This window comes from Talpa europaea, assembly GCF_964194135.1.
Source record: "Talpa europaea genome assembly, chromosome: 7".
In the NCBI taxonomy this organism is placed as follows: Eukaryota; Metazoa; Chordata; class Mammalia; order Eulipotyphla; family Talpidae; genus Talpa; species Talpa europaea.
This window is the reverse complement of record NC_140074.1, coordinates 38,432,496-38,504,584: the sequence shown is the minus strand read 5'-3', so window position 1 is coordinate 38,504,584 and position 72,089 is coordinate 38,432,496. Positions and strand designations below refer to the sequence as shown.

The 72,089-nt window shown below is 35.5% G+C and overlaps 1 protein-coding gene across 4 annotated transcripts; it reads left to right on the top strand.

Moving 5' to 3' along the window:
* Positions 1-17,229: 17,229 nt before the first annotated feature.
* PTAR1 (protein prenyltransferase alpha subunit repeat containing 1) lies at positions 17,230-53,831 on the top strand (the record flags this gene model as incomplete). Of its 4 annotated transcripts, XM_084238760.1 has the most annotated exons (8): positions 17,245-17,330; positions 26,198-26,367; positions 32,696-32,762; positions 38,654-38,758; positions 40,388-40,601; positions 50,527-50,831; positions 53,489-53,523; positions 53,605-53,831. In XM_084238760.1, the coding sequence occupies 8 exons, from the start codon at positions 17,245-17,247 to the stop codon at positions 53,829-53,831; spliced, it is 1,209 nt and encodes a 402-aa protein (XP_084094886.1). The 4 variants fall into 4 exon arrangements, with proteins under 4 accessions (XP_084094888.1, XP_084094886.1, XP_084094889.1 ...); XM_084238762.1 differs by having other exon boundaries at positions 17,230-17,330; positions 53,489-53,831; XM_084238763.1 differs by lacking the exons at positions 50,527-50,831; positions 53,605-53,831 and having other exon boundaries at positions 53,489-53,527.
* Between the last annotated feature and the right edge of the window lie 18,258 nt (positions 53,832-72,089).

The following is a 72,089-nucleotide window of genomic DNA, read 5'->3' as shown; positions in this document are numbered from 1 at the left end:
GGCTTACCGATTTGAAAGGTTTCTTTGATACTGCAAAACAAAATTTCTTTCCATTATAGTTAGAATATGGGATTTTTTTTTCCCTTATTGGGAAAAATTACAGGATTTGAATCTTTCTTCCTTCGAGTTCTCAAGTTACTCTAAAATCTAGAGAGAGAAAAGGGTACCTGGATTTCTAAAACATTTCAATTTATGCTTTTATTCCACAGTGGAAGGTTAAATACTTGGTTGTAATTTCTTATTTTCTACTTAAATTTATAGAGACTCATGGCATAAACAAACCTAGAATCTGAATTCACTAGAAGGAGAATAAAAGCTATTTAGTCAGAACCTTCACCAAAGCAAAACTGCACTCCTTTAAAATACTGCTGAGGATACTTATCCTATCTGCACATGAACTCAGAGGAGGGAGCTCACAGTTAACAAAAGTGGCCCATTCTAATTTCAAACAAATGTACATAATTGTATGTTCCGTCTTATACTGAGCTAAAGTAAAACTTCGTATTAGATCTACTTCATGGGTCTCGTTTGGGAAGAACAAATCTTGTTTTACTTTTTTCACTCTCATTAGATCTTTTTCAGATACCTAAATAAATTACCATGTCTTCTCTTTTTCTAGGTAAACCAAAATTTAAAAAGCATACTCCTATGTCATCTTTATTGTGACTGAATCCTCTCGAAGCAATCTGAAGTAATGTATCCCCAACTTAGACTAGGATTTCCCCAGATTAAGTTGAACAAACAAGAGCTCACAAGAAACTATTGGCAAACACATAAGGAAATAAACTAGGATGAGTAAAAACAACAAAGAACAGATTTAGGTTTCCACCTCCTTCCAGGGCTCAGATGTTTGAATTATTAGGATGCAGGACATGAAATAAATCTGATGGAATTTCTAAAGAAACAAATCTTGGAATCACAAAACTGATCTGATCAAGGAATAATAAACTATCAAGTATGACCAGAAAAATTTTTATATAAACATGGATGCTTTAATCAGTAGTTTCCCCTCTTGTCATGAAAATTTTCTGAAAGCCACAGAAATGTGAAAAACAAAATTACAAATGTTCATAAAATTAAGAGAAAGAGGCTCTAAAATATTTGCAAAGGTAGCTCAGTCTTCAGGATGCATGTTTAGTAAATGGAGAGAAAACTAAGAGCTATGTGGTAGGCAGGATTCTAAAATCCATGCCTCTCCCCTCAAGATTTCCTGACCTAAAAAAACAAACAAACAAAAAGATTTCCTGAGCTAATCCAGGGGAGTATAAATATGCTGAATGCAAACTTAATCTGTGATTATGTGTCATCACATAGCCAATGGGATTCTGTAGATGCACTTCAGAGGCCTAATCAGTTGTCTTATTCCTTAATCAGTTGTTTTATTCCTTAACAATAAAGATATAGTTAAGCTTTGCTTTTCAAAAGGGAATTTAAATCATTTTTTTGGTTGTCATAACAGTTTTTGTTTAATCCAATTACACTATGTTTTTTCTTTTTGATTTTTTTAGCACTTCTTTTATTTCTATGTACTCAATGAACTATGATTTTTTGGGGGCTATGCTTTATTTGCTTTTATATTTTCCACTGATTTCAAAAGTATACATTCTAGTTTTAAGTTTACTAGTGGTTCCAAGGAAGCTTTTCCAACATATTTACTAATCTAATCTTCCTTATTTTTTATTATCAAAAATAAAATGCCATCTTTTTAATTTTATATATTTTTACATAATTTTTCATTTTTGTACAATGTATGCTTTTTCATCTTGGTTATAGTCCCCATACAATTCCCACCCCCCTTATTTTTATCCTAATCCCTCCTCCCCTCCCCCACGTAGTGTGTCTCTGGTTTATAGTTGTTTGTTATATGTTGTTTATAGTTGTTTGTAAAATGCCACCTTTTGACATTATATAAGATGACAGCACTAAGAACAAAGTATGTCATCAATAAGTGCTTAATTGATCTGACTGAGTTGAAATTAGTTTCTTCTTCAATCTTATTTGAAATTATTTGGACATGGGATTCATTATCATCTTAGAATTCTGGGGCCACAGCAGTTTAAAATAGCCTAGTCTCTGGTAATGCAAGCAGATATGTTTCTAAATTAATGGTAAGAAAGCACTACTAATGTTTGTTTATTAATTAATTATTATTTGAGGTAATATTAGGATACCCCCATCAGGTATGGCCACTATAGTGCACTTTAATGAGAGTCATTGAAGTATTACATTTTAAAATACACATATAAAATTCAGTTGAGTAGTTGATAATCAATCTTTGTTCAGACAAAACCTAAGGGAGGATGACTGGTTCATTTACTTTTCAGTGTCTTTTGCTCTCTTCTAATCTAAATTCCCATGCCCAGAGTGCAGCAGTACAGTCACAAGTCCCAGAGTCTTTGGGCGCCTACATTTGGTATTCCATCCAAGGGCAGTTTGATGGCTTCTGGATATATCATTCTCAAGTCTTTCAGCAAGTTTCCCAACTTACCACTGCAATTCACAAATAACTTTATTGGGATGACATAGTCTTAAATCACCTAAATCTAAGATAGAGTAATGGAAAGCAATTTCAAAGACTGCTTTACACACAGTGGTTGCATTAAGGTTTAGGAAAAAACATCATGGACATGAAAGTGTTCTGAGATAAAAAGCAGTCATCACTTCTCTTTGCCTTCCATTTCATGTCCAAATGACTTTTCCAAATGCAGAATAAGCTTTGTGGCTAAGCTAAGGGTTTATTACCATGACTCCCAGGGGTTCCTGGGAAAGCACCCAGGGCACTGGCTCTGCAGTGCTAAATGTAAGCATATACAAGGATCAGGATTTAGTAGTGTAGAGAGACCAAGAGTGATAAATAGGGATATTCATGCTTAGGTTTACTGTATTGTACTATAATGTCTCCTGTAATCACTCTGTGCACCGCAGTAAGAGCCTAAACATTCAAGTAACAATGACCAGACTGCATATAGAACTCTAACATACGTACACCATCCTGCCTGGGAAATCAACAAGCCCAGAGAGTCATTGTGCTATAAGACATACTTAGAGGATGTCAGATTGTCATCTTTAGTGATAGTAAGGGAACAAAATAGGAACCAAACTCCTACAACAATAGACTCCAAGTGGCGAGGAGCTGATTAGTAACTGAGTGTCCTACTTTTTGTTCCCAGTCTGCCTACAGCTTCCAGTGGCAACAGCTTCCAATAGAGATACACCTGAGGCTTTCTCTTTTTTCCACTTCTTTGCCTGCATTTGAGTCTTCTACCAAGAAGCAAGTGATGATGGCTGACTCCCTTGCAATAGCAATCTCTGAATAAATAGCCTTTGTTCCATTAAGATCTGGCACAAGACAAGGATGTCCACTCTCACCACTGCTTTTCAATATAATACTGGAAGTCCTAGCCAGAGCAATAAGACAAGAGAAAGACATACAAGGAATCCAAATAGGGAAGGAAGAAGTCAAACTATTACTATTCGCAGATGATATGATAATATACATAGAGAACCCCAAAAACGCCACAGAAAAACTAATTCAACTAATCAATCAGTTTAAAGTAGCAGGATACAAAATCAACACACAAAAATCAGCAGCCTTCCTATACACAAACAATAAATCTGAAGGAGAAGAAATCAAGAAAACCATCTCTTTTATTATTGAAACAAAAAAAAAAAATCAAACACTTGGGAATAAACTTAACAAAAGAGGTATACGACCTATACAAAGAAAACTATAAAACACTGTTCAAAGAAATAGAAGAAGACACAAAGAAATGGAAAGACATCCCCTGCTCATGGATTAACATTATCAAAATGGCCATCCTACCAAAAGCAATTTACAGATTCAATGCTATTCCAATAAAAATTTCAATGACAGTCTTCAAAGAAATAGAACAAATATTGATGAAATTCATATGGAGCCACCAAAAATCCTAAATAGCCAAAGCTCTCCTAAAAAAAAAAAAAAAGAAGGGGGGCCTCCCCGGTGGCGCAGCGGTAGAGCGCTGGGTTGTGAGGCTGCCCGCGGCCTCTGCGACTCCGGTTCAATCCCCGGCTGCTTCCCGGCCACCGGAGGAGGGTCCCACATGGCGCGCAGACCTCTCCTGCCGCCCGCTGCTCCCCTCAGCAGTGTACTTCAGTCCTTCTGCCTGTTCTGCTCCCTGCTCTGGCTCTGGTGAATTCTCTCACCCTCCCGCGCTTCTGACTGTACCCAGTGCATGTATAAACAAAACAAACAAACAAAAACAAAATAAATAAATTTAAAAAAAAAAAAGAAGGGAATGTTCAATAAATGGTGCTGGGAAAACTGGGTCGCTACATGCAAAAGAATGAAGCTTCACTACTACCTCACACCATGCACAAAAACCAACTCAAATGGATTAAAGAACTAGACATAAGACCCAAAACCATAAAATATATAGAAGGAAATACAGGTGAAACACTACATGACATACACCTCAGTAACATCTTTAAAACTCATCACCCAAAGCAGTGATGAGCAAATGCAAAGATAAACAGCTGGGACTACATCTAATTAAAGAGCTTCTGTACAGCAAAAGAGACAGTAACCAAAACAAACAGACACCCCACCAACTGGGAGAAAATTTTCACACACAACACTAATGATAAAGGACTGATCACAAAAATCTACAAAGAATTGAAGAATCTCAAAAAAACAAAATAAATAATCCAGTCAAAAAATGGGCAGAAGAGCTAAAAAGGAATTTCTCCAAAGAGGAAATGCGAATGGCCAATAGGCATATGAAAAATGTTCAGCATCACTTGCAATCAGGGTAATGCAAATCAAAACTACAATGAGATCCCATCTTATACCAGTGAGAATGGCACATATTAAAAAAAAAAAAAACTAGCAACAACAAATGTTGGTGAGGATGTGGAGAAAAAAGAACTCTCCTGCACTGCTGGTGGGAATGCAAAGTGGTCCAACCACTGTGGAAAGCTGTGTGGAGATTCCTCAACCTGCTATAGATGGAGCTTCCATATGACCCAGCAATTCCACTTCTAGGTATTTACCCAAAGAACACAGAAACATTAATTCAAAAGGGCACCTGCACCCCTATGTTTACAGCAGCACTATATTTACAATAGCTAAGCTATGGAAACAACCCAAATGCCCAAAAATAGATGACTGGATCAAGAAGATGTGGCACATATACACAATGGAATACTACTCAGCAATCAAAAAAGATTAACTCATGCAATTTGCAGCAACATGGGATGGAGCTGGAAGGGATCATGCTCAGCAAAATAAGCCAGAAAGAAAAAGAAAAATACCGGATGGTCTCACTCATAGCAGGAATTTAGAAAACCTAAATAAGGGACCAGGAGAAAGACTAATAATAATAAAGTAAAAATCAAAATCAACAAGCAACTATAAGCCAGAGACACATTCTAGTGGAGGGGGAAGGAGGGATTATGGTCAAAACAAGGGGGGTGGGAATTGAATGGGGACTATAACCAAGATGAAAAAGCATACATTGTACAAAAATGAAAAATGATGTAAAAATATATAAAACAAAATATATAAAAAATAAAATAAATAAATAAATAGCCTTTGCTTGTCCTAATTCAAGATTTTGTTTACTATAAAGCTGAATTTAAGTAGATGCTCCTGATATCTAAGGTATGGTCCCAGTACATATCCAGACTAGTCTAATTAGAGAACTGACCAGTCTTGTGTATTCAGGTTGAAAAGAAAAGAAAAACATTATTAAGCCTACAGAAATACTGATATGACTTTTATTCAGATGTTACCAGTTGTAACTATGTACCCTGAAGTGAGGATTTCAGAAGCCAGAACCTCCATCTATCATAAATAATGTTGCTGACCTCTGTAATGTGTATTATGACTGTACCTATTTTCTTTCATATCTTTTAGATAATTAAGCCCAGCTTAATCTACCTAAGAAGCATGTGTCTAGTGCTTCCATCAGTGTAAGCTTACAAATGACACTTGTCATTAACATGATGGTACACGTCTCACTTTTTAGACTTAATAAGAAGAGGTTACATACTTTTGATTATTAATATATAGAGATTTTTGTCTTCTGTCCAAGGCCAGAATTTATAAATAAATTATTGCTTATAGTAGTATTTCTTAACCTGGAACAAGGTACCATTAAGAGGAGAAAGAGCATTCCAGGCAAGGACAGGTGTATAAGAAAGGAGAGGAGACAGCAATGCATAAAGCAATGCTGTACATGTCACAGGAACCTCCAAAATATTTCCTATATCTAACTTCAAAGGCAGACGTTCAGCTTCTATGAGTAAGGGGATTTAATGGAAGGAAATCAATCATTTTTTCCTGAGGTGAGTCTTTTTTAGATCTTTTTTTTTTCCTGGATTCTCTTGCTCTGCGAGGACAATCAACATCCATGGACACTCCACAGAGTCCCCAAGACACTCCAGCCTGGATGTTTTTGCTTCATTCCCTCTACACAAGGATCACAATCACATCTGACTCTAAATAGACCTCAGTGCAGGCCACTCATTTTCTATCATTTCACATCTAAATATGCCAACTAATGTTCTCAGAACATTAGGTAAAACAATACTTTGATCAATATTAATGTCTACTTCTCTCTTAACATAGCTAGTATTAATGTTATCATCTATAATAGAGCTCCCAATTCTGTCAATTTGCAATACACCATTCAAGTAGTAGCACTGTTCTTTTCTTTCTTAAGTTTTTTTTAAATCTTAAATATGCATATTGTATAAAATAGAAAGAAGGAAAAAGGAAGACAGGAAGGGAGGATGGAAGGAAAGAAGGAAGGAGGGAGGGAGGGAAGGAAGGGAAGAAGGAAGGAAGGAAGGAAGGTAAGCCACAATTAATAGCAAAATCACTGTTAATAATTTGGTATGAAATTTTCCAATTTTTTGTTTTGTCATATGTAATCATTTATCATTTTGTAACTTTCTTTACTCAACAATTTGTTAACAATTTTCCATATCATTAAACAATCCACAATGCAAAATTTCACGACAGGAAAATAGCCCAAGGTATGGGTAGTCCATGCAATGTCTCCTATTATTAAATATTGTTTTCTATTTTTCATTATTATATGCTTACATCAACATCCTATAACTAAATCTTTTCTTTTTTTTTTTAAGATTTTTTTTTTTAATAGAGGCATGTTTTTCTTTATTTATTTGTTTGCTTGTTTTGTTTTTTGTTTATACATGCACTGGGTACAGTCAGAAGTCGGGAGGGTGAGAGAATTCACCAGAGCCAGCGAGGGGCAGAGCAGGCAGAAGGACCGAAGTACACTGCTGAGGGGAGCAGCGGGCGGCAGGAGAGGTCTGCGCACCATGTGGGACCCTCCTCCGGTGGCCGGGGAGCAGCCGGGGATTGAACCGGCACCACAGAGGCTGCGGGCAGCTTCGCAACCCAGCGCTCTACCGCTGCGCCACCGGGGAGGCCCTCTTTTCATGCACATATGATGAGTTCCAAATGAAAATGTGGCCATTAAATTACATTTAAACACATGATACATATCATAATCAACTTGATTTGTTTTGTTTTCTTACTTGGGTGACGTGTTAGGAACATCTCCCACTCTGAGGTCAAGTATATCCTTCATTTTTTCCAACGGTTTTTGAGCTTTTCAATTTTTATGGTAAATGTCAGATTTTATTTGTATGTATAATTCTTTATTTAGCTAATGAACGCCTGCAATACCAACAAGAAAATTATCTGGGGCAAACATAGTTGACATGATAAATAAGGTCTTTCATGCAAAGCATTGTTCTATTAATGGTGTTCTTCGCTTTCATATTTATTTGCTCTTCCCAGATGACATCATCATCACTCACAGCTACTGTATCCACAACAATTACCATCAAATCCAGATTTCCAGGTCAAAAGGTAAAGGAATTTCCCCAGGCCATGAAAAGTAAGAGAAAGTGAGTCAAGAGGAAAGATTGAGACCCAGAGGCAAAAGGATTTAATGGAAGTGGTGAATGTTGTAACTGCTATGCTGACTTTGGCATGCAGAAGCAAGGGTTGGCTCTATTTTATTAGTCTTTTGTTTTGCTCTGGTCAAGCCAAAGTGATTGCAGCTATAATTTCCCACAGTGAGAAACATGAATACTATTCAGAACCAGAAAATAAAGAGCCATGAGGAGGCCTGAAAAAGGCAATCATTATTCATGGCTTCTTCTCAAAATATATACTGGCAAGAAATCAGCAATCAGAGCTCTATAACAATTAAAGAATATACACATACTTAACTGTCATAATTACGATTCATATACTGAAAGGGGAGAAGGTGTTGAAAGGTCATTCCCTGCTGAGTATGTCTTAAATATCTACTTTTTACATAAAGAGATTGGTACATGCTGTTATTATTTTTTTCTTTTTCTTTTTTTTTTTTGTGGGACCCTCACTGGTGGCCGGGGAACCAACCGGGCACTGCAGAGGCTGCGAGCAGCCTTGCAGCCCAGCGCTCAACCGCTGCGCCACCAGGGGAGGCCTTGTTATTATTTTTTTCTAAAGAAACACAAATCTACTTTTGAATATTTAGTTATGAGATTTTCTTTCTTTTTCCTACCAGCATCTCCTTTACCCCTTTGACCATTATCCCTCTCTCCTCCCTCTTAACCTTAGAAACCTCATTTTGTTTACTTTTGTCTTCTAATTTTTAAGTTTTTCCTTTACTGACTCATTTGCTATGTAAATGCCCAAGTCTTTGCCATTCTGACTTGCTTTACTACATACAATTTCCTCTAACTCCTTCCATTTTGCAGTAAATAGTAATATTTCATCTTTCCTTGTGGCTGAATAGTATATCATAGTTGGATATACCACATCTTCTTGATCCAGTCCTCTATCAATGGGTGCCTAGTTTGTTTCTCTGAAATGGGTTGAAGATTTCACTGTAAGATTGGATACCATAAAACTGCTAGAAGAATACATGGGGGGAAAACTCCTTGACATGGGTTTTGGCAACAATTTCATGGATATGGCACTCAAAGCACAAGCAAGAAATAAAAAACAAATTGGTCTGCTTCCAGAGACTGCATTCTTCAGAATAGTAAATATAGATAACTTAATATTGGTAATATGAGAGCACTAAAAAGATAAAGTTGAGGAGATGAGGAGAATCACAGAAGTTGTTATCACACACTTTAATCAGTATGGCTTTGAGTCAAAGAGGGAAGAAGAGGGAACCTGTAAAAAGCTGATGTGACTAAGCTAAAATTCAAAATAACTATCCTACATGTTAATTAGAAAAAAAAATTCACAAACTTTCAAGTATTCTTAGAGGAAGATATATGCACTGGGTTGTGAGCTCCCTAGAAGTTCCCCAGATGGCTCTGCCAAAAAACTGAACTGCATTCAAGTATTTGAACTTTGAAATGCAAACTTCAATCATATAAAATAAGTGCAGTTATGTGGAAGATTTTGTCTTTGACTAGAACACAGTGCTTTGTACATAATATCATTAATTTTAAAATCAAAGTCCACGGTGACAAAAATAATTATTCCATAGTCTTTAAAGGGACTCATTATAGTTTTTAGCTCCCATAAAGGACATTAAAGATGTTTTTCAACATGTAAATGCTCAGTTATATGCAACCTGACCAGAAAGGATAGCTTCTTTAGGCATCCTACTTATTAAATCCTCAGGGAAAAAAAATGGGTATTCACAGATGACAAAAGCTCTCTCAATGTGGCAAATTTGGAGTCAAAATATATTAGACTCAGAAATTACTTGAATTTGTTGATGTTTCAATTAGTGGATAAGCAAAAGCTTCATTTGCTCTACATTTAAAAAGTCTTAATGTACAAATTAGATTACATCTAAAAAGATTATAGGTGAATAAGTTACATGCTTGGGGAAGCAAGTGTTTTGGAAGCAAGGCCTATGTTTTGGCCGTCTTGTCATCTGCATGGGAATGCTTTGCATATAGCAAATACCAAATAAGTGTTTGCTAAATTGAAATACTTCATCAAATAGATTGCTTATGTGAAGATAGATGATGCTAGGCATAAATGAACTTCATCTTTTTAATGGAGAAAGAGTTCATATACTTATATTCAACAACATAGCTTTGCCCCTTCAAAAGCTGATCTGGTTAGAGTTCTTGCTAGTTTCCTGAACTTTCAACAGCAGAGACAAAAACAAGCTACCCGATAGTAGGTTGATTATATTGGACTCTTTCCATCATGAGGACAGCAATTTAATCTTTTCTTGCCTTACATTCATCTTCTGGCATCATTATCCATACACTGTCTGAATGCCTTATTTACTATCATGGTAGCCTATTATCTAATTCAGGGTAGCTGCTTACTAAAATGTCACAGATAGGGTGGCTTATCAAGATAAATCTATTTTTTCACAGTTCTGGGGGCTGGAAATTTGAGATCAGTCTGTCAGTATGGGTCCTGGTTAGAGCCTTCTCTGGGTTGTACATTGCTAATTTCCTACTAGATCCTCACAGGGCAGAAAGAGAGCAAGTTAGCCCTCTGGTTTCTTTTTATAAGGGCACTAGTCCCTTTTAAAAGGACTTTACCCTCTACCAATTACCTCTCCAATTTCCCCCCTCCAGATACCATCATGTTGGGGCTTAGGATTCCAATGTGACAATTTTGGAGAGACACAAACATTCAGTCCCTAACCTCCATATAATATCCATAATACTCATTTTCTAAAGGTAGGAAAAACAGTATTTTTCTATCCCACACTCTCTTCTGCAAAGTCTCTCATGGGACTTCATCCATCCATTTTAATCTGTGCAAATGCTGAGACTGCCTTGATTATTTTAATATAGCAAAAATGATGTTGAGCCCTTATCTGGCCTGAGTTCCCATTCTACTTGCAAGCCAGCTACTATATACGATTTCTTGAGACTACCATGTTGAGAAAAGCCCTGGAGGATCAGATGCCACATAGAGGAATCAGTAAGAACCAAAGTAACAGACATTTGAGTGAAGAAATAATCTTGGACATTCGGGTCTGTGAAGTCTTCAGATGACTTTAGCCCTAGTCATAATCTGACTGTAATTGCATAGTCCTAACTAAAACCCACCTTAGTGGGTCCAATCAATCCAGAGAACTCTAAGAAATAATAGTGTTGTTTAAAGTCATCAAGTTGAATTTGTTATTTTTACATTTTTTTTAAAAGATTTATTTATTTATTTATACAAGCACTGGGTACAGTCAGAAGCGCTGGAGGGTGAGAGAATTCACCAGAGCAAGAGTGGAGAACAGAACAGGCAGACTGACGAAATACACTGCTGAGGGGAGCAGCGGGCGCAGCAGGACAGGTCTGCGCACCATGTGGGACTCTCACCAGTGGTTGCGGATCGTACCGGCACTGCAGAGGCTGGGGGCAGCTTCGCAGCCCAGCGCTCAACCACTGTGCCACCAGGGGAGGCCCTGTTTTTTTTACATTTTATGTGTTACTAGTACATTTAATTTCTCTCCAAGGAACACATTTTACAATAAGAGCGGTAAAGGAATAGTTTTGCATCCATGGGATTCACTGGCCATAACAGACATTCCACTATTCTGAACTTGGCTTAACAAGACAGTCAAATGAGGTTCACTGAAGACTCCATTATAGTGTTAGATGGGGCAGCTCACTGTGGTTTGGAGTTCTGTACAAGACAGATAGGTAAACTGAAGCAGCATCCAACACATAATGCCATATTTTCCATAAATAGAATACACGTATCACAGGATGCTTCTTTTATCATAACCCATAATGGAAAACTCACAATTTTTTTGCTCAATACAGTGAAAATGGTGAGCTGAACTACTGAACAGATTGTCTATTGGCAACTTGGGTTCACTGTCACCCAGGCATCACCGTTATCCCTTTCTTTTTTTTTTTTAAAGATTTTTTTTTAAAGATTTATTTATTTATTTGTTTGTTTATTTATTTATTTATTTATTTATTTATTTATTTATTTATTTATTTATGTAAGCACTGGGTACAGTCAGAAGCGCGGGAGGGTGAGAGAATTCACCAGAGTCAGAGTGGGGAGCAGAGCAGGCAGACGGACGAAATACACTGCTGAGGGGAGCAGCGGGCAGCAGGAGAGGTCTGCGCGCCATGTGGGACCCTCCTCTGGTGGCTAGGGAGCAGCCGGGGATCGAACTGGTGCTGCAGAGGCTGCAGGCAGTTTCGCAACCCAGTGCTCAACCGCTGCGCCACCGGGGAGGCCCACCGTTATCCCTTTCTAAAGGATAATTCTCTATGACATAGAGGAGGAGCTGCGAACTACAGATTCTCTTCCCCTGTGTACTTCTGGAGTTGAGTCTACCAGCTAGAGCACAAGATTGAGAAAGCAGAAAAATGGAAAGACCATTATATTCCAGAAGACAAATGCAAACAGAAGCAAGGGCAGGCAGCCAATATATTTGAAGCAATTTCTGAGTGCATTTCTTGAGAAGTACTTAAGTGTTGCAGAGGAAACTGGTAGGAGCTTCCCAGAGGTTCTTGTTATTTGCTGTAGCTTTTGGACAATGTAGAGACAGTTGTTTTACTGCTAAATGAGGGGAGAGTTGGTGAAAGATTCCCCAACATTTGCTCCCCCTGCTCTTCCAACAAACAGGTATAGACCTCAAATTACCTGTATTAAATTTTTACTTAGATTATAGAATGTCACTGCTGTTTTCCTGATAGGCCCTTAACTGATACATTATAACATATTAATTTTTAATTCTGAAAATATATCTAAAATCTTCAGCCCAGAGGACTGTTCAATGTAGCACAATAAAGAATACATAGAATATAGAATGGTAGAAAAATTGGAGCTAGGCATTAAAGTCATTGTTGACATTCAGGTAGTAATTCTGAATCTGAAATTATTTTACAAATGATATTTTCAGTATGAAATATCGTAGGTGAAAAAAAATTAACTTGAGAAGGAAGATGAAAAAAAGAGGAGGTATAATCCTTCTTATTTTCAGGCAGTTTCTGAAAAGTTCTCAGACTGAATCTCTTCTGTAGTCAAAATGAAGCTCCTACTATCTTTCTGAGTTTTCATATAAGATTTTTGAACCTATGGTTTTCATCACTATCATAGTTACACTGAAAAAAAGTACATCATAAATCGGGGGCGGGGGGACCCTAATCATGTACTTACATTTGTATACATATTTCTTGTAGTCATCTATTAAAAGGTGTGTTATCAAGGAAATTCCTACAACAATTTGACATTTTTATATGTCAGAAACATTCACTGTATTATGGAGAAATACCTTTTCTCTAGCTGTTTCCATATGCAGATCCCGGATTGGCTTTTTCTCTCCAGACATTTTCTCCTGGTTTTTATTCATTTATTTATTATTTTAACTGAAGATTACATCATGGGTCTCCTGGGCATCTGCAATAGGAAGAAAGAAGAGGGCAAAGAAAAGGAATGAGATTTTGGAATTATCAAATGTCAATGAAAATGAAACAGTATTTATACAACAACAAAAATCAAATAATCAACTAGTATCCTGACCCCTACATATCTTTCAAAATTTATTTATTAATTTCCATTTTTACTCTTGAAATGGTCATCAATAAAAACTTTTAAAGAGGGACATTATTCCTGTTGACTTTTCTTAAAAATTCATAAAAATATATTGATAGTGTTGCTTCTTGACTACTATAATATTTTCTTTCTATTTATTTGATAGTAAATGCTTGGATTCTAAATTTTAGGGTAATGATAAGGCTGAGATTTGGCATTCCATAAGTATATAGTTAGTCACAATGGTAACAGTATCATAAAACATTTAAAATTGAGCATTTAGGGCCTCACTGGTGGCCCAAGGGGTTAAGTACCACACTATGAAGCAATCCACAGCCTCTGCAGCATGAGTTCAATCCCTGGCTGGCCGGGGAGCAACCTACATGGTGCAGCAGACCTCTCCTGCCTAGCCCACTGCTCCCCTCAGCAGTATACTTCAGTCAGTCTGCCTGTTCTCTTCCCCACTCTCTTTGGTGAATCCTCTCACCCCCTACACCTCTGGCCTGTACCCCAGCTCTTGTATGCATAAATAAATAAATCTTAAAAAAAATAAAATTGAGCATTTAATTTTTTAATTAAGAAGATAAACTTGTTTTCGTAATGGTCAGCACATGGTACAAACACATTTAGTACTATTTACCCTCCATCTTGCATAATGTTGCTATAAGAAAATAGTTTTCAAATATAAAAACTAATATAAATGGAATAAACAACACATCATAGTGTCATAGTGATGGAAGTAGAATAATATAAAGCAAAGTTGGAAACAGATTACAAGGTCATTTCCAACACTTCACAAAAGAAATTACTATGCCCTGTTACTAAAAAATGCCTTGGTGTCTTCCCACCAGGGCCCTCAACACAACATTAGGCTTTTCATTGTATTAAGTTTGGAACGTACAGAAGAGTACAAAGAATGTATAATTATAGGGTTTCATTGTCTAATAATTTTATCACACAGAGATAACCTCATTAACATTTTAATTTATATCCTCCTGGGGTGTGTGTGTGTGTAAAATTCTTTTTGTATACTTAAGATTTATATGCTGTTTTGGTACTTGTTTTTGTCATTATATATATATTTATATTTTCCTTCATTATCAAATAGTCTTCTAAAATATGAAGTGTGGGAAGATCAACAAAATCATGTGAACAATAATTAGACGCATGGTCTTTAAATATTAATATAGCTCTATAAAAGTTAACATGCAAAAGTGATAGTGGGCTAATTTATATATATATATATATATCATTTCCTTATTAACATATACTTGTTAAAGGTGTTTTTTTAATTGAGGTAAGATTGATTTATCACATTATATACAGATTTTAGGTATATACTTATATACCAGCATTTATATATATTCATTTATGCTCATTACCAGTCTAGTTTCCATACATCACCACACAATTTGCCACCCCAACACTCCTTCCCAACTTACAACTTTCAAGTCACAAAAATTACATTTTTCTTTGCTACTACTTAACGAAATTCTCTAACAAATCTACTTCCCCCTAATAGTTTATTCTTCTAGTCACATGATTTTAAATGACTAAATAATATGTCACCATACAGAATTACTATAATTTAATCAATACCCTAGCATTGGGCATTTAAACCACTTACAATATTTCATTATTATAAATACATGCATTTTGCAGAGCCCTGAACATAAATCTTTGATTCAACAGAATCATGCTAAATGATGCTACTCTTATATACATGAAAGTCTCATGAATTTCAATTCTTAGCTTTGAAACCCAGTTTCCTTTATCTGCATATTTAGGGGATTGGATCAGAAATCTAATCGGCTCCAATTCTAAAGTACCCAAGTTCTACACATAGAACCTTATCGAAGGATCAATTTGTGAACTCCTAGTAGAAATGAGACATATAATTCATAACTTTCAAAAAAGTATAATGAGGATATTTGTTTATGTGGAGTGGGCATACACAGAATCATAAAAAGAAATTAACTTTGTAAACTATCAATTTTACATAAAGATTTGGGGACCAGGTTTTATTTTTTCTGTTAAATACAAAAAAAAATGCACATTAATAGCTAAGATAAAAAGTCTTTAATTTTTTTTTTTTTTGTATTTCTGAGGATGCTGCTTCCATATCTGCTTCCAGAGTCAAGTTTTTTCACTTTTTTTAAAAAAAGATTTATTTATTATACAAGAACCAGGGTGCAGACCAGATTCCCAGGAGGGTGAGAGGATTCACCAGAGACAGAGCGGGGAACAGAACCGGGAGAATGACGAAATACACTGCTGAGGGGAGCAGCGGGCGAGACAGGAGAGGTCTGCCCACCATGTGGGACCCTTGCCAGCCGGCTGGGATCGAACTGGCGCTGCAGAGGCTGCAGAGGCTGCAGACAGCTTCACAGCGCGGCGTGCAACCGCCTGCGCCACCAAGGGAGGCCCCAAGTTTTCTCACTTTTACTAGGAAAGGACCCAAGGTTCTGATTAATTGAAAAGAAGAATACTTATGTATTAACTCAAATCTCTTGAAAACTGCTATCACATCTTTAGAGTAAGTAGGATATTTGAAGTTATCCAAGGCTTTGGGATCTAACACATGTTCGTTTTCACTTTGCTGCCTTATTCAAACTTCTCAAGAATTAAGGTTTGTTCATTTTACTAATTCAAACCTACCCCATCTTCACCCTATCCCACTTTGGTTTTCTACAATTTTGTGAAAATTTTAGCTCGTTTCTTTTATAACCAATGTGCCTCAGTCCATATGGCAGGTCTACCACCTAATGGATGGTTTTTATTTTCACAAACATCAACCCTTCTTCAAGTGCTTCACATATATTCGTAATAATGAGATTTTTTTTCTTTGAAGTCTTTAAAAGATACCGATTTTAAGGATTAGTTTAAAAAAAAAAAAAAAGCACTGAATCAGATGGCCAGATTTTTCTGTCACAGAAAGTCAAGGAAATCTGATACATGAAAATATGAATTACACAAAATTTCAAAATTCAAATGGACTATAAAGTCTGCTTCTCCTAAGAAAGTACTAGCAGCAAGAGAGCTATTAAGAGCAAACTCAATCAGGGCTTCGGTCTTTTAACTCAAAAACTGACCCAAAACGTACACTTGAAGCAGAAAATCTGGAAAATATTTCTGTACATCTGCTTTCTTTCTCTCATGCATGAAGCTTTGAAATTGATTGAAAACGGCTGCCCAGAGGCTGAAATAGGCACCCCGCGATTCAATAAAGACTCATTCCAGGGCATCCTCATCCCTCCCGCTGGGTAAATAAAGCGAACAAACTCTCCAAAAGCCCAAGTACTAACTGCTCAAACGGGCCTGCACGCGCAGACTTCGGCACCATCGAACTCCAGAACCGAGTTCGAGAACGGGGTGGGGGGGGGGCTGGAGGGCTCAGGCTGTCTCTGGCGCTGAGGGGACTGACTCGAGGCCCCCTTCCTTCCCGGCCAGAAATTAAAATATGTGGGACAGCGACCTGCGGTAAATTCGCAACAGGCTTCTGCAACATGTCGGACGCACAAAAACTCGCCGACGGCCACTCGCAGAAGAAACCCAGCGCCCAACAGGCCGCCGGGGTCCGGCGGGCCCCACGCCCGGCCGTCGGGGGCTGACCCGGAAGTGCTCGGCGGCGGCGGCGGGGGCGGGGGCAGGGGCGCGGCCAATCGGCGTCCGCGCGCGCTCCCCGCGGACCGCCCACTGGCAGCTCCGCGCTCTCCCGGAGGCGCGCCCGAGCCGCCGCGGCCGCCGCCAACATGGCCGAGACGAGCGAGGAGGTGGCGGTGCTGGTGCAGCGGGTGGTGAAGGACATCACCAACGCCTTCAGGAGAAATCCGCATATGTGAGTCGCACGCCGGCGGCTCCCCCGCCTCTGCAGCCGCCGGGGGTCGCCGGGGGCGGGCGGGGGCGGGGCCAGCCTGGAGCGGACCTCGGGCTGGCGCTGGCCGGCGAGCCCCGGGTTGCACCGGGCGAGGTCGGGGCCGGCCCGCCGCCCGCCGCCCGCCGCCCGCCGCCTTGGGGCCCGCTTTCTGCTGCTGGGACGCGCTCCGGGCCAATGCCTAGAAGTGACCGCAGAAAATCAAGCGGAGCTACTTTGTTTCGCTCTCATTCCCACCCCTTCCCTAAGAGTTCACGAAAGTCGGGAGACTTCATCCCGGTGGAGACGCCTCTTAAGTCCCCTTAGCTGCCAGGGCTCACCCTGGGGTCTGGGTAGGCTTTGGACACACTACTCTTAAGATTCATCCCGGGATATGGTGAGAGAGGGTTTACGGATCATTTGATCCTTCATGAGCCCCAAACCCCTAGTTTGCTAACCGAAGGTAGTTTGAGGCTGCTGTCGATATTCCCCTCATTTGCCCTAGATCGTGGAGGGACTCCGATAAAACATACTGTTCTGAAGGTGAACGGAGACTTCTCAAGATCGTGGCTTCTGTAGGTTTTGGATGGGTCTGGTGTAAAGTGGGTGAAGCCTCCACACTTTATCATTAGCTGATTCATAGTTACAGGGAGCATGTTAACTCTTTTTTATCCAAACACTGCTGCCCTCTTTAAGTAGGACACTACAGGATTGACACACATATCACTCCTCCTTTTTCATTTTGCTTGGAGTACTCTGGGAAGACAACCCGAAGAAATTGTATTCTTTCTGACACGCTTTTATGTAACAAGAGAAAAGGAAGCTATTAAAGGAGAGATGTACATTGCACAAAAGAGTAAGGAAGAAGTAATATTGTAGCTCTTTTCCCCATTCCCCCACCCCTTCCCACTCTCCCTCACCAATAAAGTAACATTGAATCTAATTATGCATTATTTTCACTTGAATTGCTTGTGGGGTTTTATTTAGTATTTTATTTAAGTTGGAACACATGAATTATTATTTTTAAGCATTCTAAAACCTTAAGCTTTTCTGCCTAAAAGTGCCAAACCTATGTCTAAATGAAGTTTTCTTTTTCTTCAAGGCAATGCTTATAAAAGAATTAAGTCCTCAGATGGCTCATTCCCTTGTGGCACTCAATCTGAGAGCTGCAACTGTGCCTCATTAAAAACAAAATACTGCTGGCCTCAAAACACACCTGCCACCTCTGACAGCATCCACTTCCTTTTCCCTTGTGACTGCTGTCTTTTCAAAATGAGAGTGTTTGGAATGATTTCCTGGCAGTAACCATAGTGGGTACTGGACCTTCTAAAGAATGCTTTGATGCCTTGTTGTGTATCAGTCTTTGAAACCCTTTTTTGAGAATGAGAGCTTTAGTGCAATTAAGAGAAATCCTCAAAGTTGGACAAATGAAGGGCCTTTTTCTCATTACTGGTGGGTTTTTTCTTGAGGAAATTATGGTGGAAATTAGAAGTCTCATAAGTATGGTGGTCATCTTAGTGATTGAGGTAGACCAGAAAAGGATTAGTATTTTGTAGTTGAAGAAACTGAGATAGAGTGTTTGATGACTTGGCAGGCTGACACAGTGCAGCTTGGAACATGTCCCGTTTCCTCTGGATCACATTTATTGAAACCCATAAAGGACTTTAAATCTCCCCTCCCAATCATGTTTGTGGTGAAATCTTATTAATATGCCCTATCAATGCATAATTTATAATTATTAACAAGCATTTGGGTCTTGTGGAATTTAATAATTTGAAATAATATATAAATCTAAAAATATAAATGCCTTAGTGCATTGTTTAATACTAGTCTTCAGCTATATTTTAGTATGCCTGACAACCTTAAATGGCATTGCTATGCATGTTTTTAAACATGCTATAATTTGGACTTTTCAAAATTGCCTGTAATTCTTTCCTTATCCTGGCCCTTTAACTGCCAAAATAAAGAGGCTATGTAATTCTGGCTAAAAGGAAAAAGACATTGCTTGTCTTCATAGTACTTAATTGCAATTTTCAATAATACAATTTTTTCTTCTTTTTTTTTTGTTTTTGTTTTCCTTTCTTCCTCCAAGCACAAGACTGTAATTTTATTAGCCAACACCTACTCATTAATATATTGACTTTGTACAAATACCTGGCGAAGAGTAGTCAAAGATGCAGTGGATTTTGTTTTGTTTTAGGATCTTGTTATTTGTTGGTGGGGATGGGTTACCTTCCCTCAGCCTCAATTTCCTCTTGATCCCTTGTGAAGCTGATGAGAACAAAGGGAAATCACTTTAGGCAGTGCCTGCTACTTAGTTGCTTCTAGACAAACAGTAGACTTAGCCTGAATACCTGTGTCCCTTAGAAAATATATTGGCCAACTGAATGATGACTGTGCAGCTCTTTATAAATTGAAAAATACCATACAAATGTTGTTTGTGTGATTGACTGCTAGAGAATATTATTGGAAAAACAAATGAAGCTTGATCCAGAGATGGACACAGCTTAAGGCATAAACCCTGTGCTAATGTGAAGACAACTGTTTACAATGTAATTAGTGTCATGTCAAAGGTCTCATCCCAGCAAGTTATTTTTTTTACCACTCTATTAAATATTGAGCTATCACTATTCATGAGGTGCTGTAGGGTACTATATTTAGAGTATGGAATAGGAAGTATGGAATATAGTTCTTATATTCAAGGCACTTGCAGAAATATCTGTGATGATGGAAATGTTTTAAATCTGTCCAGTCTAATATAGCAGTACTAGTCATTTGTAGTTACTCTTACGTGCTTGAAATGTGATTAATGCCAATGAGGAACTGAACTATAACTTTGATTTAATTTTAATTAATTTATGTATAATAGCCACATGTGCCTAGTGACTGCTGTGTTGCACAGTACAAAAGTAGATGGAGACCTGAGTCCTACATATATGAATGGTACATTAACTTTCCAAAGCAGTTTATGATAAAGGTTAGACCAGCAGTAAATAAACAACTGTTCTTTGAGTCTATTAGAAATTAAAGGAAGCTGGACATGTCTTGGCCAGGGCTGCTATGGGATGTGGGTTTTTGAACTAAACTTTGAAGGTGAGATACGGTTTGCAGTCTGGAAAGGGTGTCAAGGACCTCAATAGAGAGCAGTAAAATGACCAAATGCAACAAAATATAATTGAAAAAGGTAAAATATAGCACTGGGTTATGAAAGTCCTTGACTATTTGACTTAATTCATTCCATGCATACATTCAGTGAAAGAACATATCTATTTGACAAATGCTAGCTTCTGGGCATGTAGGGTTAGATGTAGCATGTAAATTGATGAACATACAAGCATGGTGCCTGCCCTGATGAAACTTTAAATACATCAACACTCCAGTTATGAAAAGAGCCCCAAAGGATAAGAAGGGTACTTTGAAAAATTTGTAACATAGATGCCTAATTTAGCTTAGAGGGTCAAGATAGAGTTGGTCAATAAAAAGATACTTGTTAGGCAGTGATAAGGCCCCAATGAAAATTCTTGAATAAGAGAATAGTAATGAAAGATGATTGTAAATTATCTGCAAATTGGACTGAAGAATAGGAAACCACAGTCTTGATATACTTGATTATTATTTATTTAAACACTTGTGTAGTTGAATAAGTTTGGCATTGAGTCTGACAGTCCTACATTTGACTTTTGGCTTGTCATTTAGACAAGACTCTGTTCATCCATAAATAAAATTTTGCTGTATAACAGTGTGCAGAAGATATGAAACAGTGTACATTAAAACTAGCAGCATCACTAGTAAGTAATAGTGATTTCTGTAGCTGTTTTCTAAATAAGGTCAGTAATAGAATTTCAGTAAAACCTAGTAATCTTTGAATTGGGAAGAACCTGTGGGCTCTGAGATACTTTAATCATCAGTAAAGTTTTAATTTTCAGTGTGCAAAACCTGGTCAGTGGTCCTATTTTACTTCACTAATGATGTTTCTGAAAAGTGCATACACATATATGCCTGACTGTGTCTAAACATGACAAAGTCAATAGCAGTGTTGTGTGAACCTTAACCATCATCTGAAGTCCATGGATCCTCAGTTCAAAGCAAAGCAGTCAGCGGGATGTACCATGCTGTGTGTGATCTTAAGTAAATGTGTTGGTTCATTTTATGTTGCTATTCTATTGGCTCAGTCTTCAAAGGTAACCTAAAAAAATCGAGCATCGTTATCCCTTTGAAAAGATTAGAACTTGATCTAATCTTCATGTCTTTAAAAATCGTATGACCTTGGTAATGCAGATATTTACTGTAGTGTCCTTGTTAAAATCCAGGAACTTAATCTGCCAAAAACCTAAAAATATAATGTAATTTGTTGGCATTAATTTCTATTGCTCTTACAAGATTATTTAATAAGGAAATAATGGAGGTATAGTTGCACCTTCAACTGCAATCATTAAAAATGTAAAAAGTATGGTCTCCCTGGTGGTGCAGGGATTACAGTCTTAGTGCTGTCAGGCTGAGATGCCAGCCACTGCAGCATGTGTTTGATCCCCAGCCAGGATCGAACCCACACTGTGCAGCAGACCTCTCCTGTCTCGCGCGGTTCCCCTCAGCAGTGTATTTCAGGTAGATCTGCCTGTTCTGCTCCCTACTCTGTCTCTGGTGAATCCTCACACACCCCTTCCCCCACGCCTCTAGCCTACACCTCAGTTCTTGTATGCATAAGTAAATAAAATAAACTTTTAAAAATTGTATAAAGTATGTAGGAAAAGTTTTAATGTGAATTTATAAAAGAATTACAGAAAAATATGTCTAGTATAATCCCACTTTTGCAAAATACTTTCTTAAAAGGGATTCATACACAGATTAATAGTGGTAGGGAGATGATAAATGATTTTTAGTTGGTCTTTTTTCCTCAGCTTTCCAACTTTTCTTGAATAAGAAATTGAAATTTGAATAGCCAGATGTCTAGAAGGAATTTATCTAAGTTGTGCTTACTTTTGTTGATATCTTGATCTTCACTTTCCTTTCAAGGGTTTTGGGCTAAGTATTAAAGGTCCAGATTTAAGTTATTCACTAGCAATATGAACCTAGGTTAATTTTCTTAACCACAGCAGACCTTACTCATTCTGATAAAACAAGAGACCGGAGGAATGAGGTCTCTTCTGATTTTAAAATGATTTTGGAATCCTGTTCTAAATTGGAAAAAGTGTATTATGACCTGAGGGACTAGGCATAGATGCCTGAAGTCAAACACACTATTATTTGAAAGCTTACTGACCTACCTATCTTTATGAAGTGCATGTTATATTTTTAGGAAGCAGCAAAGCAGTATCATAGGGTCAGATAACTTAACAAAAATTTGGCTTTTGTTGCCTTGACCTTCCATTATCTGTCAGCCAGGACATTTTCTGGTTGAACTTAGGCTCTTAATGAAATTAATAATATACTTCATATTAGCCTGGCACTTTATATTTTACCATGTTCTCTGTGTTGTATCATCTGCTTTTCATAACAGGCAGGGAAGGCATTATTTATTGTTCCTGTATTTCAGATGATGGCAAGTGACTCGTCAGATTCACATTGGTAGAACTGAGACTGGCTAAAACCCTGAACCTTGGAAGATTGAATAATATTGTTTCTACATCCTGTTTCTTTTTTCTCCTAGTGCTTTACATTCTATGAAATGACTGTTTTCCATTTTCCCTACATGCAAATAGCTGCCAGGCTTCTCAATCACAAAATTTGAAAGCTAGATGAGACCTAGCAGTTTATTTTCTCTTATTTAGAGATACAGTTTATTTCTGCCATTTTGCAGATGAGAAAATTGAGGTCTATAAAATCCAAGTGTCATGTTGACAGAACTAGGGCACTAAAAGGAAATTAAAAGTAATGTTCTTTGAACACTTTATTTGATCATTGTCACGGAAACGCAAGGATTATCATTTTTTCGTAGTTATTGAACACCTGCTATGTCCAAGGCATCTTGTGTTACTATTTCTTAGAAGAATGGTAGCCAAATAAAATGTGTGTGTGTATGTATGTGTGTGTGTGTGCACAGATGACTCCTCTTTTTCATTGTTGTTTTTAGATATGGCAATTTATTATCTCAGAGAGACAGAATTGAGAGAGCTGGTTACAGAGCCAAGTCCCCCACACCCCAAGATCACAGATTGTATCCTTCCCTTGATGGTGATTATGGGGCATCCCATAATGGGACTTCTCAGCTTAGGAAGGTACACAAGAGTAAGCACATGCTTCTCATATCAATGACTGTAAAATAGATGCCAGAAAAGTAGTTGAGCATTTTATTTTTGATAATAGTGAACAGGGCAGATTTTTACATTGTGAATTTAATTTAATTTAATTTTTTAAATTTGTTTTCGTTTTTTTAAGATTTATTTATTTATGCAAGCACTGGGTACAGTCAGAAGCGCAGGAGGGTGAGAGAATTCACCAGAGCAAAGTACACTGCTGAGGGGAGCAGTGGGCACAGCAGGAGAGGTCTGCGCTCCATGTGAGACCCTCGCCCTGCAGCCAGGGATCGAACTGGCGCTGCAGAGGCTGTGGGCAGCTTCACAGCCCAGTGCTTTACTGCTGAGCCACCAGGGAAGCCCTGAATTTAATTTTAAAAGCCCTTTATGCTCCTCCCCACAACCATACTATACCCCAAAACTAAGATTTTTTATTCTTATTTTTCTAACATTCATGTTACTGATTTTTGCTTTTCTTTGACATAAGTGGTCAAAGCCCTCAGAGAAGTTTTCTTGAAAATGATTTCATTGAGTTTATTTTTTTCTCTGTAATTCTTAGAAGAATAGTAGCCAAATAAAATGAAACACTTAATTTGGATTCAAGAAACAATTTGTTAAGTGTTCTAATTCATATAGTAAAACCTGAACAACAGAAAATATCAGTGATTCAATAAACATTAATCAGATATAGATCTAGATCTGTAGCTGATCGTCCTAATAGATAAATTTCAGATTAATATCACCAAATACAAAAACATATTTTACAATACTGGACTTTTAGACAGTCTCTCAGCATTTGCACCATTCTTAGAGATTTTTATATTACGGAAATAGCAAAGTGATACCATTTTATTACAGATATTGACACAACATATTAGCAAAACTGTCAGCTCTGTGCAGTCTGGAACCACCTTGTTTTTTTTATTTTTGCATTTCCTGAACTTATCAGTACATAGTACATTGTAGTACTCAGAAAATGTTTAGAGCGTATTGATACGGTATATACTAACACCTCAATCAACTGTGAGCCTTAGGTCTCCAAATTTACTCATAAGTGAAATTAGCTTGGAAAAAGAATGGTTAATGACTTGCAACACCTAGAGTAACTACAGTACCTAGTTTAATGAAGGGACTTCTAATGATCAGTACAAGTAGATTGTTACCTCTGAGCTATACAGTTTAAAGTTTTCAGGGCCAATTTTATTTTAGTTCCATAGCCTCCCACCAATTTATGGTGATGCCTTAACAAAAAAAGAGGACTTTTCTTACCAACTGTAATTGAACGAGTTTCCCCTCTTTGCATCTATCAAACTGCTATCTTCTTCACAGGGAATCCCAGAAAGATAATAGATAATGTCACTCATAATCTGTGAAAACCATTTCTATTCTTTTTTTTAAAAATACATTAAAAAAACTCTTTACTTTCAAAATATTGTTAATGTGTCAAAAAAAATCTTGTTATTTATTAATTAAGCAAAAGATATAGTGGTTTGAAGGTGTGAGAAAGAGTATTTCTTATAGGCAAGTATTCTGTATAGTCAAAGGGCATGTATGCAGGTTTTGCAAAACCATTTTAACATTGCAGTTTGTTTACTATGTAAGTCAGTTGCCCTACCAGTAAATCTTTCCCTATAATGCAAATTTTCAACTTCAGATGAGGAGGATTGAAGGGTATCCAGATACAGTCATAGGTAAGGTAGAAATTATCAAATTCTAAAACATATTTTGTGTTAACATTTATTAGCATTTTTCAATTCAAAGAAATAAAAAAATTATAAAGAAGAAAAAATGAACCAAAAGTCTCATTGTCAAGATTATTGATAATTTGTGTCTGCTTCACATATATGTTTTAGCAGGAAAGCAAAAATACATTTGTTAACATTTTTTAAAAATAGAATTAAAACATTCAAGTGATTAGAAAATTTAAACTTTATAAAAATAATATGCTCCCCAAGACTTTTGTTAGCTTCCTAAGGAATTTTTTAATGCATCTATGTATCTTTTAAAAAATTTTATAAAAGGTTTTATGTTGTCCTCTATTTGGCAGCATTTTTTTGTTGTTCTTTTATATACCTTTTTTGGGGGGCCCCTTTTCATACCAACATAGGCAGATACAGATATATATATATATATATATATATATATATAGTGTGTATATATATTTTATATATATATATATTTAAACAGTCTGTCACATGGAGGAGCCATATAATTTTATCAGTCTCTTATTGATGCACACTCAGATTGTTTCCAGTTTTGTTGCATTGATACAATGAACATTCTGTTCATATATTTTTGCAGAGTCTAATTTCTGAGCAGTGGAATTGCTCAAAGAGTGCATTTAGAATTTTGAAGGGCTTTTTCAAATTTCTATACAAAAATTAAATCATTTTCATTCCTGTCAACAGGGAATATAGATAGCATACCAGTTTTTCCCCATATTCTCCTCAATATTAACAAACATTTAAAAAAATTCTATCAGTCTTGTGGGTAAGCTAAATAATATTTTTTAAAAAGGGAAATAAGTGCAATTTTTAAAAATACTCTTGTGGGATTTGAAATTTTTACAAGAGGCTAGTATTCTTATCTTTAATTCTTTTTTATGTTTTATATATTAAGAGATGAAATTGGCCTGATCCCATGTCCTGAAGCTAGATATAACCGGAGTCCCATAGTCCTGGTTGAAAACAAACTTGGTGTGGAGAGCTGGTGTGTCAAGTTCCTTTTACCTTATGTCCACAACAAGCTCCTTTTGTACAGAACGAGAAAGCAATGGCTGAACAAAGAGGGTAAGTATGAACTCTGTCCTCCTCCTTTAGTTTTGCCACAGGGAGGGAAAAACCCTGTCAGGGTGTTGGCATTCCTGGATCCTAGTTCTGGTTCTTTGATTCAGTACTTAGATGGGTGCTTAAGCTCTCTATCAAATGAGGAATTTAGATTCATTTGTAGTTTTCAGGTTTTGAATCTATAGTGAATCCTCATGTATATTTTAAATATAAGGCTATGCCTAACTTCATGGCATAGCTTAAAATCATGGATAAAATTTTAAGAAGAATGTGTATCTGTTATTAGATCTTTCATTCTACCTTCCATCACCCTCTAATCGATTTCATTATGTACAAGATAACACCATGTAACACTATATGAATCCTTCAAGTTATCTTTTCCCAAACAAACTTGTGTTATATATGTTCCGGCACACAGAGATGTATAATTGGGCCATACACAACTAACTTGGGTGGGCTGGGGGGTGATGATTTTGTCGAGAAGAAACAGTTTGAATTTCAACCCTTCAAAGGCTGTTGTTTCAGAGCATTAACTTTTGCCTCTTTATGTATACTACCCCAACCCACCTTCCTTTAGTCTTACAAGTCCTACCATTTTTGTCTTGTCTTTATGAGCATAGCAGGCTTTGCTGAATCTTGTCATCATGTAGTTTTAGTCTCAATAGACTCAGGAAGACCCAGGCAAAAGATCAGATGGTTAAGCTTACTCATGGATAGCTGGCATCTGAACTTTGAAATCCAATACAGCTCTGCATAGGTACAGAAGGAACTTGATTTTATCCTAGCCTGTAGTTTCTAGCTTCATTTTGGGGTGGGGGAAAGGGGCTAGGACAGTATCGTTTAATATGGTGTCGTATACTGCTGAAGTTGTATATTATTGGTAAAAATGTGGAAGCCAATTTTTGATTTGACAGAAAAGGTACCTGAAAATGCTAACTAACAAGAGTGGTCTGCCAAACTTGTGAACCGAAGCAATTAGAACATAGCAGTGCATCTTACTAAGAAAAAAAGTTTAAAATATTAAGAAAAAGCAGTTAATTCATGAAAATACTGTACCTTTAAAATGGTTTTTGTAGAAAATATACAAATAAGAAAAGTTTGTCCAGAAAGCTGACGATTTAAGAACAGTTTCAGATCATGTCAAAAACCAGGATATCCCCTAAGAATGTTGTCTATAACTGAAGGTTAACTTTATTCTTGGATTATTTTTTCTTTTTGATCAAATTGAGTTTATGCTTTCATTAACATGCTGAATTCCCTAGATGCTTAGAAAGTATATGTATTAGGGTTCTCCAGAGAAACAACAGTAGAAATGTTATATATTATAAATAAATAGAGAGGCAGAAGACATATATTATGACAATAAGTTGGCTCAAGTGATTACGAGCAGTCCCACAGTTGCGCTCTGCAAGCTGAAGCTGCAGAAAAACTGGCGATGTAATTCAGTGTGAATCTGAAGACCTGAGAACCAGGTGACCAATGTTTTAAATCCCATTCCAAAAGCCCCAGAAGATAAGATGTTCCTATAGATGGGAAAGCAATATAAAGGGGTAAATTTCTCCTTTTTTCTCCTTTAGTTCTATCTACTGAGGCTCTCAACAGATTGGGTGATGCCCACACACATTGGGAAGGGTAGTCTGCTTTATTGAGCCCACAGATTCAAATGCTAATGTCATCTGGAAACACCGTCACAGATACTACATTTAGAAATAAGGTTTAATAACCTTGTTTGATAATCTGGACACCCTGTAGCCAGTCAAGTTTAACCAAAACTGACCATCCAGCATCCCTATTTTAGAGATTGAGGTTATTTGAAAGGCTGCTGTTCTAATAGCCATATTTGGTGTGGGCCACTAATGATAACTAATTCTGATTTTTGAGAAATCCGAGAGAAGAGCAAAAGAGCAAGAGAAGAGTCCACAGCACTGTATTCCTGATGGCAGAGTTCTGTCCTTCTCTCTGCCCAAGTATGCACCTCTGTCCTTTGGCTCTTCCCTCTTTCTTCCAACCCCTGCTCTCCATAACTGAACTATTTCTTTAAAAGCTGTCTTCTGCTCTGTTTCTAATTTCTTATCAGACAAATGTGATTTCCTCATAGCTTATAACTCCATTTTCAGTCTGTCTTTTTCAACCATGTCCGTCATGCCAAACTGAAGTTAACACTTGCCAGCCACACATCTTGGAAACACAATTTGAGTGATGATTTTTTGAAATATCAATCTGCTCATCCCGTTTCATGATGCCTGCGCAGTCAAGGTAGAATTCAGACTGCTTGGCATAGTATCCAAGGGGATACTTGGGTCTGTCCCCAGACTATATTACTAGCCTTTTCCTCAACTCTATATTCAGCATCAGAGATTGTAGATTCTTATCCCCCACACTGAAGTTAGCTCACAGATAGAGTTTGTTTTGTCTTGTGTAATTTTTTTTTTAAATTGTTCTTAATTATCTGGGTAAACATTTAAATTCAGCCTGAACTTTTAAAATTAGGTTGAGAATCTGGGTTCATTTTCAATTGAAAAATCAGAAACCTTAGATATATAAGTTTCTCACAGCAGCAATTGGCTAAGACTAATAGTTTCTGATTTTCTTGACTAGAGAAGCCTACTACAGTTTACTACTACCTCCTCTTATGTTTCAGACACTGAAGCAGTGTGTCAGTTGCTACTTAACAAATCAGATTTGCTTTGTTACTTTGACATTTCAACCCTTGAAGCATTTAAGTTTGTATTCACTTGATACATTCCAGTCACAATAATCACTATACCATTCTTGGGCTTTACTGTCAGTCACATGGACTTCCCAGTAAGTGGTAGAACTGTTGGCCTGCAGGACAAACACTCTCCAGTGAAGTTAGCATTTACTTTGATTAGTTGTCCTCTCTTTTCATAGACACAAAATGAAAAGTGAGAACTTAGGTATTTTATGTGCTTGTTAGTTTTTGCCTTATACTGCTTTATATTTTTCAGAGAAGATGAATCCTTCATTTACGGGTGGAGCAGTACAAACAAATAGCAACTACCATTAACACTTTTTTTTTTTTAAATGCAGAGTCAAAGAGACTAAGTACCAGTTTATTTGGGTAATATAAAATGGATGTTGAAAATTGTAGACTTCCAAAGAAATTCCAGAGACCTTCCTATTACACATGAACTTTTCCACAAAAATTAACTACCAAGTATTTTTTTTTTGTTGTTATTGTTGCTTATTATACTACTTTTAAAAAGTTACAGTTTCACCTTAGAAACTTGTCTAATTCTGAGAATTAGGTGACGTTGAAAATATTTGCTTCTGGTGGTAAGTAGCATTGGTATTTAGTTAAACAAATATTTTGAGTACTCACTATTTGTCAGTTATCTGTGAAGAAATGGAATAAATCTCAATGCTCATAACATTGAGGTTGATGTTATCCCCATTTCAAAGATAAGGAAGCTTAAGTTCAGTGACATGCAAGCAAATCAGTAGATTCCAACCCACGCAGTATGGATTTAAGGCCTATGTTTTACTATGCCTCTGTACTGTGAGTAGGTATGGAACTTCTTTTGTGCAAGGGTCATATTTTTTTCACCTGCATTTAGTGAGTGGGTAATGTGAAACTATATTAGAGAGGACCTACCTCCAAAAAAGTTACAGTCTAATTAAGAAGATAATATTTATACAAGATTAGTAATAAAATAAGATTACTTTCAGCTGGTTAGGTCAGAAAGCCCTTATGAGAGAGTTGCTTTTTCCCCTCTTTGTTAGATATTGATGGGAATTTCTGTATTTATTGGAGAGAGAATAGCAAACATATAAACCTGCATTAGGTCTAAGAAAAGAAGGCAGGCAGATAGGAAGTATGTTTAGGGATGGTGGGATTTGGTTCTTGTGGCGTATAACACGAGAAGGGAAAATAGTAGAAGATCAGGCAGCGCGGAGATTAGGGCAGGGATCTTTCTAGTTTCCTGCTATGTGGCATCATAATCTCTTTGAGAGCATTATGTCAAATTCCGTGTCTCTTTACCTTTGCTTATACCTTTTCCCCATCCTGTAAGGTGCCCTTTATCACCTTATTCATGTTTAGTTTTTCCTGACAACTCTAGGAAGACTTAATTGCAATAGCTTCAGTAGTCTCCAAATGTGATATATGCTTGTATTTCACAAATATTTCATTTTGTCATATACAATTACTTGCTTTTATGTTCTTTCCCACTAAAGGTGAATTTTTAGTGGGCGAGATTGGGTTTTATTTAGAATAATAATCATTCTCTCAGTCCTAAGATCCCAGTTGAATCTTTGTGTATCGTCAGTACTGGACAGTTTATGGAGTTAAATGAATAATGGTATAGAAAGCTGCATTTATTTTCTCTGGCAGATATTAAGTTAGTACCAAGAGCTGCTAAAAGAATGAAGAGTAATTAGATAATTCTTTATAGGAATATAGTGCTTATGCATGTAATGATTTATAATGAGGGAAATTGAAGTCAAAAACAGTGTGCTAATCCTATCTTTTATTGTTCATTTATTGAATATTAAACTCAGAAGTAATAAAATCATAGGATCACAATAAATGTTGAACTCCTTTACTAAGTTGGTTGACAATGGAATAATTGATTTTCTTATTCACTAGAACACTTTCAAATGAATATAGGGAAGTATTTATATGTACTTGTTCTTAGGTTTAAAAAAAGTTTATCTTTTACTTAAACACTGAAAGTGTCTCAATTATTTATTGTAGATTGCCATATAATTGAGTTATTAAAAGCATTCTGCAAATACTGATCTGGCCACATGCTGATTGGCTGACTATGGGCAAACTGCTTAAACTTTCTAAGTGTCTTTGTACCCATATGTAAGTGAAATAAGAATATCTTATTTGTGAGAATTCAGTGCAATAATGTAAATAAAGTACTTGATACTGTCCCTAGTACATAATATTGCTAAAACAGTATAACAGTTATTTTTATTATTTTGTGAACTTAGCATTTAATATGAGCTTGGTAGAGGTTATGTATACACCCTAGGTTGATCGTCTTACTCCTAGACTTCTTTTTTTATTTTGGTAAAATGAAGTCATTATTGCTAAATAATATTCATTTTTTTCTATTAAATAAAAGCTTATGGAACTTACTTGATTATATAGAAATTCTGTCAAGGCCTTAATAGATAGCTAATGAATATGATTAGTCTGTTCATGAGACTAGAAAATAGTAAACAGAAATGAAATGTGAATATTAAAAAATTATAAATTAAATAGAAATAAAGTACAGTTTCTATCCACCACATTTTAAAAATGCAATTATATAAGTGAGAGTTAAAAGAACATAAGTATACTCATGTTACTCTTGGCAATGTAGATAGGTAGAATCTATTTTGGAGGACAATTTGTACATGCTCTGTAGGAACCATACTGATATTTATATTTTACAAAGTAGTTTTACTCTGGAAATATATCTTAGGAAAATAATTCATCACACAAAAAGCATGTTTTAAAATGTTTGTGGCAAACTGGTAGATATTATAGTCTGGCAACATTACATGCTGGTGAATATAAGGGAAAAGGATGGATTTTATTCGCTGATAGAACTATCAATAGTTGCTATAACCGCTTTAAAAAATAATTTGTCACCTTCTAATAAAATTGAAAATGTGTAAAAAAAAGTTTGTGGCAATATTATTTGTAACAGTAAATAGAAAATGACCTAAAATATAATAAATGATAGTATATTATACTAGGGGATTTTTATAGCTGTTAAAAATACATACTGTAGCAATATAGGCTAGCGTTTATAAAATGTTATTGAACAGAAAAGAGAACACAATATACATTTATCATTGCTTTAGTGTAAAATGTACATAAGAAAAAAATCTTTGCAGGAAACATAAATGAATTGCGTTAAGTAAATTGGATTTATGAGTGATTCGGCCCCCTCCATTTTGAAAATTTGCACTTAGTCAATTAGAATATTTGTGGGATCAAACAAGTCGTGATATAGAAAGAATATTTCTTTTACTTAGTAAATGTTAAATCAGTACCAAAAATTACTAAAATAATGAAGAGATGAATTTGATTATTCTTTATAGGCATATTGTATTGTAATGTTTAGTGTTAACTTTTAAATTATGAGTAGAAAAAATCTTGAGTATAACCTTCATATCGCTGACAGCCTAGAACAAGGTATATATCATTAAAATTGCTTTGGCATGAAATATGTATATGTAATGATATATACTCATACATATAAAGTATGTGTCTACACACACACACATATACAGAGGAGCTTAAAAGAAAAAGAGGCCAGACTTTAAAAGGTAGTACTATTTTTTAAAATGTGACTTTTCTTTCTTTTAGAATTAATAGATGTGACATGCACCCTGCTGCTTCTCAACCCAGACTTTACCACTGCATGGAATGTGAGGTATGTCATTCTTATTAGTGATAAAATGAAATTTTCAAATTTCTGAAGACATATAAGCCCTTCAAATTGTTAATTTTTGAAAAATGAATATAAACCATAGGTCCATGGCACCTATTTCTTCTACCCACTTTTAAAAATTCTGACATACACATTGTCCCTGTGTATTTGTGTCTGTACTCCGTGAACTTCTTGCCTGATATATAAATTGTTGTGTTGAATTATAGGTACCATTTAATATATGCTTTTATTTTCTTTCATTTTTAGGGGGATGGGGCAATCAGTATAATTGGTTGGATTGTAAGGCACTGGATAATGTTCTTGAGAATGTATATGCGGTGCATTGGAATGTGTGGAAGATAAAGATTCAATGTTTTTGTCTCAGTTTAGTCACGAGTGCTGTGACTTCTGTGGGCAAACCATTTAAAGAATGTAGCACTCCATATTTTGTAAACACATTACATTATAGAAATACCTTTTTTTTTTTTTTTTTTTTTTTTGTGGGACCCTCGCCGCTGGCTGTGGAATGAACCGGTGCTGCGACACGGCACTCAACCACTGCGCACCAGGGGAGGCGCTATATAAATATCTTAAGTACCTTAATTCTGATTGCTACAGCATTGAACACAAAATAGTTAATAGGTATATTAAAATTCAGACCAGGTTTATTTTTTCACTGAAACTTTTTCATTTAAGCAATCTCTATGGTTTTTCAAAGTTCATGGTTTCTCTTAAGCCAACACATTCTCTTTGAGGGAAGCAGGATACAAATTATAGATAAATAAAATGAAGTTCCTTTAAACACTGTGAATTCATTTTAAATTTTCCTGTAAAAAGAATTCTAGCTTAAAGCTCTTTATCTTGAAGGTGATTTAAACAATAATTTTCTGTGTAACGAACAAGGTTATTACATCCTGAGTTTGTGTTCTATAATAGCTACTGAATTTTTTACTTTTAAAAATTAGCTACTATTATGTCTTTTTAAATTATCTTTTAGATAATAATCAAATACCTAAAGTAGAGAGTAGGAAAAGTATATAATAAAATTTCGGTTTTAAAATTTCATTTAATTTTAGAATTGAGATTTTCTTTACTGGAAAACTTGACTGTGGTCAAGGAATAGACTAATGTTTTTGAGTGTCTGTTATAATCGGGGGGCCACACTACAAATTTATTACCCAGTATTTCATTTAATACACATGATCCTTGATATTTGTTTATTCATGAAACATTTATTGATTAACTACTATGTTTAGGTTATAGGCACTAGAAATAGAGCCAGGAAGAAAGCCAACCGAAACCTTTGTGCTTGTGGAATTTTTATTTTAGTAGAAGAGAGAAAGCAATAAAGACATTAATAAGTAAAATTTATATGGGCCTCCCCAGTGGTGCAGCAGTTGAGCGCCTGGTTGCAAAGCTGCCCGCAGCCTCTACAGCACCAGTTTGATCCCCGGCCACTGGGTGAGGGTCCCACATGGCGCGCAGACCTCTCCTGCCGCCCGCTGCTCCCCTCAGCCATGTACTTTGTCAGTCTGTCTGTTCTGCTCCCTGCTCTGACTCTGGTGAATTCTCTCACCCTCCTGCGCTTCTGACTATACCCAGTGCTTGTATAAATAAATAAATCTTAAAAAAAAAAGTAAAATTTATAGTACATCAAGTGGGGTAAATCTTACAGAGAACAAAATGGGAAAGGAAAGTGGGGAACACTTTGTAAACACATTACATTATAGAAATACCTAGGAAGAATAGTATTGCAGTTTTAAATAAGGAATGTTTGAGCAAATACTGGCATGAAGTCAGTGATCAGTCTCTGGGTTCTGGGGTATGAGCTTCCGGCTAGAAGAAAAAGCAACTGAAAAACCTCTCAGTCAGGCCTAAGGTGTTCCTGGGTGTTCTGGGATAGCAAGTAAACCTGTGTAGGTGGAGTAGCATGAATGAGGGAGAGGGTAACAAGAAAGAGGTATAGGAGATGGGTCAGATCTCATGGGGCTTTATAGATATTCGTAAGCTGCTACAGAAATTTTAAGTTTATTAAGATAGAAAGACATTGGAGATTTTTGAACTGAGGAGGAACAGTATCTTCCACTCTAGCCCTTGCATGGAAAGAAGATTGTGAAAGTATGGGAAATGACTAGGAAGTTAGGAGGTAACGTGGTAATTTAGGTGAGAGATGTTAATGACTTGAAGTTGAGCTCAAAAGTAGTAGTAGTGATAGTAGTAAGATTCTCACCTTATTTTATAAACTATGTGAGCTTCAACTATTTTATAAGCTGATTTTAAAGATACAGATGATGCATTGAATGTGAGAGAAAGAAGAGGGTCAAGCTTGAGTCTGGCTTTTGGCTTGAGCAACTGAAAGGATGGAATTGCTATTCACTGAAATTGGAATGTCTAGAAAAGGAACAGATTTAGAAGGGGTGCTGGCTGGAGTTCAAGAGTTTAGTTTGGAGCATAGTAAGTTTATATACATGTAGTTGTGTATGAGTATAAAAGTTCACATGAAAGGTCTAGGCCAGTCATAAATTTCAGAATCATTAGAATATGGACGGCACTTAAAGCCATGAGATTGTTTGAGATTGCCTAAAGAGTGAGTGTCAATAGAAAGAACAGGTCCAAAGACTGAGCACTGGGACACAGGTTTTTAGAGTTGTACAGTCCAACATAGTAGCCAAAAGCCACACTAGTCTCAATTGAGATGTGCTCTATGTCTAAACCTCAAATTAGACTTCAAAAACTACTTCCAAAGTAAAGTATAATAATTTTTATGTTGATTACATATGGTTTATAACATTTTACATATATTGAGTTAAATAAAATATATTGCTCTATAATGTAGATGTTAGAAAATTTTAAATTACCTATATGGCTCATGTTTGTGACTGACATTATATTTCTTTTGGGCAGCACTGTCCTAGAGTTTTCAAAATGAGGAAGAATCAGTAAAGGAGACTTTAGGAAGATACTATACACTTAAAACTGTGAGCTTTCTGAAGGATAGAGACTATATCTTTTTTTAAAATTTGTTTCCCTAGCATCTAGTGCCTGAAACATAACACATGGCACATGGGCACTGGAAATAATTAAATTCAATGAAAAAGAAATGAAAGTATTAAAGTGTGAGTACCATTTTTATTCATGTTCTCATATTCCTCATCATTACAAAGAGGAAAAAATACATATTTTCCAAGTATATGTATTTTCATTGTACATTCTAAAAAGTAATGTACAAGAAAGAACCTAGTCTTAAGATCCATGGAAGTTAATCCTGTTTACAATTAGCAGTTGACTTTGGGCAAAATCTTTAACTTCTCAGTAATCTTCTCAAAATCTTTATCTGTTAAATGAAAGATTTAAATTAGGTGATTTTTTTAATGGATCTTTTGAAACTTTGACTATGTATTGTTTGGTCTTATGAGGGGAAATTGTTCCATAAATACAACTTCAATGACGTTAGTAGCAGTTAATCTTGAAAATTATTCTAGGTAAGAGAATAGTAAATTTTTGTTCTAGCTGAATAGAAAGGAAATCTGGATTCCATTGTGGATATGTGTTCTAGTAAATTTTAATTTGTATTAATAAGATTGAATTATGAAGGTTTAGGACAATAGTACATTTTGAACAAAAATGCAATAAGCTTAGGAAATAAACTCAATTTGATAATAAACTCATGAAGAATCCTGTAAAACTTCTTGCAAATCAAATACTAAATACTTTATGTTTAATTGTTGGTGTATTTCTTCTGTAGTAATTCTGGGAAACAGAGTGATTTTGACTGCATGTAATAGCAGATTTGATGTCTCTTTGTGACCACTTAGTACTTGGAGACCTTGAGCAGATTACTCAATCTCTTCATGCTTCAGTTTTCTCATCTGTAAAATTGAGATACTAGATTGAGCCCTATGACATTTTTGTTTGTATAGATCAAAAATCCTTAATTCCCAGCATCCAGTTCTTAGTTTTTAACATTATTCATCAATAAAAGGATCTGGGTTTCTTGGAGAAGTGGATGATTCTAGGATGAGGTCTGAAAATTTACAAAATGAGCATGGAACATCCTGTAGTCAGAAAGTAATAAAATGCTCAAAAACAATATGGTGGAAGTATGTCAAAGAAACACAAGAATCACTGAAGGAGCTTCCAGGGGCCAAAGCTGGAATAATTTGAGCAATAAAATAAATAACATAGTATTGGATTATACCCCAAAGTATAAAATGGATATCTATAGCCTTATGTTGACATAATTAAATAACTGAATAAAGAGATAGTTTACAATAAAGAAATCTCCCATATAGAAAAATCCCAGATAATTTATCTTAAAGAGAGAGTGTAACTCCTCTTTAAGTGTGATAGTAAAGAAACGACATATGCTACTTCACTAGGTAATCAAGGTCAACATCAACAATGATAAGTCATGCTGATTGTTTGTGCCCCTACTATGATGTGCTAAAAATGCCACTTATCTCAGTTGTTTCTTCCTCCTCAAAAACCATAACCCCAGTTAATTATGACAAGAAACATGTAAAATGTATGGTCAGTACACCTCAAAAAATGTCATGGGTTATCAAAAGAAAGGTTTATTGGAGAGAACCCCCATGAAGACACCAGAAAAGGAACATTTGATTAAAACTAAGAAATTCTGAATAAAGTATGTAGTTCCAATAATTATTGATAATAATTCATCAATTATGACAAGTGTACCATGATAATATGTTAATAAGGGAAATAGAGTACAGAGTACCAGGAATAATTACTACTTTATCATAAATTTAAATGATTCTAAAATGAAAACTTTATTTAAAAAAAAAGAAAAAGATAATTGAGTATCACTAATTTCATGTAGTTTTAGATAATACAGGATTGTGAGAATTGAATTCCATAATCTATGCAAATCACCTAAAAGTTTATTAAATTACAGGATGACCACTCAATGAAAAATATTTAGCTATTTAAAATGCTTATTTTTAAGGTTATATAGAACCATGGGGGTATGTGGAATTATATGTGGAAATGTAGAAGAGAAAATTGAAAAATTAAAATTGCAGTTTTGTTTAGAACAATGATTGAAAGAATGATTTTGTTCCCCTGGCATCTCAATTGTAACTGTTGGGGGATGTCTATTTTCTTGTGTAGCCCCAGCAAGGCACAGAGCAGGTTCTCTAGGGAGACGGGTAAAGGAGGAGTCCTGGACCCCTCAGTGGCTTCTTCAGGCTTTTAATGATCTTTCTACACCATTTGTAGTGAGGCAACCAGGATGGCAGGCCTCCTAGCCCCCAGCGAATCTTTACTCTTTCTGGGTTCTCTGGTGTTGTCTCCTGATCTCTCGCTGGTCTTGCTGCACTCTGCCACACGGTCCTTTGCCATCTTGCCTCTGCTGCCGCCCTTATGTATGCTTAGTCACTTGGCTCAAGTGTGCCCACTGATGCATGCCCACACCCTACTCTAGGTGTCCGCCATTAGGCATGCATGTAAGACCTCCGGTGTTGCCATGCTGGTGGCAGGAGAGCGGAAAAAACCTGACAACTTCCATTTACTCTACATCTTGCAATGAACTAGACCATGTCAAGTCCTACTCAGGAAACTAGACCAATTTTTGACTGGTGTTAGATCCCCTACAGACACTGATGTCAGACCTCATAAGTTTTGGAAGTGAGACAGGCCAGGAAACCTTTTGCCCTCCCCCAAATAGGTAACATTCCACTGTTGATATAAGAGCTTCTTTTTTTCTCACTATTCATTATTTTGATATTATGAGAATACATTCTTGATTACTGTGTGACATTTATGGACTATTTTTTTAACACTAGGAAATTTACTTCACAGTGAGGTTATATTTATAACCATAAAGTATGTTTGGATATAAAGATAAAGTAATCCTTTTTATTTTTATTTTTCAGAAAAGAGCTGATCCTCTCTGGCACTTTAAATCCAATTAAGGACTTATATCTGGGAAAACTGGCCTTAACTAAGTTTCCAAAGAGTCCAGAAACATGGATTCACAGGTCTGGTTAATTTACAAGATAGACTTCTTTCTTAGAATTCAGAATGACTGGAGTAAAATAACACAGAATATAAAGCAGGATATATATTGGTTCAGAGTATGAATTCTAAAGTCAAGTTACCTATGTTTAAACCACATAGTGCTACTACCAATGTGATCTTTGGTAATTGTTTAACTTCTTCAGGCCTCAGTTTTCTCATTTGTAAAATGGGAATAATAACGATACCTAATTCAGAACTTGGTTGCATTTACATGAGATAATATATTTGTATGTGTATATTGATACAACCACAGTGCCTTGCACATAATAAATTATACCTATTACTATTAGCTATTTGAAGCTGTCATGAAGATTACATTTAGATATTCAATTATAGGAAGCAGTTTGGATTTTATAATACACTTGGGTATGTTCCTGATAAAGATGGTGGTGGTTATTAAAATTAACCAAATAAGAAAAGTAGAAACAGCTGAGGTGATTGGTGCATAGGCTGAACTAATGTTGCTAAGACCATAAAGAATATTTTTAGGTTAAAGGCCTGAGGCCCGTAGCCAAAATGCACATAAGAATTCCTAAAAATCTAGATTGTCTGGAAGCAACTTCCTTTTGGATCCCATGTTTTTCTACTCTGTTTTGACTAAAATGAGATGGTATGGCCTTACTGTTGCTGTGAGTAGAGAAATCCCTGAAGAAGTCAGTTCTCAGTTCATTAAACCACTTACAGCTTTTTAAAAATCCTGAGCATTTTTAGGATCTTAAAGTCAGTTCAAGGTATCTTTGCTGTAATTCTTGCCTTTGGCTAGCATTGCAAATCAGCTACTTCTAAACCATATATTCAATTGTATTTTCTTTTTTTTTTTAACCAGAAATTGCTATGGCAGGCTTTAGAGAGGTATATGATTGTGTAGTGGCAGGGTAAGGGAAATATAAATATGTATCCATCATTTTACTGGTTTGTCTTAAGCAAAGACATTAAGTGTTTAGAGACACTTTTTTAAGTACTTTTCATTTAAAGGTATGCTAATGAAAATCTTAAATAGACAAGGAAAAAAATCAGTGGATAAAAACATTTTAAAATCTCCTTGATGGCTTAACTAATTATATTGTATTTGTTTCCTTCCAGATTCTGTGCAATAATATTGAAATTTTGATTAATGAAAGCTGTCATAATGCAGATTCTTGTTTGCAAATATGCATAAAGTGAAGCATCAACATAGAATTAAATATGTGAACTATGACTTTCTTCTAGTATTTACCAGCCATCATTATACTTTCTTACACACACACAGATTCACAGACCACTTGCCTTTATATTTCCTGACCAAATGATGTTTTAGAGTTGTCGGTTTAGAATTGATATCATTTTCTCTTTGATGAGTTTCAGTGTTTTAAGGTTTATCATCCTCTTTCTCCTCCCCCGCCATCATTCACACTGCTAACTTCAATTATTATTCAATAATTCAACGAAGCAATACTCTCTCCCCCCAGAAGGAAAAACTGGATTTATTGAAAGGGATTATTTTGTGTTGTCTGGAATAGAAATGAAATTCAGAACAAGAAAACTGATTGTTTTCCTCTCTGGTTCATGTTCTTTCTTCATTCTCTTTACCGCATGCCACCTATGAATAGGCGATGGGTGCTACAACAACTAATTCAGGAAACCTCCTTACCTTCCTTTGTGACCAAAGGAAACTTGGGAACAATTCCTGCAGAAAGGACACAGCGACTAATAAGAGAAGAGATGGAGGTCTGTGGTGAAGCAGCTGGGAGATACCCAAGCAATTATAATGCTTGGTCCCATCGCATCTGGGTATTGCAGCACCTTGCCAAGCTAGATGTGAAGGTAGGACTACTGTTGTATCTCCGTACGCAGACACCTTGCCTGCTCTTTAAATCTTCTTGTAGTAGTTCTTCCTAAGAGGATCACTAAAGGAGGAGAGTAGATCAGTTGATGGCCCAGCAGCCTGGTGAGAATCATGACAACTGATACCTTCAAGTAAACTCTGGCAATTAAAAAAAAGTTTGCATTTCTTACCAGTGTGGTTTTTATTCTCTTAAGGCTTATACACTGATAGAACAAAAACAGGATTAAGCAATAAGGAATACTGTGCATAACTAACTTTGCCCTGAATCAAAGAAGAGATTATTAAGCCTTAGAATTGAAATTGTTCTTTCTTGGTAGTCTTTGGTTATGTGACTCAGTGTACTGAAGCAGCTGGCTGCCTTCTCAGTCTTTTTTTCCTGGGCAAAGTACGTAAGATTTCACCCAGCTATACCCAAACTCTTCTTTTTTTTCTTTTTTCCAATCGCCAATCACAATTTTGCCTCAATAGTGATTATCTTTCCTTCCTTCCTTTTTTTTTTTTTTTAACAGTTCACTAGATTTTAATTTTACTCACAAAACAGCATGTGAATTAGTCAATCCGCCTGTTCTGCTCCCCATTTTGTCTCTGGTGAATCGTCTCACCCCCCGCACTTCTGGCCTGTACCCCACTTCTTGCATGCATAAATAAATAAATCTTTAAAAAAAACAGCTTGTGAATTAATAGATATTACTCTGGTTTCTCATGTCTCTTTTGAAGGAGAGCGTGTTTACTTAAATTATTAAAAACAAACAAATTTTTTCATCTTAAGTCCTTTAAAAGTTCTATTTGGTTGTATCGTATTTGCCAAATAGTTCAGGGTGGTGTTAAACTGCGTTTATTTTTGAAATTACATTGATTCATGCATTCTGTTTTTTTACTTTCACCCTCCACCAAACCACTGATCCTCATACATCATCTATCCCAAAACTTGACTTGAGTCTATAAATTACCTGAGCATTCCTAAGTCCCACCCCAGACCTACTCAATCAAAATGAGGATATGACTTAGAGATCGTTATTTTTTATTGGCTCATGGGGCTTTTTGGATGCAGGACCAGGTTAGAAATGCTCGGCATAACCCTTTCAATTTAGAAATGAGGAGATGGAAATTTCTAAAAAGTTTTAGTGACTTAGACTTGGCTATAGTTATGTCATTTATTCATCAGAATGAAAAACAGGTATCCTTATGTGCCTACCCACATGGTATAGCCTTTTTTTTTTTTTTTTTTTTTTTTTCAGGTAACATTAGTTTACAGTACTCTGAAAGTTCTGAGTATTTTCTCATCACGCCCACCGTCAGTTTACCAGTCATTATCCACTCCCAACTCATTGGCATCTTCTACCTCTTCTCTTCCACATACCTTACCTTCTGAGAACCACTATTCTTTAGTCAGAGTGTATGGATTTGGTTTTATATTGGTTTACTTTATGTTCCACAAATCAGTAAAATTATACAGTATTTGTCTTTCTCTTTCTGACTTCTCTTAGCATAATCCTCTCAAGGTCTTCTATGTTGTCACAAATGGCAATATATAGGCTTTTTATGGCTAAGTAGCATTCCATTCATATATATATGTGTGTGTATCTATGTATACACACACACCATATCTTATTTATCCACATTCATCTATAGTTTGGCACCTGGATTGTTTCTAATTCTTCGTTATTTTAAATATTGCTACAATGAGCATGCATCTTTTCGAGTTAGTGTTCTCATATTCTTCAGGTAACTACCCACAAATGGGATTACTTAATCATATGGTAGTTCTATTTTTAATTTTTGAGAAACCACCATACTGTTTTACATAATGGCTGTACTGTTTACATGCTCACCAACAGTACTTGAGAGTTCCTTTTCTCCACATCCTTACCAACTTTTATTATTGACTTGACATTTTATGATAACCAGTTTAATCAGTGTGAGATGAGATTTCATTGTGTATTTGATTTGCATTTCCCTTATGATCAGCAGTGCAGCACATTTTTTTCATGTGTCTATTGGCCAGCTATATATCTTTGGTGACATGCCTGTTTAAATCCTCTGCCCATTTTTTAGTTGGATCGTATTTTTGTTGTTGAGTTTACATGTCGTTTTTATATTCTGGGTATTTACCCCTTGTCTGATAATATGGTTTGCAAATATCTTCATTTATTAGGCTGGCTTTTCATTTAATGATGGTTTCTTTTACTGTACAAAAGCTTTTTAGTTTGATATAGTGCCAGTTATTTATATTGCCTTCTGTTTCTCTTGCTCATAGAGATGAATCCATAAAAACATAACTATTGATAAGATTGATGTCAAAGAACTTTTTAATTTGTGTTTTTTCTTCTATGTGTTTTATGGTTTTAGGTCTTATATTTCAAGTCTGTAATCCATTTTGCAAAGATTTTAGCATATGTTATAATGTTCTAGTTTCATTGTTTTACATGTGGTTGTCCAGTGCCACTTAATGAAGAGACTTTCCTTTTGCTGTTGTATTCTCTTGGCTCTTTTGTCATGAATTAGTTATCCCCATTTATGTGTGGTTTTTATTCTGTGCTGGTCTGTTCTGTTGGCTTGTGTGCCTGCTTTTATTTTGGTACCATTCTGTTTTGGTTACTATAGCTTGTAGTATAGCTTGAAGTCACCGTGCATAATAACTCTATTTTGGTTCTTTTTCCTCCATATTGTTTTGGCTATTTGAGGTCTTTTGTGGTTCCATACAAATTTTAGGATTTCTTAGTGCTGTTTCTATGAAGAATGCTATTGGGATCTTAAGAGATTGCATTTAATCTGTTTATTGCTGTAGTTAGAATGGCCATTTTAACATTCTTCCAATCCTTGAGCATGGAAGGATTGTTCCTTTGTTGATTTTTTGATTTGTTCCTTTTTTGATTTCTTTCAATAGTATTTATAGTTTTCAGGAACAGCTTCATGTTTTCCTAGACAGAAATTTTAGATGAAACTGGCTACCAGTTTGCTTTGTCAGCTCAGTGCAATTTACTTATGAAAAAATACTGAAACCCCACCATTCCCAGACACTGTTCTATATACTGGGTATGCAGGTGGATAAAGAGCTTGCTCCTTTGGACTCTAGAAATAGCTACTAGAAGGAGGGATTTTACATTGTCAGGAGTCTAAAGCTATGAGAACAAGTTATTTGGTGGGTTGTGGATAATATTTTATGCTGGGTGATCTCAGCTCCACAACTTGATAGTATGATCTCAGCTCCACAACTTGATAGGAAGGAGGCAAGGAGCACGGGAATCATTGAAGATAAAGAGAAAAACATTCCAGGTGCGCTGACAGATTGTTAGAAACTTCCCTCCATTGATGTGTACCTTTTAAAATGGCATTCCCATAAATCAGCAACAAGGGGCCAAAGTAAAATTATTTTACTTGAAACCATTCACCGTTAAAGATGACAACTCTTTGTCCACTCTTGGACTTACATGTGGTCAGCCTCAAAGTTCTTCCTGTCACCACTTGTTTCTAGTCTTTCTGACATGGGTATGAAGTGATATCTTATTGTGGTTTTGGTTTGCATTTTCCTAAGAAAAAGTGAGCAAATTTTCTTGTTCTTGTTGGTCATCTGTATGTCATCTTTGGAGAACTATCTTTATATTTTCTGCCCATTTTTTGATAGGGTTATTTGTTTTCTTTTTGTATGAGTTCTTTGTAGATCATAGATCCCCTTGTTGGATGTATGATATGCAAATATTTTCTGCCATTCAGTAGGGTGTCTTTTCATCCTTCTTTTGCCGTATAGAAGGTTTTTAGTGTGATGTAGTTCCATTTGTTTATTTTGCTTTTGTTTCCCTGGCTTTTGGAGCCCCCAGAGACATCCCTGGAGTCAGTGCCATGGAGTATTTTACCTGTATTTTTGTCTATGTGTTTTTATGGTTTTTGGTCTTACAGCCACATCTTTAATCCACTTTGAATTAATTTTTGGTTATGCTGTGAGAATAGTCTAGTTGCATTGTTTTACATGTGCCTGTCCAATTTTCCCCATACCATTTATCGAAAAGATTTTCCTTTCTCCATTGTGTGCTCCTGGCTTCTTTGTCAAAGATTAACTGTTCATATAAGTATGGTATTATTTCTGTCCTCTCCATTGTATTCCCTTGGTCTGTCTGGTTTTGCTCTAATTTTGACAACTATAGCTTTGTAGTATAATTTGAAATTTGGGAATGTGATATCTCTGTTCTTCCTTTTTGTCAAGATTGCTTTAACTCTTCAGAGTGTTTTTGTGGTTCCATACAAATTTCAGTGGTGTTTATTTATTTGAAGAAAGCCATTCACATTTGGATAGGGATTGCTTTGAATTTCTGTGTTGCTTTGGATAAGATGGCCATTTTGACAATGTAATTTTTCTGATCTGGAGCATGGAATATTCCATTTTTTTTTGTTATCTTTATTTATTTATTTTTAAAATGTCTTAGAATATTCATTGTACAGGTCTTTCTTGTCCCTCTTTTGTTATGTTTATTCCTAGGTACTACTTAATTCCTTTTGATGCAATCATAAAATGAACAATTTTCTTAATTTCTTTTTCTTCTAGTTCCTTATTTGCATATAGAAATGCAATACTTTACTGATTTATTGTTTCTAATAGTCTTGAAATGATTTTTTTAAGTGCTGGTATCCAGCACTACTAAGGTATGAAAAACAAACATGGAAATTGGTATAATCCTACAGAAAGGGAACATGGCAGCATTTACCAGATCTTAACCAAAAGAAATGTGTGTTGCTCTAATCTAGCAGTTCTGCTTCTAGAAATTTATCCTAAGGAAATAATTGGAAATGCAGAATGGTATAATAATTAAAGGGTCTACTTAGTGGCCTTAGAGATCTAGTTTGAATCCTTCCTCCACCACCCATTTGCTCTGTGGCTTTGAGGAAGTTTCTTAGCCTTTCTACCGAGACTTCAGATTTCTTATTCATAAAATGGAGGTGATAATTCCTGCTTCATTGAATGATGTAAATTAAATGGGAAAATCCAGATAAAATGGCTATCATAAGTGCTCATATTAAGCACTTATAGCACTATTATAAGTTTGATATGTAAAAGTACTGTTTAAAATAGTAAAATTCTAGAAACAGACTCAATCTACCAAAGGATTATATATATTGAAATCCACCATAAGCTGATCTTTTAGTAAAAATATACTAAAATTGTATTTTGGAATGTTATTTGAAGAAAAATTTAGTCTATTGGATATAAAACTAAATGGGAGCTGGGCCTAATATAATTTTTTATGTATTACTAGTATTGAATGGCATTTTAAAATGTTTGGAACAGGTCCTGACATAGTAAGTGCTAAACAGATATTTATACACATGTATTTATACAGTGCTATTATAGATACATTTTCTTGTATTTTCTGTAATAGGCATGTATTAGTTTTTCTAATCAGAAGGAAAAGGTTAGAAAATAAAGAATATTTAACCATGCCATGGTGCTGGAATTATGAGACTTTAATTTTCTGTTTTAATACTTATATTCCCTAAGATGTTTATGTATCTATAAATTCACATATTTAAGTAAATTCTAAATTCTTCTTACTTTAGAGGTTTGGGGTGGGAGGAAAAGACTCACAGGTGGGCAGAGTTTATATTACTAGACAATTAAAAATTGGCATGGTGTCATCTGAGAAAGTTCCTTGCTCCATGAAAGATATACAGATGGCCAATAGGGCATGAAAAATGGTCAACTTCAGTAGCTATTAGGAAACAGCAGATCAAAACCACACAATGGACACTATTTCATACCAATTATGATTATGAAAATGAAAAAGATAATAGTACTAAGCATTGGTATGAATGAAGAGAAATTGGACCCTTATGCATTGTTGGTTGGAATGTGAAATGGTGCAGGCACTGTGGGAAAGTTTGGCATTTGCTCAAAAAATTAAACTTAGAATTTCCACATATGACCCTGCAGTTCTACTCCTAAGTGTATACCCATGAATCAAAACCATGTGTTCATATGAAAACTTGTACTAGAATGCTAATAGCAGCATTATTCATAATAACCATAAACTAGTAATGATCCAGTAGTCCATCATCTGAGGAATGGATAAATAAAATGGAGTATTTATTATTTGACCATAAAAATGAAACAAAATCCTGATACATGCTGTAACATGGATGAGACTTGAAGATATTATGCTAATTGAAAGCAGCCAGATTCAAAAGGTTACCATATGATTCCATTTAATCCAGAATAGGCAGAGATTGGGTGCCATAGATTGTGGGCAAGAGGAATCAGGGAGACTACTAGTAGGTATTAGGGGTTGTTTGGGCCATGATGAAAATATTCTGAAATTAGATAGTGGTGATGGCTGCACAGTTCTAAATATAGTAAAGACTGGTTATTTTTTAACTTCAAAAATTGATTCTGAAATTCACAAAAACAATTAAAACTTCAAGAATAACAGAAATAGTTGAAATAAGGGGAAAACAAGGTACACTATACTGCTATATGTTTTAATGTTTTTAAGGAAAAAAAAGTAACTCAGACAGAGGTACTAATTAAGCCATATACGATGCAGTAATGAAACAGAATATAAAGCCCAGAAACAAGTACTAATACATAATATATAAATATTTCATTGACAAAAAATATTGAATTTCAGATAATTGTGGAAAGGATTCTTTTTAAAATGTGAGATACTGGTAAGATTAACTTTTTAAAAACTAAGTTGAATTTTAATCTCATTTATCAAGTTACTCTTTTTTTTTTTTTTTAAGATTTATTTATTTACTTATACAAGCATTGGGTAGAGTCAGAAGCACGGGAGGGTGAGAGAATTCACCAGAGCCAGAGCAGGGAGCAGAACAGGCAGACTGACGAAGTACACTGCTGAGGGGAGCAGCAGGCATGGCAGAAGAGGTCTGCACACCATGTGGGACCCTTGCCAGTGGCTGGGGATCAAACAGGCGCTGCAGAGGCTATGGGCAGCTTCGCATCCCAGCACTCAACCGCTGCGCCACCAGGGGAGGCCCCCAAGTTAAACTCTTAAATGAAATAAAATCCATACAAAGGAAAAATAAAATTTAAAAAATCATTTGCAGCAGTATATTAATATCTACAATATATATAGAAACATATATGTGTAATATATAAAGATGTTTTTCAAACCCATAAGAAAATATTACAAAATAGTAAATTATGCAATTCATAAGAGAATAAAGCAAAACAATTCATAAAAAACAGGCAAAATAAGTGAATTAGAAAAATACTTTGCCTTAATGATAATTAAGGAAATGCAAATTAAAATGAAGCATGATTTTCTACTTATTAAATTAATGAAGATTAAAGTCTTGATGAAGATATTAGGAAATAGACATTAATGTGCTCTTCCAATAGGTATATAAATTATACATTTTCAGAAAGGCATTGGACAGCATATATCAAGAACTTTACGCAATTTTGATCACTGTTCCAGTGGTATACTTCTGGAAATTGCTTCTAAATAAATAAGGTATGCACATACATTTATATATATGTGTTTATAAGAATATTACTTATGCAAGAGTAGAAACAAAATCAGGAAATGGTTAAATTGTGATAATCTTTAAGGTGAAAATTATGCAAAAGTTAAAAATTATGTTACATGCTTATAGGGACATGCTTATAATATAAGTGGAATAAGATTAGTATAAAAGAGTACCCAAAATTTGTGTTAAAAACTGTGGCCATGCATACATGCATAGGAAAAAAGCTGAAAAATTACAAGATTAAGAGTGTATGTGTGTAAAAATGAGCATTTTCAGCAGTCTTGCATTTCTAACCTCTTTCTGCTTAATAGTCCTGCATCTGTAGTTCTTTTATAGCTTATTTATTCACGCAATCATTTTTATATGGAATGTTAGAAAAAAATAATGACACTAAAAAAAGAACAAGTTGACATTTAAAGTATAACATATAAAGGGCATTCTCTCTCACATTAAGTCGGACATTCTCACTTTAATTGTTACCTCAATGGAAAAAAAATTAAAAAAAACTGAAATTGGAGGATAAAATGTAATTTCTATATTTTTTATTTTTAAACAATACCTATATCTATATACTTTTTCATTCTGTTGATAAGAAAATATCCTGAAATTTTTGTTAAAATTTCTGCTCTGGTTTAATATGCCTCATATATCTGAAGGAAAGACATATGGTGGATTTTTTCATTAAAAATATGAGGAAAAACTTTAAGAAATTAAATTGATTTTGTTGAAATTTAAATTTCTTGAAAACCTTTTGTGTGCTATTTTTGTCTTGTTTTTTAATTTCAAAATTACAATGAATTTTAATATTCATCTGTAGAAGTATCCATTAAGAAGTAATCTAGACTTTTTTCATGTAATATAAATTACTTTTAAGACTTTTAATACTCATTTCACTCTATACTAAAGGTAGACCGAAAGTAAAAAAGCACTGTTGTATTATAACTTAAATTATGCAATTTAATTCTTCAAATATGATAACATTAATTTTTTTCCAGGTAGTAGTTTATATGCTGCTATTATGCTCACCTTTTAAATCAAATAAAAAAAAATGCTCTTTTCCATTTCTCAGAGACTCACCAGCAATAGCCTCAGCAATAAATTTATATGGCTCTGAATAAAGCCATAGAATTTAATGGAGATATTTAAAACTTTTCCCTGATAAAACTTACCCATGCCTACCTGAAAGTAACCTTATCCCTCTGTACTAGTCTCTTCATTCATTAAATTGTTGAGTCGTTCAATCATAAAACACTAGTGTCCACTCTGATGAGAGTAGGGACAGAGTGATGGAAACAATAATTAGGAGTGGGTAAATATCTTGAAGAGCTTGCAGAGTTTAGTGGGAATGTGAAGATGTACAGAAAATTCTGTAATAGATATGGTGGAACACACAAGAACTATGCAGATTCAGAGAAGGGAAAGATTTCTTCTAGGAAATAAAAGAGACTGAGAAGAGAGAGTATCTTGGCACAAGAGAAGGCATTTATTTGCCTGCAAGCCTTAAAAAGCAGGTAAAAGACCCTTTCGCGTTTTGCTGTCTGTATTGCTCACTGTTGATGAGTTTGTCTCTTTCCCTTAGCTGGTCTGAAAATTCTCTAATGGAACATGGTAGGCACTTATTGCATCTTTCACTGATCAAAATCCATTTTCATTTACTACCTGTGCAGAATAATTTTCTTAAATGTTACTTTCAGCATTCCTTTTGAAATTCCTTAGTTTGCAGAATTGATAATACAAAGGTTTAAACCAGCATACTACTGCATTTTGTTTCATTTAGTTAAAAAAACCCATGTATCATTGATGTTAAATGATTTTGACATGAAGAGTGAATCAAACTCATGAACTATTAAAAAATCTTCTTATTCATGCATCATCTTTTTATACTAAGCCCTTAGAATTAAGTAGTAAACAAAACAAATATGGTCTCTGCCCTCTTGGCACTTAACAGTGAAGAGCAAATAATACAAGTGTTGTTAAACAGACAGCATAGATTCATTAAATGTAATCTATACCAATAACCTCTGAATTTATGCTATTTTTCCTTCAACATCAGCATTACTTAAAAATGAATACCCTAATGTTCATTATTTTAGAATTGGTTTTTCTCTATGTATACCAATTGGGATGTGATTATATCCAAGGAAACAATGATATAAGTGAGTCTTTAAATCCTGTGTGTGTGTGGGGGGTGTGTATATGTACCTTATTACTTTATAAAGGAAAGGTGGGAAAAGCATTGGCTGAGCTTCCAGTAAGTGACAGCACTGTGATGGGCATTGTATGCAAAACATTGGTAGGAATGGTATTGTCAAACAAGAAACAAGGCATTGATGGAGAAAGAAAAACCTTTGATAGTTCCTCTTCTCAGGTCGTTTTTTGTTTTTTTTTTTTTTTTTTTTTCTTCTTTTTTCTTTCCATAAGATTCTTCTTGATGAATTATCTTCTACTAAACACTGGGCATCTATGCACGTTTCAGACCACAGTGGATTTCACTACCGTCAGTTTTTGTTAAAGTCTTTGATTAGCCAAACTGTGATAGATGGTTCTGTATTGGAGCAAAACCTTTTGAGAAGTGAGCCAGTGCTAGTTCTTCCTAAAGATGAAGCAGCAGCAGCTTCAACAGAAGAACCAAGGATAAATCTTCCCCATCTTCTAGAAGAAGAAGTTGAATTCACAACTGATCTTATTGATTCCTATCCAGGACATGAAACCCTTTGGTGTCATAGGTAAGAGAAAGGAAAATCCATTTCCTGCATGAAACTGTGCATATTCTTATGAGAATTGCAGAAGGCATTATATCTTACTTCTATTGCTTGGGTGAATATGCTAATCTGATTGTGGACCTTTGCTGAGTGAGTTTGGAAGAGTTTGTGTTACTATAGCTTCCTCCTCACAATCACACAGATCTTTACCTACAGTATAGGATAGTCATATCCAATCTTGTTGGCATAACAGAATAACTTGTATTACTTCCAAACTAAAAACAAAAGTTTCTGGACTGAGATCCTGATATTTAGTATTTCTGGTATAGAGCAGTGCCATATGTTTGTGATTTTTTTTTAAAGATTTATTTATTTATACAAAAACTGGGGTATAGGCCAGATGCGCGGGAGGGTGAGAAGATTCACCAGAGACAGAGCAGGGAACAGAACAGGCGGACTGACGAAATACACTGCTGAGGGGAGCAGCGGGCGAGACAGGAGAGGTCTGCTTCGCCATGTGGGATTCTCGTCTCCCAGCCAGGATCAAACCTGTGCTGCAGAGGCTGCAGACAGCTTCACAGTGCGGTGCTCAACTGCCTGGGCCACCAGGGAGGCCCTGAAATTTTTTTTTTTTTTTTTTTTTAAAGCAAAGGGAAAATCTCAACAGATAAATCTGATACAGTTAGGTTTGGGACCACTGATTAGACTATAAGAAATAATTCTTACTGTTCTTCCAATTATTACTGCCTGCAAATTAACTTATTTTACATATAATCTCTTGATACTTTCAGTATACTTTGGGAGTGGAAGTTTGGTAGGAAGGGTGAAAGAGGATTAGTATCCTCATAATAAAATAACTTTTGAGGGCCTCCCTGGTGGCGCAGGGGGTTAAGCACAGCACTGTGGAGCTATCCACAGCCTCGGCAGCATGAGTTCGATCCCTGGCCGGCCAGGGAGCTATCCACATGGTGCAGCAGACCTCTCCTGTCTCACCCACTGCTCCCCTCAGCAGTGTATTTCAGTGGATCTGCCAGTTCTGCTCCCCACTTTCTCTGGTGAATCCTCTCACCCCCTGCACCTCTGGCCTATACCCCAGCTCTTGTGTGCATAAATAAATAAATCTTTAAAAATAAATAAATAACTTTCATGTGGGAATGAAGTCCTAGTATGGGGATCCCCTTGATTGGCTTATTTTCAATCATCATCTGGCTGGAGTAATCTTCATTAATGTAAATGCAGACTATCTCAGGTGCTAGAATTCTGTTTATAGAGGAAAGTCTTATCTGTGCTAGGGAGGAAGAAGGCTTTTAAGTTACTAAGATGTGTCCCCTTTCGACTCTAGTCTTTCTTGTAGGCTGTTTAAGGAAATCTGTTCAGTTACTGTTCTGTGCCAAATATATTTAGAAGATGGAAGATAATCATCCCTCTTTAACACCTTAATAATTTTCTTTTTCTCTTAAAAATAAGGCAAGTTTATCCCACATTTTTCAAGAGAGGAGCTAAATCTTACATGCTGTTTTATTGTGATATTACAGATTTTTGTTATTTATATTTAAGCATATTAATAGCAAGACTCAGATAATCTAAAGGGTTATATTTGTGTTTAACAGCTAGATTAATGGAGCAGAAACTTTCTTTATACATATAGAGATTAATTGGAGTTTGGACTGTGAGGAGTGAGAAGAGACAATTGGGATGACAAATATTATACAGGCCAGTTTTCTCATGCTGATTGATTACCCTTAGTCAGTGTATCTATCCTTTAAGTTTCATCCTCTATAAAGTGGATGCATTATATATTTCCTGTCTACTCCAGACTCTGCTGGGAAAATGTATAAAATTATTTTTTAAGGGTTTGCTTAAAATAGGAGTGATAAGATTCACTTTCCTAGAACCTTTGTAGTTCCTTATTGTGTACAGTTGATGTTCACCCCGGTGAGTCAAAAATTTTGGAGATTAAGTATAAGATTTTTTATTTTTCATAAAATAACTCCAGATGATTCTACGGGCAGGAGAACTGATCTCCTTAGAAGAAGAACAGGAACTGTGTCTTTTAATTTTTTTTGCTTAGCCCAGCCTATCCCTACTATATGTGGATGCTTAATGAAAGTGTAGTGATGAATTTAGGAGTAAGTTCAGTTGGTTTCTGGATAATACCAACTACAGCAGATCAGTTCTTATTAAAGATAGTATTGGGCAGAGGCAATAAATTAAGCCTCTGAAGGTGCCATTTAATTACTCTTGTTTTTGATTTACTGCCTTTTAGGCTATCAGTAAGGTTAACTTTTGGTTTGATTTTGTATTTTAATTTATGGCAGAGATTGAACTAAGTTACCTATTTCTAGTTTCATATTGTAGTCAAAAAGTAACTCAAAGTGATTGTCATCATCTCAGTCAATGCTATTGAAAACCTTGTTTGGGGGCAGAGTTCAGGTATAGTAATCTGTCTCACAAGTAACAGGTAAGTTTGGACTGAAAAGGCCCAGCCAAATGCCTAGAGACCTTGTTACAACTATCCTTCCTCTTTCCCCCTTATAACTCTGGGTTACAAAGTGAGCAATCAACTTAGTGCTGTATGTCTTGAAATTACCGACTTATTTTGCTTTTTTTCCCTGAAAACCTGAAATTTGTGATGTAATTTTTCCTTTCTCTATTTTCTCCCTCCTTCTCCTCTTTCATAGGCGACATATTTTCTACCTTCAGCATCACTTGAATGGTAGATTTTCTCACAGTGTGACCCAGTTGTCACCTGCAGACAGCTCTGGGGGGACCTTGAGTGACTTGCACCTCATCACAGAAGGCCCTCACACTTCTCAGGCAATGGAAGTGGATGGACTAAGTGACTCTAGCAAGCAGGGATATTCCCAGGAAACCAAACGCCTGAAGCGGACCCCAGCTCCAGACTCCCTAGGCCTGGAAATGGAGCACAGGTTCATCGATCAAGTATTGTCCACCTGCCGGAACGTAGAGCAAGCCAGGTTTGCCAATGCATACAGGAAATGGCTTGTTACACTGAGTCAGTGAAAGAGGTGGATTAGTCTTGTAAGGTTCCTCTTTTAGTGCAATATTGCTTTCTTTCTTATTTACATAGTTGCATGAACTGTTTGCTATTATTGGCTAACTATATATGTTTTTCATCTTTAGGTTAAAAGTCCATGGTAAATCTTTCATTTTATTTATTTTGTTTAGAACTGGCATTCCTTTGGGGATAAAATAATTGTGTCATTTCTTCCTGCTGAACAGTGAGTCTTAATGTTTTTAATTTTAACCTCTCATCCTTTATATTTTCATATATGAGACTTCTCATTTGGTTCTCCTAACTGGTTCACATGCACTTCCACCACTGCAATTGCTGCATAGGCTCATTTCTTAAAATTAAAATTTTACGTTGTAGTTCAGCTTAAGAACAATACAAATGTAAAATTACTTGATCTGATTGTTGTTTTGAGGCTCAAATGGCAAGATGGATGGATAATGTGAAAATGCAAACCATTTCTTTTTCTCTAGCATGTTCTACTCAAGTTATAGACCAACATAACCAAAGTCAGAAGTATTGGAATTTTTATGAATAACATGGTTCCAATTTAACCCATTTTTAAAATAGTTACTTTTTAACTAATTTTAAGAGTTTATGTAATAGCAGTGCTGGAAATTTATTTTTATTACTAGTTTTGATAGTTTTTACCTCAAATTTGGTATATGCCAGAGACAAAGTCAGTCCTTGTAAAAATACAAAAAAAAATTTAAAACCTGAAATGCGATTTTTAATTATTACTACTTATTTTCCTTCCAAATTCACCATGAAAAGTGGGAGAAATATGCATAGAAATATATACATGAAAGTTTTCATTCTAACAAATTTAAGTTATCGAGTCAAAAATATTATGAAGTGATTATTAAAGTTTATTGGCAAAAGCCAGGGAAAGAATAGTTTTGAAGGGTCACTCTTCATATTTAGAAATAAAGCAATTTTAAAAATTTTAGCACTAATCTTATCAGGGATGCCGTACCAAAGTATCCACCTTAGAGCTGTATCTTTTCAGTAACAAATGCAGGGGTTTTTTTGGATGGTGGGCAGGGGTGGGGAAAGAGCCAGATAAGTCTGCTTTTTCAATATATTTCCTTCTTTATGAATGATTTGTTTCTTTTCCCACATACCATTCCCTTTATTTTCCCAATCATTCCATATTTTTGTCACTTTCACTTTTGCATATTTTTTCCTGACTAATTTTCAGGAAGGTGTAGTGAAGACATTCTCCCTATTTCCAGTGACTTTCATACCCCATTAAACACACACACACAAAATGTAACTGTGAACTGCTCCTCTGTAATTTCCGCTAATGATGGAAGCTGTTGTCAGAGATGTGTGTGAATTGTGAGTAATAGTGACAGAAATAAGTATGACCACAATGCATTGCTCTTTCTCCTTTCTACTTGCGAAGTCACATGTGTGGTGAGGAGACAGATGTGAGGAAAGGCAGACCTCTCCTCACTTTTATGGAACCCTGAACTTGAGTTAGGTACATTACCTTAAGTGAAAAGAACAGGCCCTTAACTTGTATGTCATGATTTTGTTGAACTGCCCAGTGAGACATAAAAATACCAGAATATTTGTCAAGTTTGTTCCCTGTAGACTTAACTGTTCTTCTCTTTGGGGGTAAAAATTACTTTTTTATACTTTTATACTATTTAGGTAAGAAAATAATTACCATTATGAACATAATTCCATGACTCTTTATGTACAACACATCTTTTAAATCAAATACCTCAAGGTCTATCTCTAGACCTCTGTGGATAAAACCATTATAGTTTGATTTTCAGCACCTGCAGAAGTTGGGGTGCAGGGGCCTGAGGTATAAGGTGGGGTATGTGTAACTACACAGAGATGACATGGAAGATTCTGCCCATTCTGCTAATACATGTTGCCAAATTCTGGCTTCAATCAGTATTACCTTTTTTCCCAAGCATAGTTTTAAATATCCCAAATAATATGGTGTCTTATACTTCGAGGTGAGAATATCAGGACATGACTATAGACAATACCCTGTGAAATGCAGCTAAATTTTATAGTACTCTCAACCTTTTTATACCTTCCACAGGATATCTTGCCCATCTTTGAAGTTAACTCTCTTCATGTGCTTTAAGGCTCTTAGCCCACCCCTCTATGAAGCCATGCGGTCCTTTAATATATCTTGGTCACTTGTCTTCCTAATAAGTTACAGATTTATTACAGGGAGTGGAAATACAAATATCCAAAAGATAATGTTTGTTATATGACTTTGTGTGCTACTTTATTTCTGAAATTTGCATCTTTCAAGTGTACATTCAAAGAAAAGCCTGTTGTCACGTATTTCCCTAAAGAGATTGACATCTAAACTAACTAGCTATAACATCAAGATACTCTCTCTTTGACTGAATGAGCTCATGCAGTTGGAAAGAATAAGTCTATTTTCAGGGACTTGTTAGTCTGCAGTTACCTTTCTATAAATACATTGTTGTAAAAGGAAAAGGTAGTTTAGATTGAAACATTTCATCAGACTTTCACTGGAAGGATAAAAGGCTGTCCTACCATCCTGTGGATCAAGAATACTACTGACAAGCAATTAAGATCTGTAAATATCTCCACCCCACTGTACCTTCTTTTTTTTTAAAGTATACCTATTTTGATAATGTGGTGTTCTCAGATTCTTCTCTGAGCCTTGCATATTGTGAGGACTCATATTTATTAAATTAATGAATGATTAACTGAAAAATGGAAAAATTGATCATGAGTGATGGATAGAATGAGTTATGATTGAGGAATGAATTCATTAGAACAATGGATTGTGAATGAATGATGTATTCTAGCTTCATGATACTTCAGGGGAGGTATTAGATAATAGAATAAGTTAATTTAGATATTTTTCTTCCTTTCACTATTATGTTTAAAATCTGTTAAATTGCAGCCAATAGATGCAGCTCTATAATTATCAGTGAACCATACTCTAATCTATATTAAAAATTCATAGAATTAGTGAAGTTCATCTGCATTAAGAACACTACTTTCCGTTCATGTGTGGTATTGCAGGACATACCTTACCAACGGAGTTAGAGCCATGTTTGGGCACCTGAAAAATGCTTTGATTTCAAAGACTTGTGCCTGAGCATGGATAGTCTGTTTATGCTTCTTTTTCCCTCCTCAGCCTGAACCATGGGCCTTTTAGGTATTTCTTAAACTTATGAAAGTCATATTTTAAACCTAAGGATTTGACACCTATTCATGTCCCCTTGTTCTTTTCTAGGTTTTAGCATTTAATATCCCTTTGGAAACTCTAGGCTCAGACCTGTGGTCATATTTCTTATTTGGCCATATTCTTATTTGGTCATATTTCTTATTCCTATGGTGCAGTTTTAATTTAAGACTCTGTTATTTGTAGGAGTAAATGTATTCAGGTTGTCACTAAAAGCCACTTAAATCTTCAGATGAGAGCTTATGTGACACAAGGTGTAGGAACAAAAGTTCTTGGATTTTTATGTGGTGGTAGACTTTGTCATTCAGATATATTCAGGTCATGTCAGTTCATACTTGTTGAGACACCGGTAGGTATATGTGTGTGTGTGCAAAGAGAACTTTTAATATATATTGATGAGAGCAAATTGTCAGTCTTGTAATTTTCTCTTACATAGCACAAGATTATATCTGACACAGGAGCTAAATAACATTCAGGAGTGTAACTGCCACTTACTGTACAACAGTTTAATCTTTATCCTAGCTCCCTTGAAAAGGATGATATTAGAGATTTAGTTATAAAAGAAGGTAACATATAATCTTTTTTCTTATGGCAAAAAACTTTTGTAAGCTTATAGTTATTTTTGTTACTAGAAAATTATATATTAAAACTTTCAGGTATGCTAGAAGTTATGAACAGCATTATAACATTGAACCTTTTGCTTTGGAATACCTTTCTCAAATACAGAGCTTTGCAAATCCTTGTACTTTACATGCTGCTGCCTCCCCATGCCAGGGTATACTCTGTAATGTGCTCCTGTTTAATGAAGACATGTGGAGGTACAGGAAAGTTTAGACAACGTCAGTGTCATAAAAGCAGTAAGAATTCTACTTACCATCACACAGTGTCTTTCAAAAAAATAATTATACTGTGTTAATTTGAGTGCCTTTCTTAGATTTTTAGAGAGCAAGATTAGATTTAAGTCTAATATTTAGGTAGAAAGCAGAGACTGGCATCAAACGGTTCATCGTGACTCATTTTTTTTAAGATTTATTTATGCATACAAGAACTGGGGTACAGGCCAGAGGTGCGGGGGAGGGGGGCAGAACAGGCAGGTTGACTGAAATACACTGCTGAGGGGAACAGTGGGGGAGCCAGGATGGAACCCTTGACTCAGTGGCTGTTGACAGCTTGATAGTGCTGAGACTTAAGCCCTGAGCCACCAAGGAGGCTCCTCATTTTATTTGTTACATTTACTAGGCATGGTCCCATGGAATATTTTATCTTTTAGTAAAATACTGAACAGCAGGATATTTTGATTTGCATTTCATTGATTAGCATTTTAAGTCCCCTGACAAGAATGTATTCTTTCTCTGTGACAATTTTTTGAGATTTGCAGCATCACATGTAAGTAATTAAAGATCAGCCAGAAACCTGTAATAGCCTGTATTCAAAGAGAAACACTGGCACAGTGCCCTGAAAGACAAGCCAGATTGTTGACCTCAATGAGTCCTTTGCCTCAATTTAAGAATTCCCTCCCAAATTCAGATCTACATACAATAATTGCAAACAGAGAAAGGTGGGACCATTATCCTTTTAAATATTAGAGGAAAAGAAGGAAATACTGAGATGAAATTTAAACTGGCATTTTAGGTTTTGGGGTCTAGACAGGGAGAGATAGGAATTCCATATTTCAAGATAGCATATAATTTTTAATTGTAACTTAATAAAAATATATAGTTAAAGATTCCAAAGTGCTTTTCAGAAAACTGTTGAATAATATATTCCTAAATGGCAGCAATATGTTATGTTCATTGTATAGACCGAAAGCCATTGTGTTAGTTGTGGATCTGGGATGGCAGGAAACTTCAGGTTCCCAACTTTGAATTGTGTATTCTCACTAGGCCATGTTAACACTGTAAAACCAAACTCCACGCTAAAAAGTTAAAAAGTAGTAGCTTAGTTGGCTGATGAAACCTTGTGCTTCCAAGAATATTAGCTGGATATAGTTTGTGCTTTCTGGACAAATATATGGTCCACAAAGCTAACCCTGTCATTTCTTTCACTAGTCTATTATTCCTCAGGGTGTAGAAGATTTAGTAAATTTAGAACAAAATTTTATATTCAGTGGCAAAAAATGAAAAGGCCAAATAATGCTAAATATATTACTAGCTCTTAAAATTTTAGTATAGATAGTATTTTTATAAACCACTCCCTGTGTAGTAGCTTATAGATGCCCCACGACTGCCTCATCTCACTGCTTCAACCCCTGTGGCTCTAGATGAATGTTCTTTTACATATTATCTGCTATGGGAACAATTTTGGTATTTTCCATATTTGTCAGGGGGAGGTGTTTTAATTGACCACTCTTAAATTTTGGAGTTCCTCTTGAGAAAAATGATTACTGTTGGTTTTCAAATTGACAACTACTTCTTAAAACATCAGTTACCCTGAAAGAGTATTTTATATACAGGTCCCATACATGTTCAGTACATACATGATACTTGCACCTTGTGGGAATTCAACAGGTCAGAATTGTTAAAGGCCAGAAACTTAAAAGTAGTTTATCTCATTCTTACCCCATTTTTCACATTGTTAGCTTCGGGAGAAATGTAGAAGTGTGCATAAAATATATGATCAGGTTGAAATGTACAAGGAAAGATAACTATACAACACTGTAAATGAATTTTATACATTTTTAAGGCAGATATATGTATATGTAAACACATATATGTGTGTATATACAGTCAAATGAGGTTAGTTCTTGAACTAGTATAGTGGTTTTACAAAGAATTTCATCCAAAGAATTTTTATTTCATATTTGTTTAAAAGTGCTCCTATGTAAGGTAGCTTTCTTTATTAGACCAATCCTCTCAACAAAGTTGGAAAGCTAAGTGCCCATTTTTCCTGAATTAATCAGATACTTGTCTAAATTGTTTATCTTAAGTCTTAGGTTGCTTATGAACCATGACATTCTGACTTTTCTTCCATACCTTTAGGAAATCAGCCTTAATTGTATGTATGGCAATCATTTTCCTCAAAGTACTATGCAGCACTTTGTTTATATGTTTATTTTTCTTTGTAAAGTGATTGATTTTTTTAATGTCGGGGATGAACAATTTCACATGTCCAGATGTTGATTTATACAGCAATCTGTTAGAAATGCTCATATATTATAATCTTTCACAATTGTCATCTTGCATTTGGAGCAGTTACTTTTTTCTTACTGGTTAAAGAATGAGTTTAGATTAAGTGCAGTCATAGTGGGTGCTTAATAAATAGTTATTGGTCTAATGTCAGACAGCCCTTTCAAAAAGACTGTTGTCATCTTTTCACTGAGGAGAATATTTCAGAGTAATATATGTTTGAATGAAAATTTGTATTATTTGACATGAATTATTAGGTTGGAATTTGCTAATTCCATAATAAAAATGTTGATGTAGAACATAGCCTAAAGATAGGAGTATGAAAAGTTTAAGTAGTATCTGTTTGTGCTAGGCACATTAATAAATGTGATTAAATGTCTTAATAGGCTGCTGAACTTTAGAGAAAACTATTTTAGTCTTTTACAATCAGTTACTGTGTTGGTATATTTGGTATAATCTGGTTTAGATTCTATTTCTCCCTAAATCTTGGTTGCTTTCCAGCGTCTTGAAAGTGGTAATGGTACAATAGGAAATTATATTTAAATAAGTTATTTTCTGAAAACATCTTTGAAGTGAGGGAGAAATTTTTATGAATGATACAGTAGTTTTAGAATCTGTTAATTTGTGGCTTTTAGAGCATTTTTGACAGTTTCCCTAATGCAAACATTTAAATTGTTAACGCATTCCAACTTCAGTCTTGATGAATAGAGTGTACAGTACAAGTATAACTAGGCACTGCCTCCTGACCAGGTCAGTACATGCCTGCAGAGCTAGCTTGTGATTAAGATAACCACTGTCAGTGTTGTATATTGGTGTATGTTGTTCCTGGGAGAATAATGGGATGTATACTAGATTAACTTGTTTTTGAGTTGGACAAAATAAAATGTGAGGTATTATATGTATGCCAAATATTAATCAATTCTACAAAAACAAAAAAAGAGAAAGAAAATGATAAAAGGTAAATTTTTTTTCGAGCACCTAAAAATTTTTTTTTTAATCCAAGTCTCTTGAACACTAAACAGCTGCTTACTTTAACATCAAAGGACTTTAATTAAAGGGATAGTTCCCAGATAATATAGTCTGCTCTTCGAATTCTCCATGTATGTAAATTTTACATTGCTTAAAGATTTTCCAAAAATGGAGTATTTAAATAAGTTTCAGAGTTGTTTTAATATTTCCTTATAGGTTATGTTTAAATGGACAAATTACATATATGATCTTGGTGCAAGGTCAGATCCTGGGCATTAAAGATAAGTTAGACTGACTTATTTTACTGAAGAAACTACCTATCTTCACTCTGACCTCACCATTGTTTTTCTTAAACTACTTTCCCTCCATGTAAGTCTGTGTTGAAGTTCCTTTATCTCTCACCATATACTAATTGATATTTTTAAGGGTAAATATTTCATGAGTTCTTTTTACACTTAACAATGTATACCTTGCAGAGGGATAAAAATTAATTTTGCAAAAGGTATATACAGTGTGTGCTTATGGTTTCCTGGGAGTTAGTATTCCAGAGTGCCTAATGTATGACGCTAAATTCTAAAGCTAATATAATGACTATAGATTACCTATATTGGTCTGTCCAGTAGAAATAAATATGAGTCACATATGTAGTTTAAATTCTAGTAGCCACATTAAGAAACAGTTGGAATTAATTTTAATAATATATATTATTTAACCCAATATATTAAAAACATTTTAGCATGTAATCAGTATACAAAAATTATTATTTTACTGTCTTTTTTTTCTGTAATATGTGTTCAGATTTCAGTATGTATTTTATACTCACAATACATCTCAATTCTGACTAGCTGCATTTCAATTGCCACGTGTGGCTAAGAGCTACTGTATTGGATAATGCAGATTTATAGGGTACAAAGTATGACTTCATTTTAAATTGGGAGATTGTGAAGTTAGGCGTGAAATTATGGTACTTTAAAAATTATTTATTATACTTTTTAAAAGTATCTAATACAATTACCCACTCCTTTCCCTTTCTCTTCATTTTAAATTTGCTCTACAAGCAGGCTCAACTGGTTCCAATTTGCCAAGCATTATTTAAGAAGGAAGAAATTCCATGCCATGTAAACTATCATGATATGCTGATTTAACAACACATTATTAACAACACATGTTTCAATGTGTTCACTAAATTCTGTCCTTTTTCTTCAAAATAATATTTCAAATTGCATGTTAATTGTATATCTGTACTTATTTTGTTTTTATAATATTTTTATATATAATAATGTGTATTAACAAACAGCCCTAGGATTCTACTCTTCCTATACATACAGCTGTCTTCAAGTACTTAATGGTACAGTTATTGTGATAAGTGACAGAAAAGTAGAATGAACCATTCTTTTTTTCCATTCAATTTACTTTTATCATGTGACCATGTAGTAAGCGAGACATAAATTATAAGATTCTGTAGAATATGGAAAATAGTGTTTGTATGTCTTATCTTTGCTAATTGTTTGCTATTTCTTAGTAAACTTTTCATCTCCTAAAATGAATATTAAAGTGTGGTTTTATTTTTGTTAGTAGTGGTGTTTCAACTCAGCTCCAGACAGCCAACCTATCCTGTTTATTTTCTGTGGTAGTAATAGTGGGATAAAAGTGTGAGCTGTTATCTAAGTGAAGCTAATGATTTGATTACCTACTGTTGTGGAAATAATACAAAATGTTACTTGTGTAAATGAAAACGTCAGAAACAAATTAGAAAAATTGTCCTTAGAGTGCATTAACAATGACTAATTGACTTATGAAAGTATTTGCAACTAGATAAGCTTTTTTATATATATATTATAAATTAAGGTATAGAACAGGTAATTTCTCAGTTATTTCATTGTTACATCCCATGTGTTCTTAATCCTGAGTCTCTCTCCTATATGTTGTAAGCCAAATATACTATTCACAGTTATTTAAATGGTATAGACTCTGAAAAGTATTTGATGAAGTGGGCACCTTTTATACTCAGATTTTATGTCCCATAACTATTTAGGATATTTTAAATAATGCACTACTACTGTCTATGCCTATTGGTAGGACACAGGATACTGAATTTATTTTGCATCATGTGCAAAGTACCACAGTGTTTAAAACCAGTGTTGTTTTGCTTTGACATGCTAAGGAAGAGCACTAGCTACTAAGGTAGTTTTGATTTGAATTAGTAAGCAGATTATGTAAGTTTGACAACAATATTAGCTAAGCGCTTTCCTGAGAAATTGCTTAATGGGATGCTTCTTGAAAGATTAATAACAACAGAGGCAGGATGACATACTATCAAATTAAAGTTTTAAAATATGATGAACTTTTCATTGTTTGCCTACATTTAGCAAATACCACTTTCCTCATGTTGAAAACTCACATTTTTAATTTTAGTGCTCTTTTTTTCCTTTTAAAAGAGAAGCAATGATATTTAAAATCTTTGGCTCATGCCTCCTCATTTTTTCTAATGAAGAAGTATAATATTATTGTATGTCCTGTATAATAGAAGTCAAAAATAGAAGCATTAATTTCCATAGTATTTTTTCTTTCACAGAAAGTTTCTTAGAGAAGTCCTGGATGCCAGGGAGAATTCCCTTACTGCTCCTTAATTTATATGAACAACAGTCAGATAATACTTTTGAATTTACACTTTTAGTATCAGAATCCTCTCATGATATACAAATCTTATTAGATTCCTCATTTACCTTTCACAATAATTATAGCATGATTGATGAAAAGTCTGCTTTCTGTATAGGACAACTAACTACAGGTTGAAATGACTCTCCATATTATTTTTTGTATCCTCATATTTCTTAAATTGCTATTGGCCTCCGTAGACATAATGTTGAGAGAATACTTGAAAGTTAGTAAATAAATGCGATCGGTGCAATGTCAACAGCCCATTTCTTCTATTTTCAAGGAAATTTTGAGTTACCATCCACTAAGTTTCCCTGAGTGAAAGAAAAGAAAAAAAAGAAATTTTCTGATGATAAGGGCATAGCCATAAGCCCCACCCCACAGCTTTCCAATTTTAGGGTTTTGGTCTGACACCTGGCTTTTATAACTCTATCCTCTGTGTTGTAGATTGCCCTCCTTTTATGGCCTTTCTGACTCCCTCATCCTTTTTTCCTTCACATTATGAATAAATCCCCAGCCTGGGGAGGTGCTCTCATCCATGTCTGACCAGTAGCTCACCCAGACTTTCAACCACTGAGTCCAGGCTCCTTCTCTAATGTATCCATGTCTTTTTAGTGCCTTCCTTCATCACTGGTATTTTTATATCCTCCTACCTTTCTTATGGGGACATGATTTTCTCTCTTTAGTTGATAAGTTGGCTCTGGTCTTTAATTCAAGATTCAAATCTGTCTTAAGTTTAAAACTATAGAAGGAGGGCCTCCCCGGTGGTGCAGCGGGTTGTGCATCCCCCTGTAAGCTGTCCGCAGCCTCTGCAGTGTGGGTTCCATCCTGGCCTGCCAGCAAGAATCCCACATGGTGCAGCAGGCCTCTCCTGTTGTGCCTGCTGCTCCCCTCAGCAGTGTATTTCTGTCATCTGCCTGTTCTGCTCCCTGCTCTGTCTCTGATGAATCCTTTCACCCTTTCGCACCTCTGGCCTGTACCTCAGCTCTTGTATAAAAATAAAATAAGTCTTAAAAAAAAAAAAAAAAAAAACCTCTAGGGCCTCCCCCTTGGCGCAGCGGTTGAGCGTGGGGTTGCGAAGCTGCCCGCAGCCTCTGCAGTGCTGGTTCGATCCCCAGCTGCTCCCCGGCCACCGGAGGAGGGTCCCACATGGCGCGCAGACCTCTCCTGCCGCCCGCTGCTCCCCTCAGCAGTGTACTTCGGTCCTTCTGCCTGCTCTGCTCCCCGCTCTGGCTCTGGTGAATTCTCTCACCCTCCCGCGCTTCTGACTGTACCCAGTGCTTGTATAAACAAAACAAACAAACAAATAAACAAATAAATAAATAAAACATGCCTCTATAAAAAAAAAAAAAAAACTCTAGAAGGACAGAAACAATTCCTGTTAGAAAACCTGGACACTGTGAGGGGCTCCCTGATGGCGCAGTGGTTGAGCGCTGGGTTGCGAAGCTGCCCGCAGCCTCTGCAGCACTGGTTCGATCCCCAGCCAGTTCGATCCCCGGCCACCAGGCGAGGGTCCCACATGGCGCGCAGACCTTTGCTGCTACCCGCTGCTCCCCTCAGTAGTGTATCGTCAGTCTGACTGTACCCAGTGCTTGTATAAATAAATACATAAATCTTTTAAAAGAAAAAAAAAGAAAACCTGGACACTGAAGTGGCAGGTTCTTATAATTCAGTCTTAGAAATCATTTTATCAGATGCCACAGGGTCTATGTGCTACCTGGTATTAAGATCACACATGGGCTCAATGTAAATTTTATCTGGTGTTAGCCTGTTAACAACCTCCCTATCACCAGAGAAGAGAGAATTAAAAGGAGCAGTTAGCGAGTAAAGGCGTGGGATGCCTGGGCCGATGGGCGTCCCTCCTCAAGTGGGATCACCCACAATATAAGACTACTCCCCTGGAGGGTATTCCTATGGCTATGTTACAGTGCAATCTCTATGAAAGGGGGCGGCTCCAGGTTCCTCTCCCTACCTAATGAAAGGTGGTGCTGAGTGACCCAGGAGAGGCTGGGATAAAGACTTGGAAAAGATAAAGAGGAAGACTTGGAGGAGACACATGGAGCAAAGAAACATATGAACAAGTCACACTTTTTCTCAGCTTTCACACTTCTCAGCTTTGGACTTGCACCAGGACTTAGGGGATATGGAAGGAGACACGAGAAGAAAGACGTAGAGACACCTGGAAGAGACATGGGTGAGAAACCTATGGGTTTCTCACTGACAGTGGCAGCCATTATCTTGATTTGTACTTTGATTTTGCTCCTTTCATTCCAGACTTGCCTGGCCCCTTTTTCCCTTTTCCTGTGGTTCCCCATAAGAAGCTGTTTTTGTGGCCCCACTTTGGGCCAATCATGTTTGGGCATTTACCTGCAAAATGATGGGTATTTGGGTGTTTCATTTGGGAAACTATCCTTTCTTCACTCTCTATGCATACTAATCATATTAAAATTCTTTTCTATTAAAGGTGTCTTACACACATACACAAAGAAAATCTTATTTACAGTAGCATCAAAAAAGTAATACCTAGGAATAGACCTAACAAAGGAGGAGGTGGAAAACTTATTCAATGAAAACTATAAGACATTGCTAAAAGAAATAAAAAGATACACAAGGAAAGATAGTCCATGCTCATGGATTAGAAGAATTATCATTGCTCTAAAGTCCTGCTTGTCTAAATCAACATATAAGTTCAATGCAATCCCTATCAAAGTTTCAATGGAATTCATTAAAGAAATAAAGTAAACATTACTAAAATTTACATGGAACCACAAAGGACCCCAAATACACTGTTGGTAGGAATGTAGGCTGTTCTAATCCCTGTGGAAAACAATATGGTAGTTCCTCAAAATATTAATAGTAGCTATACCTTTATCTTATGACCAAACAATTCCAGTCCTAGGTATCTACCCAGAGGATGCAAAAGCACTAATTCAAGGGGATATTTGTACTCCTTTATTTGTTGCATTACTGTTTACAATAGCCAAGTTATGAAAACAGCCTAAGTGCCCAACAATAGAGGAATGGGTTAAGAATGTGGCATATATATGCAATGGACTACTACTCAGCTATGAAAAAAGAGAGAAACTCTTGCCTTTTGCAACAGCATGGATGGAACTGGAGGGGATTATGGTAAGTGACAAAAGTCAGAAGGAGAAAGCTAGGTACTAGGTAATTTCACTCGTGGAATGCATAGAAACAAAAAGGAACTGAAAAACTAAACCAAAAGAAACCCTAAAATTATGACTTAAGGTTTGAGGCTACTGAAGTGGGAAGGAAGATTGGGATTGAGAACAAAAGGAGGAGGGGGCCCAATGGTCTATGGTAAAGGACTATGGATGGGTGTGGTGTGGCAACATACATCTGTGGTGGTGTGAACCTGTGCCCCTAAATCATTCAAGGTTACAAACCAATTTCACCTTAATAAAAAAAGTAGAGTTGACAGTTACCAATTTTAAAATTTCCTACAAAGACTGTGTAATCTTAAATTAACAATTTAATTGTGTAATCTTAAATTATAATAATCTTAAATCTTAAATAATCTTAAATCTTAACAATTTAATTGTGTAATCTTAAATTAACAATTTAAGATTGTGGCATTGGCATAAGGACAGACATACTAGTCAATGGAATAGTTTTGAGAGTCCATGGGAAAAATCCATATATGTGTGGTCTATTTTTTGACAAAATTTTTGACTCAATGGACAAAAATTGACCTTTTTGACAGATGATTTGGGGGCAACTAAATACCAACATGGATGCCGTTTTGGAGCCCTATCTCACGCCATACACAAAAATTAAAAAGGATTAAAGGCTGAATGTAAGAGATAATATTATAAAACTTTCAAGAGAAAGAGTAAATGTAAATCTTTGTGACTTTGCATTAGACAATGATTTAGTTATGACATAAAAAATACAAGTATCGGGCCTCCCTGGTGGCACAGTGGGTTGAGCGCTGTGCTGTGAAGCTGTCTGCAGCCTGTGCAGTGCAGATTCGATCCCTCGCTGGCCAGGGAGAAACCCACATGGTGTGGCAGATCTCTCCTGTCTTGCCCGCTGCTCCCCTCAGCAGTGTCTTCGGTCCATTTGCCTGTTCTGCTCCCTGCTCTCTCTGGTGAATTCTCTCACCCTCCCGTGACTGACATGTACCCCAGTTCTTGTATAAATACATCTTAAAAAAAAAAAAAACTCCATCTTTAGGGAAAAAAAGTATCCAAAAATAAACGGAGCTTCATCAAAATTAACAATGTTTGTATTTTAAAGGACACTATCAAGAAAGTCAAAAGAACGCACATAAAATTAGAGAAAATAGTTACAAATCAAATTTGATACATGATTATCTCCAGAATAGGCAAAGAACCTATTCAGCTTTAAAAAGCAAATGACCTAACTAAGTAATGGGCAAATAATTGGAACATTTCTCCATAGAAAATAGAAAAATGTCCAATAAGTACATGAAAAGATGTTCAATATCATTAGTCCTTAGGAAACATAAATCAAAGCCACACTGAAATACAATTTCACATTCACTTAGAAAACTATTATGAAAAATATGTTAGCAAGTGTGTGGAATTATGAGAGACTAATCTATTTAATCTTCTTTATGATACTTAGATTTTTAAAAGTGTATTTAGATAATTTTTTAAGTATTCTTATTTTTGAGGGTGTGGGAGTATTCACAGTTAAGCAGACTTTATCACTAACCAATTAAAAGCATATATGGCATATCACCCGAAAAAGCACATAGGGTTATTTTTCTAAATATTGAAATAAGATGAACCTTGAGACTAGATAAATAGGTCACAAATTGAAAATATAACTAAATAGGAATAAATACTTCTTGGGATTATTGCTTAAATCTGCACCAAAGTAGATACAACTCTCTCTCTCTCTCTCTCTCTCTCTCTCTCTCTCTCTCTATATATATATATATATATATATATATATATATACCGAAATAAAGGACAAAGGGAAAAATTCTAAATCCAATTACTGAGATCATGTTTCTGGCTTGTGTATTGGCCTAAATTTGAGCAATGTCATAATCTCAAAACAAAAGTGTATAGTTGGAATGACTGGATGTAAAGCTACATATGAAACTCCTTGTATTTTTACTTAGATGCATTTTTTTTTAAAACATTGTCGGCAGGTAACAAAACAGAAAGCTGCCTCCCTGGCCTTATGCATACAGCCTGCAGTTGCCAATTTGTAATCCCTATTCAAAAGCATGTTAGCTTCATTGGGAAGAAAATCATCCAGAGGTTAATAGAGGGCAACATAATTTGCCATATATTATTTTAGTGAACATTTAACAGACATGGGAAGGTGTGATAGATAGTAAACTGGAATTGTTAAATCACATGGAATTTGTGTACCTCATCTTTTGTTGAATAGAACAGGTTGGCAAACCTGAAAAAAACCAAACAGTATTTTAATATGGATTCTTGATTCTGGAATATAGTTAATAATGAAAGGTTTACCAGTATTTAACAAATTCAAAATAGGAATCCCATATAAGTTAAGTTACACAGCTACTTAAAGGTGCATTATATGCATTTTACCTGAATAGTACATCCAGAAATAATGTAGCTTAAAAATAGATTTTCTCAATGTTGTTAAGGATTAATGATTTTTATTTGTATATTTCGTGACTAAAGCAGACATCTTCATTTTTACTGCCTTAGAAATATTCAGACTAAAAATACTGTAGCCATGACATTAAGAACAAAACCTGGTCCCAAAAATTGTTTTTTTATCTGTATGTTAATGGGAGTTTAAATTTTCTTATAAAGGAAAAAACAGGAATCCTCCCTTGCTCATTTCTATTAGAGCATTTTATTTAGGGCACCAGACTTTTAGCAACTCTTTTATTTCCATAAAAGAATAGAGGTCTACCCTCAGTTGAATTGCTTATTAAAGCAGATGTGTATCACTTTAACTGGTAACATAGAGTAACTAGTGTGTAGTACTCATTACAGAAGCAAGCTCATTGTTGCTCAAATTTAATAAAGTTTCAATTGAGAAACAGTATTGATGAGGAATATCAGAAAGATAAAAAGATCCATGATTTCTTTGAAATAAAATTCTACCTCTGGATCAAGCAAGAAAAGCCTCAGAAAGCCAGGTACTCTAGAGCAGGTGTAGTGGTAAAGATACATGATTATTGATATATGAGAATTTGATACTTTCATTTTATCTTCAGCTTTCTAATTCTATTTCCTTATTCAGTTTTTTTGTGGATTTTCTTCTGTTCAATTTAATAGGAGAGCCCCTTTCGTAGTAGAAAAATAAAATACTACTGTTGTGGAGTTAACATCCCTAGACATGGAAATTATCCTTTCATTATCTTGCAAGATGAATCATCACACTTTGGTGATATGGTTAACTTGTCTAAAAAAGTGAAATTTGGTGTAATGCCCAAGTCCCTGTGAACCTAACCCACAGATCCCTATCCATACTTAACTTGTCAAGGAAGGATTAATAATGTTCATCTCTTAATATCTCTGGCCAGTGAGTTCACTGTGACAAAATAATGGCAACATGAATTGAAGGTCTTGCATATAATGAAGGCTGGTAACATCAATCTAAGCTATGAAACTTTTCCTTTTAAAAATGCTCTGAGTATGAATGGATGTTTATATTCATAAATAGAAGTTAGTAAAAAAAATCTGTTTGCAGCTAGTTTATCTAATCTTGTGTAGATTTACATTGAACACAAAAATACAGTGTTTAAGTAAGTAAACATTTCTGAGTGGTAGAGTTCACATAGAATCAATAACATAGATTTGCCAGAGTCTGCTTTCTTGCCATAGTATGTGTGTATGTTTTCTGTCTCCTCAATTAACTACCATGAAGGAAAGAAAAACCTGCGGCCCACCATTTCAGTATCTCTGAAAAACTGCTTTCATGTATTGGTTTTGTGCAGTGAGGAAAAGTGAATCACCTTTCCTCAGGGACAACTTAGGTATGATGCCAAGGGTCCTCAATACTCTTAAAGGGCCTCCCAAAAGTTTACATTTCTTTTAGTATCAGAAGCAGGAAAAAAGAAACCTTTTAGGTCAAAGAAAAAAATTTTTATTTATATTAATATATTCATCTTTATACCAACACAGTTACAAAATGTATCTTTAGTATTTGTTTATGAAGAAAGGGGCCCGCGAAAGTCATAATGCAGACTTACCTGCCCCTCAAGAGATTTCTTGCAAAGGGAACACTAACTGTTTTAGATAATTCATGTTTTGTCTCCTAAAAATTCACAAAGGCTCATAGAAGTCCTGCAATAAAAAAAAATCAAATATCAAAAAACCAACAACAAGAAGGATAAAATTTTCTGAGGGAGATATAAAAGCAGAGTTTTTTTTAGTTTATAAATAAACAACATGAAAAAAATCCAACAACAACTATATAATTTTATTTACTCTTTAGTTCTCCAGGTTTATTTCATCCTAGATGTTTTTTTCTTTCATATAATAACTACTGGTTTCTCTCAGAACTTGTAATCCATGGAAGAATGTTGGAAATATTTAACACTCTATTACATGAAAATGCAACATTGACCAAGAAAGTCTATAGTTGAAATCCCTTAACCACCTAATTTTAGCAAACTACACAGAAGCCTAAAGAATTATCCTTTGTTCTATGCAAATAGGATTAAAATGCATACCTGGTGCTCTTGGAGCAGCTTGCTAGCAACACAGCCTTACCTATCCACTTGGCAAGAGAATTTTATTGTTGCACAAATTTCAGATTTATGCTACACAGTTCACTGAGACCCATTTCAATTCTGTTTTTTTGATAGGTTTGCAGCAGCATGAGGTTGAAAATAATTCCCAAATGGCAAGGAAGGATGAAAAGCTGCTTTCCTGAATCCCAGAACATGTTATTCCTTAACCTATCAGACCTTATTAAGAGTGACTTAAAATCTGTCAGCTCTCAAAAGGTTTCTTCAGTAACAGATTTCTTGGTTCCATCTCAGTTCCTCAGTTCCTATGCATAACCACAGCCTATTCAATTTAGCAGTGCTCGGCTGCATGAATGCTGAAATTAAAATGTGCTTTCAAAATTCAATCCATAGCAAAACTGACCTAACTCAAAAGCATCTCCACAGTCAGATTTAATAAAAAGATATGAGTTTGAAGCAGAAGGTAGAAGAAGGATAAAATTCTCTGAGGGATAAAATAAAAGTAGAAAGTGTTGTTTTTTTTTAAGTTTATGCTGACTAATGTCCCTGTTTTTAAAAACCAGTTTTCTTTTTACAGAAAGAGTCAAAGATCTGAAGTCCTTTCTTTTCATCTTTTATAAGG